We start from the raw sequence: 72089 nt of genomic DNA, 5'->3' as shown, positions 1-72089 counted from the left end.
TGGACCAGGCTGAAAGGGAAGGCATTTTAAACTTTCATGACTTCTCTGAAATCGCGGCTGTTTCGCCTTTCAGGCCTTAACTCTTTGTACTCAAAGTGCTCGGCCCGATCAATATCCGAGAAGGAGAGAGAGGAGAGGGGAGGGAGGGAGAGAGGGAGAGAGGAGGGGATAAAATCCAGACGTCTTTATTTTAGTGGCTAAAAGTGGTGCGTGCAACACACACAGCCCTGGGTTTGTTTGGTCACTGCTGCTGTGAACTTTATCTGCACTTGTGCACAGACACTTGAACTGTGTAGATGTGGCCACACACATGCATATGCGTGCAGCAGAAGTATTAAAACACTTTAAGGCAGACACACACACACTATCAATTTATAATGGAATTATTAAAGCATAGGTTTGGACTATTTCGAGTCTTAAAACAAAGCTCACATGCCCCTCTGATTTTTGTTCTGGTCATAAAGTGATACCTTTGTTGGACAGCAGCTACACTGTAAGAAAAAGAGGAACAATTCTCATTCTGAGAAAAAAATTAATTTTAACTATGAAACGTTTGAAAGTAGAAGTAAAACTTTTTTTCCCACAAATTAACACTTGAAGTCAGAAATTTACCTTTGCTCAATTAAGTACTCTCAGGGGTTTTGCTACTATAGCCTCACTTACTTTGTTATGACCAGTAGCTTTTAGTTTCTACACAAATATTGCTCTGTAACGTACATTATTAATCCAGTTCACATGACGAATAAAGTTCAGCCAAAGCCAACAGGAGGCCTCAGCAGAGTGAGTCAGTCATCTATCTAGTCACAGTTAGTGTGGTACTTTATGTCTCCACAGACAGTGTTTCCTTGCGGAGTCACTGCAGAAGGAAATGTTCAGGCAGCTGCATGTAGTTTTCCTTTTGTACCACAACACCAGCAATAAACCTACACGCAGCTGCCAAAACAAAGATACCCCTTACCCCTTCGGCAAATTCAGACTACTGAAGCCTCATATTAGCTTTGCTGGACCGTCCTGCATGGACGGACTGTGCAAATATATCTATACACAACCATGAGGAAACAACTTTGAGTCTTTACTTGAGTAAAAGTATCAGTACCGCAGTTTAAAACCAGGGAAGTGTGTCCAAGGTCAAGAAGGAACTTTGATGATGAGAAAATTAAATGAAATTAAAATTAAAATTCTCAGAGTCCATCTGCTGAGACTGTGTGATGCCATCAGCGCAGCTACTAAGTGGATGTGTGATTGTTGTGTCGAGTGACAATATTAAAAAGTAAAAGAAGTCGTCATTGGTATTCTATATATATATATATATATATATATATATATTATTTTTTTTTTTTTTTTTGTGAGGTATATCTAATACACATGCTGGCAGTGAAAGTGTACAAAATGTGAAAAGGACATACTGTCAGATTTATACAAATGCAGCAGGCAGACAAACAGCAGAAACAGAATGTGAACAAACCAGCAGAGCCCTTGTGATTGGCCTCGGGCTGTAATGGACATGAACAACCTCTGTGTTAACAGCAAAGAGGCTTGTTTTGATTTCTGACACATTTAGTACAGAAAAGGCTTGTCTATTTTCGACTGTTTTCCAGTGAGCTGACTCACACTGGTCCTGGAACACTTTCTTTAGCTTTACAAAATATCAAACTGAAGGAATTTGATGGAATTCAAGGCAAATACACACAATGCATGGAGCTGTGTGGGATATGTTGTGTATGTGTGATGCCTTCAGGTACAGAGAGGTTTCACTACAATGTGACTCCAGCTGCTACAGAGAGGGAAGTTAATACCCAGGGCAGGGGGACACAGGGGAGCGTGTGCACATGTGTGTATGTGTGTGTGTGTGTGTGTGTGTGTGTATGTGTGTGTGTGTGTGAAGGGCACTACAGCTGCGGCCCCTGCAGATCTACAGAGTGGAGGTGAATGGCTCTCATTCAGAGAGAGAGAGAGAGAGAGAGAGAGAGAGAGAGATCAAAAAGCTATACAACAGTACTCTAAAATCAAAACTCAACTACAAAACACATCTAAAAAGTACAGCTAACCCTAACCCTTCTTCTCTCGTGTATCTAATGGATATGTCATCTGGTTTTCTCAGCTATTTAAACTCTTTTTTTTTTGTCACTTCCTTTTTTCTTTATCAGCCGCTCCTCATATCATTAATGCAGCAAATGATTACAGTGATATTAATCTCCATCTTAGTCCTGCATTTGCCACCTGTTTTCAGTGGAAGGCAGCAGATTAAATAAATGAGGAAATAATTGCTCTCTCTATACTAGCCATGTCTGCTGTTGCTGCATTATAGGAGCAAATGTTTACTGATCTATCATATCAGCAGTACATTTAAAACAATAACTATGAAACTCAAAAGACTTTGCCCAGTTAAATAGTCTTATTGTAGCCTGTAGTATAAAAGTATTACTTAAATAATAAAGAATTTAATAATCTGTAGTTTCCTTTTACTGTGTGATAGATATTAAAGTGGGACGAAATAAGGCTAGAATAATTATTATACTGTGGTAAATATTTGATATTTATAGTGCTTCATAAGGGCTGTTACATTAAATCAGTAAGTATGTTGGTTCTTGAACGACTGCTGTAATACTGTTCAAATATCAGTGCTGTCTGTGGGCTCACTTCATGTCTTGTAATCAAGGCCTAACCCAGGACCTGAATTCAGTCTAGTCGGGTAGGGTCCTGTTGAAACACCTTTTGAGTGGATCCGTGCCAGCTCGGTGTCAACTTCAGATTGGGCGTCCTTGTCTTTATTCTTAAAAAGTTAGTTAAGGCATGTTGGTCCAGCTGGGATTTTCACTGGTGTGTTTTGGATCAGAACCAACATTTTGGACCCTTTAATCTTTGCCTCTATGTGTGACAAGTTGCTGGTCAGCAGAACTTTTAAACTTGTGAACTTGTGAAAGAAAGTGACTTGAATAAAAGCAAAACACTGTTACTGTTACCTCTAGTGTATTTCATATTGATTTAATACAACATTTTGGTGTAAACAACCTTTATTATGTGTATGAACAAGCATCACATAAGTTCCATGTACTTAGATTGATACTAGATCGATGATCCAATCAGAAGACTACACTAATTTGTTTTATAAAACACATTGAGGAAACAAAAATAGTTAAAGATCATTAGAACAAAGAGGAATCTTTTCTTTTAAAAAATCTTACGCTGTCTAAAGCTCAGACAGACCTCTGTTTCTAAACTCAAAAAGACTTAATGTTCTGAGGACAATTTACACACTGCTGGAAATTTACAGTTGAAGTTCCTGAAATTGTGAAATACTGAAAGAAATTGTAGTGGCAGCTGAAACACAAGTTCAAAACATAAGTTAAAACGAAACTGCTGAAAGCAATAGAAGATGTGGTTAAACTGTGTTAGCAATGAATTAAGTTGAGGTGTCAAACTAAGTGTAACTGCCTAGTGAAGCTAAGTTAACATCTGAAGTGAAAATGCTGAAAATAAACATGTAAACGTGCCACTGAATGATGCCAGCAGTCCAGTTGCCAAGTCTAAAGTTGCCTAGTTTTCTTTAATTATACTGTTGCTTCACTGATGTTTGGGATTGTTTTACAGCTTAGTGTACAACAGCATCTACATCATTTTTTCATTATTCAGTCACATAAATTCCAAGTAAAAGCACAATAAGAGGAGAACACGTGGCAAAGTAAACAAAACTAATAAAGGAAAAGATAAACAGAAGAGAAAATAGTATTTTTGTGTGTCGAGCTGGGTGGGCCGCCAGGCTGTGAAGACACGGTGTCATGTTGTGTGACGGTGGTGGCTGGCTTCACCATGTGTGTTTGGCATTAGTCTGCCAGGGCACCACTGTAAATTAGACTCTGCTTGTCTTGGATTCAGTCCATCCAGATAAACCACTATTCCCCACTGCCAGCTCCACCACAGACAGTAGAGCATTTGTCAGAGGTTAGTCAAGGAGAAGAAAAACGCCCAGATGTTGAAAAATACTCTGCATCTTGGTTATGGTAAAATAATCAAGTGCATCGCAGGGGTGGTTTTTAATAAGTTAGATTCTAGTTCTGTCTGAGAGGAGGGTTTGAGAGTGTGAGTAAAAGACAAGAAAACTGAAACAAATTGGTGAAGTGAAGAAGTTTTTTTTTTTTTTTTAATTAGAGGAAATAAATTGAATTCACAGATTTGGGCCAAAGTTTTTGCATCTTTCTTTCTGACAGATTTGTCTAGATTTCCTGACAAATGCCAGTGTGATACCAGTGTCAACATGTATGAATAATCCCCCCCATTAGAACTGCAACAATCATATCTAGTATGGAAACTGCATTAACACAACTTCAGGGCACTGCAATGAAGAACCTGGACCATCCAAAATGCTGGGTAGTTAATTCTCAAAATTGCTTCAAGGCATGGTGTCCTCTTTAGTGTGGTACCAGTGTGAGAATCAGACTGCTGTATACTGTAGAATGTCTGGATTGTTATCATTCTTATACATAAAGTATAGTTATGGTCTTTTTATGTCGTGTGAACAAATGGCACCTTAAGTTGAGCTGATTTGACAACATACCCGTAAATAAAGACAGTGCGCAAGGTTACAGGCTCTGGGTCTCTGTAAAGCGCTGTGAGACAGTTTGGATTGTGGTAGGCGCTATATAAATAAAATTGCATTGAAATTGGCCTTGCCATCAATTTTATTGACTATTTTAGAATTAATAAACCAGGGAAGGGTTTAAACTTTATTTGTTTTAATCGCTAAGCTCTGTGTTATAGGAAAGGGTCACCAGCAGCCATCATGAAGCGACACATCATGGCCTTGTAATGTGACACTGATGCAACACAGCAGTGGGGCAGCTTTCAATGGCATCAATAAAAACGTTCCCCTCACTAATAAACGATTTTATAAATTTGGGTGTGAACCCTGGTTTCATACCAATCACTGTGCAGCTTGAGGCCATTATTTTCAATGAAGAGTGTTACAGCACTTTCTTTGGCCGCTGCGCAAGCCAAGCAGCAAACACTGCCCTGCTTTTCCACCCTGGTTTGATATTAAAGTTTAGTTTAACTGAGCCTAAAACTCTGGCCTCCTGAACACACATCCAACGGCATTCCAACATTTACAGCACCAGTTTCATTGCATGGAAGGACAGAGTAGAAGTTAAAGGGTAATTTAAACCCAGTCTGAAAAAGAGTCATTCATTGCCCTCTTTGGTCCTCTCTGTCCTCCATGTCTGCTGCACCACATCCATTACTAAAAGGTGTGGTCGGAAGGGTGCTCTGTTACACCTGTAACTTCACCCAGTATTAATGTCATGGACCACTGATACACTCCAGTAAACACTTCCACGTCACTGTTGTTGCTCTTGAGTTGTGCACCTCTGAATTCCCATAGTGATGTAACTCTCGTAAAAAAAAAGTGTGACTGAAATTGTGTATCATAGTACCTGAAATTGGGCATACTGTGGCCAGATCACAGTCTGGGTGGTCTATGGTATGCATATAAATATATATATATATGTATACATATATATAAAATTTGGTTAATGTTGATACCCCTTTATTAGATCTGTTATTACCATCTAGGAGGTCAGTTTCAGATTTCACATATCTTTGTTTTCTGTTCTTCTTTTCTCCGCTCGCTCCATGCCCCTAACCACTAACCCCCTCCAGACACGCTCTCTTTCGCTCTCGCTCTCCGCCTCAAACACACATATACACAGCGTGGGCGCTGACAGTACCTTGAACTGTTGACAATAAGTTGATGGGCTAAAGCCTCCAGTAAACATTTCTGGTGCCACCTCTACCCAGATGGAGCTACTTAGAGAACACAGAGACACTCGCTCACACACGCTCATACACACTCACACACACACACTTTCCAGGCCTGAGTTTCATTAGTCAGTGTGTTTATGTCTGCGTTCATGCGGCCTGGCGGAGAAACTTCCCCGTTTCACTGCCCTCTTTGGTTGCCTCTGTGGAGTTTTACCCTGAGCAGAAAGCAGAGAGAGAGAGAGAGTGACCACAGTCACCGTTCCCTGTTTCATGTATGGACAGCTTGTGTGTGTGTGTGTGTGTGTGTGTGTGTGTGTGTGTGTGTGTGTGTGTGTGTATGTGTGTGTGTGTGTGTGTGTGTGTGTGTGAGTGCGAGTGCACCCAGTCACCTTTGATGTTAAAACACATAGTACATGCTGTTCTCATTTGTGATCCCACCCTTCTTACCATGCTGACATCGCTGGCCAGCCGCCCCGGGGCAGATGGCACCAGGATCTGTTTGTGTGTGTGTGTGTATGCACGCGCATGTGCGCACATTTCAGCAAAGCGAGGAAACAGTTGACCCACAGGTCGCCGGCCCTAGAAGGGCTTAATTTTTTAACAATTAATCTCCTTCAGTCGGAATGAGTCTAAAAACTCTTCCACCCACGATCCCACACACACACACACACATGCACACACATAAACACACACAGCAGATGACAGTGACAGGCATCAAACCGCTGTGTGTGTGTGTGTTAATCTGAGATGTGAATATGAGGAGATTTGATGGACCTAGGGATTAAAATCTGGCCTTTACCTCAGAGGATCCGTTCCAGCGGGGACAGCCTGATGGACACACAACCATACACATTTACACTCACATTCTCTCACACACACACACACACAGACACACACTACTCTGAAGGTCCAAAAAAATAAGAAGAAATGTTTGGATCAAAGCGCACAAACAAGAAACCAGAGAAAGGACATTATAACTATTTCTAACAGACAAGGGGAGAATGGGAGACAGATGGAAGTGTAGGAATGATGGAGAGAGAGAGAGAAAGACACACACACAGAGTAGTGAAACAGTGGCGTAGCAGTGTCGGGCGCGCAGAGTGGAGAGGGTTTTCCTTCCTATTTAAAAACTTCACTGGGTCGGAAAATTAGCCCTGGCCCTCTGTTTATCGATAGAGAGACACACACACATGTCAACCTTCACTTACACACCAACCGTATATTCTGTCACTCCATTACACATAACTACACATAAATAAATGTATAAATATTTAAGTCCAACTGCAGATCTGAAAAGTCATCCCTTTGTGCTGTCAAATGTAATTTTAACTTGTTTAATTTTTTTTTAATTACTATAAAAAATATTTTAAAATGTACAATTAAAATGAAAATAAAATTATTCATAAATGCTAAGTTTGCTACATCTGACTAGCTAATCTGTTATCTTGTCTACAAGCTGACATGAGCAATGCATTTTATCCAATGGACGTTTCTTTGGTAGTTCGTTACCACTTTTGTAGATAAAATGGGCCTGGCCGGGAAGCAGACAAATGACATGACACTACTTCTACCACTTGTCACTCAATGTCGGCCAGTTTGGTCACCAGCAGGTTTTGTATAGATATACAATTCAGGACTTTCTCCAACAACAAACATGAAATTGGGCCAACTAGTTCATTGGACCAAGTAGATCAAATTTTCTTAACGAGTCATTGTCCTTGGGTTGTGATGCTCAAAAAAATGCATTCACCCTGCATTGTGTATCGGAAAAATGTTTTTGGGCCGGTGTGTCACATGAACAACTCAGAAGTTTTAATAACAGGGTCTGAGTGATATGAAAACTCGCTTTACTGCCCAGCAGAGCTGTGCTTTGGAGGACAAGCGGATTTGACATACACTCGTCTTGGACCAGACAAGAGGATGTCAAATTCCTAAAAATGTCTGACAAGGAAGGCCACTATTCACCCTGTAATTTTATGTGCCAGCTTGACAATATTGCTTTGTTGATTCCTGGTTCACACATTTAAATTCCCATTCTAACAAATCATTGAGAAGGTCAGGACAGATTCATTATGGATTCTCTTCTTGTCCACATTAAAAACTTATGGGGTTATGCAAAATCAGGTCCAGTTGTGCGTTCTCCAGCTAAAAAAGACATTACTCCTGAATGAATGAGTTCCCCATTGGCTAACATTTGCCCCATCAGTCAGGCAGTAACATGCCCCGAGTGTAGGTGGGATTAGTAACTGGAATGTAATAACTGAATCTGAAATTGTAATCCTTTACTCTGAAAGAAGTAATAACATTACTGGGAAGCATTACTTAGTAATGCATTACTGCTCAGGACTGATCACAAGCCAAACACTGGTGAAACAAACTGGCCAAACATGTTAAAAACACCATAATATACTGAAATATGACTAAATAGAAAAATATATTCTATTCTATAATATAAAATAAATACAAAAAACAAAACCTCTAAAGTGAAACGCTGTGAGGTGTGACTTGCATTTCATAACACACAAAACTCTGGTAATAAACAAATATGTGCACTTTTTTGTAGTGTTTTGCGTGTGTGTGTGTGAGTGTGTGTGTGTGTCCACTCAGTGTTGTGCCAAGCTACATGAGGAGACAGGGAGCATGTTGGAGCTGACAAGGCCTGTAGGGTCAACATCAAGCCAAATCAACTGCACTGGGGATCAACCACTGCTCCAGCTCTGTCAAATTAGGGCACCGCGCCAACACACACACAGACACATGGACATGCACACAAACAGCTGTCAGGCACACACACACACTCGTGACTGCCCACTGCCCCGGAAACATCTGAGCACATCTCTGCCCTGAGGTGAGAATTGCAGTTTGTGTGTGTGTGTGTGTGTGTGTGTGTGTGTACGAGTTTCTCTGTGTGTATGTGTGTGTGTATGGTGTGGGTGTGTGTGGGCAGTCACAGGGTCTGTGTGGTGATTGCTGGAACATACTGGCTGAGCAGCATGAGATTTGTGTTCGTTTGTGCATGTGTGTGTGAGTGGATACATATTTGTGTGGAAATTATGTGTTTAGTGATGTTTGGACATGAGTGAGTCATTCCTTTACTATGTGAGTGTGTTTGTGTGTGTGCTTTCAGTAGTTGGTGTGTGTGTGTATTTGCATCTGCAAGAATATAAAACGAAAGAGCCACAGCTGTATATGTATGTGTGTGTTTGTGTGTGTGTGCATCTCCATGTGCTGTAATCAAAATATGGTTCAGGTGTGTATCTGTCTGCGTGTTTTGCACGTGTGGTCATATCTATGTCTCTGTGTGTAATATGTGTGTTTCTATATCTTTATAAATCTGTGTGTGTGTGTGTGTGTGTGTGTGTTATGCCCCAGGGGTGTCATCAGTGGGGCAGTAAATGGGCATCTGTGCGTGGTCCAGTGGAAGCCAGCCGGCTAGCTGGACTAACTGGGCCACCTTTGCCAGCCACTGCCAGCTGTGCCACTGGATGCCTGCTCTGCACTTTATCAGCATCATCATTATTTCAGCTTCACAGACTCTGCCCAGACCGGCCACCACCATCACTCCACCTCCACCCATCCATCTCTATCCTGTCTCCCTCTGAAATATATAAAGTGTGAAAGCTTCTCCACACTTTGAGAATCTAATGTTGTCATAAAGACAGATAGATGGTCATGCAAGTGAGCTCTTGGTTTAGTTTCACTAATTTGCAGCAGAGGTGAACTAATGATAAGGCCAAGAAAAGATTTTTTTTTTATTCAAATAAGTCTTTACTGTTATTGAGCCCTCATATTCTTGCCTCTCTAGGGGATGGACATAAGGACAGTATGTTGGACACTTGGTCTAATATTTCCTTCTCTCTATCCATCACTTACATTAGATAGTCACCATCACAGTATGCATGTTCATGGTGTTTCTGTATGATTTTGGTGAATTGCTGCTGCCAGTTAAATCTCTGCATATTTCATGGCAGACTTCTGTGAACTGTACCGAGCACATTCAAGTTACCCAGACGAAGCTGTTTCCCTTTTGGACAGTCCATCAGCTTTTCCTCTCGCAAATCAGGCCAACGTATCAACATTGGACAAAAAGATATATCTCATTAAAGACTCAGCACTTGACATCTTAGGATCTACACCAGCAGAAATTGTAAGATCTGAGAGAAACGTAAGATCTGAGATTAAGATCAGGACTGATCTGAGAAGAAGCACTGAACTGGTGCATAACATCAATTGCAAAACATGCAGGGAACGCTACTTAGGTGAAAAAGCAAGAAACAAGTGAGCGTGAACACCAGCCTGAAACTGATCACAGCACTGACTGGGAATCAGTGGACAGCCAGAGCAAGATCAGGGAGGACATTCAAATTCAGTGCTGCAGACCATCACAACCAGATACCATCTTCCTCTCATTATACTACAAGTTTCATATTCATATGATGACAACTAAGGCTCCATTTGCATAGCAACTCCAATCTCATTCTGCTGGTGTAGACCATGAGATGGTGATTGAAACCTCTCAAAGAAGCTAGTAATTCAACCTTGATTTTTAAAAAGTATGCGTGCTAAGCTCCTAGAGTTGTCCTGAACACTAAAACAAAGTAAAGTTTTGGACTTTTAGGATTACAGACGTTGTATGACTGTAATCCACAGTCATACAACTGTGGATTACAGTTGTATGACTGTAATCCACAAGGCCAGTTAAAAAACAGAGGAAAGTAAACCTTTTAACATAACTGCATAAGTGGCAAAATGAATACTGAACCGGAACCCTGAGTTTAAGGAAAGTATATAGCCAGTGAAAGCAAAGACGTTTGTATTGATGTGTGCATATATGTGAGTCAAATAAGCACTGCACTGATTTATCACTGCATTCCTATAACACTGCCGAACTCACAATGGACTGTCAAAGAAAAGGATCAAATCAATGCAGCAGAACCAGAGATATTGTCTTTTTTATTCCACGTGCTATTTTTCTTTGTAAAAATCTGGTGCCTACAAAACTACAGAGGTCTGGCAAGCTCACTTCCCCCTAACTGTACACCCCCAGTTTTTTTTTTTTTTTTTTTTGGTCAGCTCAAACTTGCATCTTCAGCCCCAACAGACACAGACTTAGTTGACATCACTAGAGGTAATTTGTCCGATTTTGCGCTGCTCCCACTGGAGCCACAGAAGACTTTATACGACTTTTTTTTTTTCCACATTTGCAGTAGTACTCCCCCAAGACTCCCCAAAACACTCTCTGATGTGTCAAATCAGCAGAGTTCCCCTTTGACTCAGCCACAAATGGGCAGATTCGCAAGGTGAGGAGAGCTTGGAACCACACACACCAAGCAGTACCTGCGTCCTACCTTTCCCTCTCTCTCTTTCTCTCAGAGGCTGGTGACAGCCAGGTCACTGTGAATGCTTGAGTTGCTCAGGGTGAATCTTCAGGTCAGTTAGTCTCCAGAGGTGCTCCTCCTGTCCACTGAGGTGTTCATAATTCATCCGTTAGTATCACAATGCTAATTTTTCCTCTCTTTGACTCCTGCTCAGCCACTGTTATAACTGACTGTAGACTGGGGATCCATCTACTTTATCTAAAATACTGAATCACTGATTTACACTGTAGTCAGTTCAACCTGAATCTGGCTTTCATGGAAAGCATTTCCATTAATATCTTAACTGTTTAGACAAAGAAAAGATTGAAACATTTTAAAATTAAACAGCAGCTCAAAAGAATATCAGCACACGATGCACAGTGCAGTGCAGACTGGGTATGCAGTGGATAACTTTCAACTCTTTGTATATCTCGCAACTGATTGCGCAAGAGGTTGGTGATAGTATGTTTTCTGTTGCCTTATTTTGGAATGAAGGCATATCCATCTGGGTGTTCAAATATTGAACCACATGCCAGAAAAAACTGTGTAAGTCCCATCGCATAAATGCCAAATGAATGTTTTGCTATTCAAATGCCTAATTCTCAAACATATATAACTGACAGGGGAAGTAATTAGGTGCAGTCCATCTTTGTAATTATCATTTGTCCTTATTCTATATTTCACATTTTGATTTTGCTTCCATCATTATTGACTTTGGCATTAACTTCTAATAACTATACTATGACTCTATGGAGAATATGTGTTTTGGGGGTGGGTGTTATATGCTGTTCTGTGTGTTAGGGCCACTCAAACTTTTTTTTTATACACTGTTGCCCATAAAGTTGGAATAATTTTGTTTTCATACACATTCCTCTTTTTATTCCCGTTTATGCAAATCAGTGATCACATCACACACCTACAACATGAGCCAACAGGCCACCCTGCTGCATACAGTACGTGCGTGTGTGTGAGTGTGTGTATCTGTGCGTGTGTGTCACTGTGTATAGAGTGGTGTGGTAGCCCGGGCCTCATGACAGATCAGGGCATTCAGGCCAGTGACATTCCTCCAGAGCCCCAGATGCATCATGGGCCAGCAGTGTGAAAAATGCCGGTCGGCCTGATCCACTCAGCCGCAGATGAATGGAGCGCTCGGTGCACTCACCCGTAGATGAATGGAGTGATCTGTCTTGTCAGCGGAGGTCGACCAAGAGGTTACAGTATCTAGCATATACCTGCGTGTGTGTGTGTGTGTGTGTGTGTGTGTGTGTGTGTGTGTGTGTGTGTGTGTGTGTGTGTGTGTGTGTGTGTGTGTGTGTGTGTGTGAGCACTAAATTTCCTCACAATGATAGCAACCTGAGAAAAGAACAAGACATGACTTTAGGATTCAGATATTGGGTTAAGTAAGTTATTTCAGATCTGAGTTTGTGGTTAGTTTGCTGTTAGAAATAAATTTTAAAGGAAAATGTCACCACTTATTACCCAGATGCCCCGTCCGTCCTAATGGGTTAGTCCGTACACTGTAGTCACTTGGGCTCTGTGCAGCCATGCAGTTCAGATATGTGTTTAGTGGTCACCCACCAAGAACACCCCAGCTTAGGTGTGTTCACCTAGCTCTTTGTTTTCACCTGCTGAAGGTGAGTTTTTCTGCTTTACAGTCAGAAACATATACAAAAAACATATATCCATAAAACATGTACAGTACATCAGTTGTGTTTGCAAAGAATAATGTTATTTTTAAATGGAGGTAGAAATGCACATACTGTGTCTAGTCCACCTGAAAGTAAAAGAAGAAGAAATGAAAACAGCACAGCCTGGGTCTGTTCCTTGGTGAGTCCCAGGCGAACTACATCGCCCAAGTTGGTTGACACACATTACAAGAAAAAGCAGCGTGATTGCTGTGCTTTCCCAAGAGTAGACTTACTGTTTCAAATCTCATAGCTTGCTGCTTAACAAGCTACAAAATACTCTTCACTGGGATCTGAATGTGTCAGTCACTGATGAAATGCCTGGGATTAATACATGAAGCTAAAATTTAGCAAAGTGTTCCTTCAAAATTTAAAAGACAGAAGTAAGAATAAAGAGAGGGCAAAGATTAATGATGATGGGTGCATGTATGGATAGTGCTGCTTTAGTTTCAGAAATTAGATTGTATCTAAACTGGCTGAAAGAGAAGCATGTTCGCGTGTTTGTACAATATATGTGTATACTTAATATGCAATCATCTGTGTTTGTCTTTATTTCTTACTTTGTACGTGAGTGTGGTGTAGTGTAGCTTGTTTCTGGAGTCACACACACACACACAAAAAAACACACACACACACTCTGGGCCCTCATCAAACACTGCTCTGGCATCCCTGAGTTTGTCTCTCACACACACTCACACACTCTCACTCACACACAAACGCATCTCCTCAGCCATCAGCCCAGAGCTCCGGCGCCCCGAGCAGTGGCTCTGACACGTCTATATGTTTTTCCACCTGACCTTTTGCCGTCCTTTCTGCCACAGCACGTAAACCATAAGCTGATATATGAAGGCAATTTTTAGCGGTGCCACTTGTATCTGAGTGATTGCGTACGCTTTACATTTGGGGCGCCTGCCACCTTGTCACCCCACCTCCTCCAGATCTCTCTATTTGGATAGTGGGTGGTGTGGGGTGGCGGGGGCAGAGAAAAGCAGGGGGACAGAGAGGATGAAAGGATGGGTGGATGCGATGCCAAATACACACATCTATCTACTCCGAGGGCAAGGAGTCTGCTGTGTGATAGCCCTTCACTCGGCCAGGCAGAACTTAAGAAGCTGTATGAGAGGACAGGTCTGACTGCAGCTATACTGCAAGAATATTTTCCAAATATTTGTGCTCTATAAAACTGATTTTTTTTTTTTTGATGTATATGGACAGTTTTTTTGAGCATTGTTCGTCGGGGTGGCCATGTTTGCAGGCGAAGTGGAAATGCAGGCCTTATGTTTTCAGTATATTTTATTAATTTATCTCTTTTAATAGGAATACGCAAGATTTACTTTAGGACTGTCTATCTGAGAGCAGAGGAATGTTTTTCAATTGGTATGTTTAGATTAGTTACAGCAGCTTATGTTGGCATTTACTTGGAAAAATAAAATGGCTCGTAAATACACATGTATGTTCTGTTATGTTTAAATGCCTTTCTTCATGTGGGGGCAGTATTAGATAGTACTGGTACCAGATAGTACCATATTTATTGGGATTTACATCAGCCTTAAATTTTATGATTTCATATAAAAGTTTTCTTTAAAACTATGAAATGGGAAAACTTCAGCTTTCATCAGAGAGCCAAACAGTATTTCCTGGCCCATGGGCCACTATAGTCCTAGACAACAGGCCAAACTCACACCAGTATTCTTCAAGGACTTCAGAGTGCACATAGTGACGCATCATGTGGTGTTGGTGCTGTGTTTGCCCATGAAATTCCAGGTGGCCAATGAAAACCTGTAGCGTTTACGTCCATAACTTTAAGAAAAGCAGAGCAGAATTATGCTCAGCCTGAGCAGGAACTTCATTTGTATTTGTGTGATAGACATTGACACTGAGACAACAGGTGCTACAGGAGTTGCATTCTGGGTAACCTAGGGTGCTCAAGATGAAGACCAATCGTTATGTCTGGTTGCTAGGAATTGATGCCTAGATTGAGCAGCAGCTACCTAATGGATTTGCAGAACTTCCACCAGGACTATCCAAGCCTGCCAAAGTTTATTCAGTAGTTATGGACAACGATCAGTTCACATCAGATGAATTTGCACTTCTCAAAGTAAATGGAGTGAAACACAGACTGTCTGCACTGTGTTACTCAGTTATGAATGGTCTTCTTTTGTGCAGACATTTTAACGCTCCTTGAGAGCATCCAAGAGATCCGCTGCAATGGAGCAGAGACTGGATTCCTTTTCACTCAGCTACAGGAACGCCCCACATGCCACAACAAAAGAATCCTCTGCCATGCTTTTTCTCCACTGTAGACTTCACTCCCAGTTTGACTTTCTTAAACCAAGACCATGCTCAGGCTGCACAGCAATGCCACAGAGCTACATCATCAAAGGACAGACTGTTTGCTGCTGGTGACTCAGTACTGGCCCATGATTATTGATCAGGGGAGGAGAAGTGGATGTCTTCTGTGGTGGTTTCATAAACTGGCCTGACGGCCTGCAGTGTTAATGTGGGATCATTATGTCGCTGCAAATTCAAAAAATTGAATTTACATTTCCATATTTTTTTATTTAGTGTAATTAATAAAATGAAAATTATCAGGCTTACAAAATATCAGGCCTGTGGCCCTGAAAAGCCACTATCAGTTCACCTTGTCCTCTAGTTTTTAAGGCCGATGATAAGAGCTGTTTGATTAGCATTAGTTCATGTTTCAGTAATGGACTGAGGCACTAGCTCGTTAGCAATTTAACTCATGTTTGAATAGGCGGCAATGTACCCCTTTAGGCCCTTGTCACAGTAGCAGATTGAGCTTGTTAAGTTGTTAGCATGAACTTATGCTATGGTAACTGTATGGCATTAGGCCATGTTACATTACCGCAATGCAATGACGCTTGTTAGCTTATTAGCATAACCCCCTATTAGATGGACAAGGGGGGAACACGGTGCATTACCCTGTGTTACAGTAATGGAAGGGCTCTGTTAGCTTGTTAGCATGCTAAACATGTAGAGGTCTGTGAGTGGCATCATAGTCTGTTTAAGAGCGCTGGAACAAGCAGCGTTAGCTAGTTACCATAATCTCAAGAAGGGTTTGTGTGTGTAAGCGTGTGTGTGAGCATGTACGTATGTGTGTGTGTGTGTGCGCACACACATGAGTCTCTCCCCCAACACTTTTCAATTACAGCTGCTCATTGTCAGGCTGTAAATGGCTGGGTCAGCTGGCTGGAGTTCTTCCTTTGAACACGGTGCTGACGTCCCTACAAAGGCATCATTAGAGAGGCTCGGCCCAGCAAGAGGCACCCTCACTTCTCTATCACCCCTGAGGAAACAACTCAATAATGTACCAAAGATGGAAAAATTAACAATGTATTGAAAAAAGAAAAACTTCCCCGGCAAGAGGAAAAAAAAAACTTCTAATCCTTTTTTATTTTCCCTGCTCTGTTTTGTGCCCTTGCATAATCCCTCATTTGATATTTTTTTTTTTGCTTTTATCATTAATTTTGAGACACATAAATATATTGAAGCAAGTTTGAAAAAGGCATTTCTCATTTTCTCTAGATCTAAATATTCAGTGACACCCCCACCCCCGCCTGTACCCCAAGAAAAAAGAAAGGCTTTGTTTTTTTTTTGTTTTTTTTTTAGGAGGTTAGAGGGAATACAAACACTACTGGTATTGCTAATTACAATAGGAGATTGAGAAATAGAAAAAAAATATAAAGAACACTCATGCATTTTCAATGTGATTTGCATTTTGATTCCAAGTTGTATTTTATGCAACATGACTCTTTTTTTTCTTGCCATACCTTTTTCTTTGGTTCTCGCTAATATCTTCCAGGATCAAAGGCTTCCGCTGGGTTTCTCTCATCTTGCTTTCCTCCAAGCATTGTTTGCCTCCCAGGACCACAGCAGCATGAGTTTTGCACCAGTGCCAAATTTGTAGGGAAGGGAGAATTAGCTATTCCAGGACTCATTTGACATCAAAAAGGGGACGATCCACAGAGGGCAGAGATAAAAAGAGTGGCCTGTTCTGACTGAAGGTTACCTACAATATACCGTCTGTTTCCATATTACAAAGCCTGGTTGGTACTACCCGGTTAATACAGAGTAGGTTTGGACCCATAAAAATAATAGTTGTGGCCTAATTTTACCTTTACAGGAAATAATGTATGCACAGGAAGTTTTCACTGACTTGCAGAGGTGTGGTGGGAGACCCTTCTTTCCAGGAGCCCTAAAATCCAGTTTTAGGAACATCACATTTGGTTTGGTTTTGCTCCTTCCAGGGTAAACATCCAATGGGGTCAATAAAAAAAAATGTTGGTGTTGGTATTTGTGCCAAAACCACATCCATGTGGGACAGAAAACCGAATCATCACCAGCAATGGCAGCTAATAACCTCGAAAACTCAGCTTCCTCCTAACCAGGGGTCATAGTGACACAGCATCATGAGAACAGGACAATCTGGCTGACCTGACTACTAAGGTTTTGGTCTGGTAGTAACTAGTAAATTCGTCAGTGCCAAAGCCAATCATGTCAAAGCTCAGACACAGCAGACTTTCCTTTGAAATGCTTTTTTAATCGTGTTTAAATAATAATTTGGATCTTGTTTTCGAGGTTTAACCAGCATTTCTACAAGTTACAGCACATTAGGTATCATAACATTGCACTCAGTCAAAGTAATGAGATCTCAGAATGTGCTAACATCGCTAAAAAGCACACAGGGCCAAGAAACACTCAGATGATCTACAGGTTATGAACATAAACAACAACCCCAAACGAATCAAATTTATTTGAAACAGAAAACAAAGATAAAATGGTAAAACTATGGCCCAACTGTCTGAGGAAATATTAGCAATATTTTTGAACTTAACCTCTAAAGTGATTTATAAATAAAGTGGTTTAGAGAAGTTGCTGTTTTCAGCCTGATCATATGACTGCTCACCTTTCTTGACCAGTCAGACTTCACTGTCGGGATGTCACCTTGTTGCCAGATCACAGCAAGTACAGCACTTTGTGCTGTAAACACACAGTGTTTTCATTACTGATAGAAATAGTGCTTGGAACTATGAAAGTAGGACCCAAGTTAAATAAATTGGACTGATCCTTTAAGGCACTTTCAGAGAGTTTGAGATGGCACTAGCTGTTTTCAAGACACACGCTTCTACATCTGTCAGCTCATTTTGCCACTTGAGAAGCTAAACAACAGTGATTTTACTATGTTATCATGACATTTTAAACATCGGGCTGTGAAAGTACTAGCTGCTAAATTTCACGATGAACCAGCCATCGATGCCTTTGGCTAAAACACTTCGTCTCCTGATGAACACAGATCTGAATGAGTTAAATCTGTTATCATAATGTCCCTTTTCCTGTTATGTCGACTAGCAAATGAACAGTGATCATTCAATAAAAACACTTAAAAATGAATCGCAGTGAAATGAAACTCCTCTTGGGTCTCAGAACCCCACTTTGTCAGCCTCTGATTAAAAGTACACTTTTTCACGAGTTCACAATGCTTTTCTATTATGAATGACTGGAGCATAGGCATTACCTGTCTACAGTGGGAATATTAAATCTCTGTGGAGACAGATAGCATAATGCAGATGTCTTAATGAAAACTTCATTAAGATGGAGGATAATTACTGTGTCCTTAACGATGCACTCACTGTGCTTTTAAATAATTGAGGTGCTCAACTTTTGATGTGTTTATACTGGAGTAATTTCATCATACAGACTTCATCTCAGATAGACTGGCATCAGTACGTGATGTGTGTGTGTGTGTGTGTGTGTGTGTGCGTGCGTGCGTGCGTGCGTGCGTGCGTGTGTGTGCGCGGTGTGTATATGTGCTTGGGTAACCGGGAGCTCACTATACTTGTGGAGTGTGACAGCTTCGTGGGGACTGAAGTACTGGACCCCACACGTTTAAATGGTTGTTTTAGGGTTAGGATTTGGTTTTAGGGTTCAGGTCAGAATTAGGTTTAGGTTATGGTTAGGGTAAGGAGGGTCTGTGTGTGCGTTCACATAAATGAATGCCTACTTAAGTTTTTATGTGCAAATCTGAGTGCAGTCTTCTTTAGCCATGCTAGCGGCCTCGCTTTAGAGATGGCGTTGTTGGTCAGTCGGTCTCACTAACACTTTGTTCCAGACTGAAATATCATAGTAACTATTCAGTGGATTCAGTTTCGAAACATTTACCACTATGCAAATTTCTGGTCTGCAACTTTGCAGACAACACGCTCTGGCCAGTACCACACCACAACTGGTTTTCTTTACAGTGAACACAACTGCCTCACTCAAAATACCCTCTTAAGCCAGATTCATGCTTGAAATGAGGGGTTAATGGGAGTCCCACCATTGATTTATAGTTCAGCTTCCAGTCAGATTCCACCCATCGACAGAACCACTGCAACACGAGACAGATGTATCGCACATGAAAACGCTGCATCATGCTTAATTATTTTCCCCACAATGACTGTGTTTAAATTCTTTTTCACTTTGTTATACAGGCCAACTGTGGGCTATAAGATGCTCATATGACCGGTGTTACATCCAGGTAGCTTCTGTTACTGAGTAGGGGACTGCAGACATACGGAGGGGTGATTACACGGAGCAGAAGTTTTTCAGTTTTCAGCATGTCTTCCTTCAACTTAATGTTGTCCATCTCCACTAGCATCAGTAACCTGTGGGAGAAATCACAAGCAGCCAATCACAGCTCTTGTGGTCCTCACATGGTATCTATGTAGTCGACATAGATCCAGTATGCAGTGATGTTATTGGTGTAGCTTTAAACGCTATAACTCAAGCTTTATTGTTGTTTTAATATATATCCTTTATATGGAGAACTTGCATTTTAGTGTGTGCGTGCAAATCGTGCTACCCTACAGTATTTTCTTTTTTTCCCATGAGGGTGTGTGTGTGTGTGTGTGTGTGTGTGTGTGTGTGTGTGTGTGTGTGTGTGTGTGTGTGTGTGTGTGGTGTTCGGGGGGGGGGGGGGGGTGGGGGCAGATAGGTCACAGCTGTTGGAGATGGGCCAGTGTGATGTGGTTCTTAACGAGCCTTTAGGTTACTCTGCATCTCACACTAATCAGGTCGAAGCTCAAACTCGCTCAAAGCCTTCACCTGGCTCCACACACACAAATACGCACAAACAAGCAAACAACCACACATGTTCATACAGAGTTAGTCGTCTTTCTTTACTTTCACTCTTTTCCCACTATTTCTCTCTCAGCTGCATTCTATCTTCTTCACTTATATGGACACCAAAATACATCCACTGAAAGCCAAGATTGTAAACTTTCCCTCTTCTTTCTCCCTCTCCTCCACACACACACACATACACATGGCAAAACATATTGTATGTTGCCACTGTCAAAATGCAAATCCGCCCACTTTTCGACTCCTCACGGTGCATTATTTCGTTTTTCCCAGTGACTTCATTAGAGAGAAAGCAGAACCTGGGCGACAACATTAATTACAGGTGTGTGCATACACAGTGGGCGCTATTTTCTCCTGACTCGACCTAATCATCATCATCATCATCATCAATATCTTCGTCACCGTCGCCAACATTCCACCCCCACAGGGCCACCATGCTGGGAGCAGACGAAGGGGCTTTGAACAGCATGCATGTATGATTCAACGCGCAGACAGATAGTACACTGAGAGACGCTCCAAGATGTGACTCTTCACGATGTGAAATGGTTAAATTGAGGAGGGGCGAGGGGGCAAGGGAGTGGGTGATGCTGATGTGTGAGGGTGTGAGGATGTACGTTGCTTGTGTGTGTATGTGTGTGTGTGTTTTGGGGGTGGTGGGGGATGTGGGTTTGGGGGGGGGGGGGTGGGGGGGGGGATAATTGCCTGGAGACGGTGCAGAAATAAGCCCTAATGGTCAGTAATCCAAGCCTGGAGAGGGCCTCTCCACAGTGCTCCACTGAATGCCGGTAATGGGCTTCCAGCTCTGTCACTTACATATGCATAGATCTTTCTCCATTAAAGCTGGTTTGAATGACAAATATGGGTGGGTGTAAAAAAATAAAAAAAAAAAGAAGTGGAGGGCAAAAGAGAAAGAGAGAGCGGGGGGAAGATTTTCTCTTGGCTGGCAGTAATTTGGCAGGCGCTCAGGCCCCTATCCTTAAATCTCATTAGCCCATTGTTCGTGTGATGCCACCTGGGTGAAGCTCAGAGGCAGGAGATGCTTAAAGTGGGTTAGATGGTGATGTGGACGCAGTGTTTCTTTTTTATCTGTGTGTGTGTTTGTAACTAAGGGATACTTTGATGGTAATGCAGACTGATACTTTCTTCTATATTGTTGTGTATCCTCATATTCTCACTTCACTGTCTGATACATCATCATTATTATTATTATTTATAGTCAGTTATCACAAGTGCTTACCCAAGAGTTTTCGCTTTTGACTTGATTTTTGTGTCCATCTCTGCTGGTGTGCTGTCAGTACTGTTTCTGTGGCATTTAGTCTTGTACTTGTCTCGTAAATTATTCTTTGGAAGTTCTCTTCCAAAAAGACTGAGTTTCTGTAGGTAGTAGTTTTTCCAACATGGCATGAAACACAGGCATCAGAGGTCTTTTACCTAGACCTTCACCAGAAAGTGGACTTTTGACTGGATCACTTGTCCCGTATCAGTGAAAAGGTTTTTAATAGATGAAAATGCTTCAGATACCAAATGAATTCCTGTTGTATTTTAATGATTTCTATAGAAAGCAAAATCAGATCATTTTTGTCCATTTTCACCTCTAACCATGTCCTATGAAGTTCTGTTTTTTTATTTACAATAAACCTTAATTTATTTCTATTTAGTATTTAAGTGTGAAAATTAAAAAAAAAAATCAGGAACATAAAAATCCCTGCAAAGAACCCTGCTGACTGTAACCAGTATTAAACTGTGTTCTTGCAGCTGGAAACATTTTAAATGCACTGGGAAATAAAATACAAGGGAAAAATAATTAAACAAATCAGCAGATTTTGCTGTATTTGTGTTAAATAAATCACTCCTCTGTCTTCTGATATCAGCTGAGCTGTAAAGCCTTTTTTTGTGTAGCAGAGGTTGTTGAGAGCCAAAGTCAAAGTTTTGACTGAGTCCAATAAAGATTTCATTCAGCGCTGTGAAATTCACACTCTTGAACCCAACAACAAAAGGAGAGGTGGTCATGCAGAGGCTGGAGGTGAACAAACGCAGGCCATATGTGTCTGTGTGTATTGTGGTGTATGTCTGTGTACGTTTTTGTCTGGTTGGCAGTGTTGAAGGAGGGATATAGGGGTCTACTGGGGCCACAGAGGGAAGGGCACAGGGGGTGGAGGAGCCTTCATAATAGGAAGCACCAATCCCCCACCACACCGCCCAGCACCCCCCGCCTAGCCGCCTCATCCTCCTGAGCAACCAGATGGCATACATTCAAACCCCCAGTGGAGGAAGCAGCAGACACACATACACACACACACACACACACAGATGCACAGATGCACATCTGAACACAAACACTGTCACATACACGTACCAACATACGTGCACAAGCGTCCCAGCGCAGTTTCAGAAAGCTAATCAGCTACAAATCACCTGCTTTGTGTGGCTAAATCCGATGCTCCTCCATTACAGGAGTCAGCGTCGTTCTCCTTCAAAGTGCTCCACTGAATGTACGGCTGGTTATTTCATCCCAGACAACACCAGGCCTCATGCTGTCATTGAAACGTGTCACCATATGGGTGCATCACTTTGTGAGATTTTTGTCACTTGATGTCTTAGCGCTATTTCTAGACCAAATGTGTCATTCTCTGAGACCATAAAAAGGGAATCGGCACCAAGCTCGGGTTGTGTGTGTGTGTGTGCCAAGTGCAGAAGTTCAAGGACGTACACGCCCTGACATGCAGTAAACGTACCTGGATCACAAGATAAAACGCTTCATATTTCACTATTGCTTTTCTAAGTGCTGCAACTCTAATAGGAAAGATGGGTTTATATGATATGAATATGAGAATATGAGTGACACGATTTTGTTTTCCTTGTGTGTGTGTGTGTATATATCTGTTTGGGTGTGTATCTGTATGTGTGTGACTGTAGATGTGTGGCCTGATGCTTGCGACAGATTTGTTCATAAAGATACTGTATTGGTGTGCTACCTTTGCTTGGACAGCAACACACACACACAGACACACACTGTCAGAGAGAGAGGGGGAGAGCACCAACAGTAATAGATATCCAATAGCTGGGAGCTGTGGAAGGGTCCTACTACATCTGTCAGCGCTGCCTGGCAAAGGCACGGCAAGTTCAGATGTTATCGCCACAAACGGCTGCATCAAAAGATTTAGTGTCCCCGCCATCCCTCCCTCCCACTCCAAGGTGGGCTGTGTGGCGCAGTCCGCCGGGCAAACACAACAACAAGGAGGGGATGCAGAAGAAAGACAGCAGGCGGGGGACAGATAAGAGGGAAGCAACAGCAATATCAGCCAGGGGGGGTTGAGGTAGAGGACGAGGGGGGAGCTGGAATAAGAAGAGGTGGTGGAAAGAAGAAATAAGAGCCACAGTGGCTCCACTTTTTCACCTCTTCACGAGCTGCACTTGAGAAACGAGGCTCGGGATAACGGGTTGAAAAGTCTGTGTCAGGCACCAAAAAAAATAAAAAAATGAAATCCAGATGTAAATACATCCAAGATATAGTATAAATGTCCATTCATCCAAACTGCTTGGAGTTGGCACAAGACGTATTTGACCATATTTCAAAACAAAAACTGAAAAAAAGCTGTATTATCTATAAAAGCTGCACAGACAGAATTTACATATTTTAAGATATTCACCGTCTGTCTGGAGATGCATTCTATTTTCAGTTGTAATTGCAATGTAACTAAATGATATCTAACCACAATTCAGATTAGAGGCATATGTTAATGGCATGTGTAAATGCAGCCTTTGAGCTGCCTACCCAAATTAGTGAGCACTGACCTCTGTGTTGCCACTTATGCCTATTCATGAGTGTGCAAGAAGAAGAGACTGAGAGACGGCTCTCTCAGAGAAAGACAACAGGAAAAGACATCTGAAAAAAAAAAAAAATCTTAAGATACATATTGCTTTCTTCCAGAGCTTTCAACTGCACATCGCCATTCCTATCAACAGACAGGGTTTGAATGGAGAGTCCTGGTCTGTGACTTCACCCACAGCTGATGTTGTCTTTTTCCAGTGTTCATTCAGTCTCTTGACCGAGAGAAGGCATGTCTTTGTCCTAAAGGGAAGACTATAGAAAATTATGTAAGGAATTCATACCCCTTCCTGTCTGACGCACTTCTTTTGATCTTAAAGCCTCTCTGGACTTGAACTTGTCATCTCTTTTGGGCTCAGCGTAGATCTGGTGACCAGCCTTGACTTGAGCCCCTAAAGGGTCATTGTTGGAGCTGTGAAGAGTCTGGACGTTCTTTTGGATGTAGTTCAACTGAGCTGCCTCTTGTCTGGCACTGAGATGGAAGCAGAGAAGCTGTGTGGCCAAGGTCTTCAGCTCAACAATCCTTTCGTATCACTCTGCTGAACGCCTCCCCTGGTAAAAGTGTCTCTCCAGAGCTCATGTTTATAAAAGAGATCATCATTTGACTTTTGTGCAAAACAAGTGGACCGTTGAGGCGGTGCCCAAGCTGCCCTTTCCAGTCACTGCTCTTGTAGACCCCCCCTTGAAGTGGTGTAATGCCAGTTGAAACAGGTTAAATCTTATTTGTTGTACAGTGCATTGTATTTTCTGTCCACTGTTTTATTTTCGTCAAGTGACACTACACTCAGTCAGTGATCCTGTCTGAAATATAATTTCACAGTAAACAGTAAACTATTTAGTATTTTGATTTTTCAGCACCGTTAAATCACAGCTGAAGGTGATCTGTTTCCCAGGGTGTACTCTGGGCTGCTGAATAGCATCGTTAATACTGATTGGAGGAAATTAAAATAGTTTTCCAGGAAGTAACTATGAGTGATTGGCTAAATGTGACCTGAGAACAAGTTGGGCTTAAAAGTCAAATCTAAAGTACTTCAGATAAAGATGGTATTAAATACTCTCCTTTGTTAAAGTTTGACTCTAATAAGACTGATGGACTTCAACACAGAAGACTGAGAACGTGCAGCTTTAAGTGATAAAAAGTCAGATTTTTCTAATGTGATTCATGGAGTCTATACTGTTGCCTGGCATGAAGATGGAGGGACGGGGGGGCAGAGGAAGGGGAGGTGTGAGGAAGGGGTTTTATTTCTCTCCCTGTGGGTCAGCTGCTAATCACAACTCTCCGGAGACCCCACTTCCCCACATCCCCACCCAAAACTCCCCCTAAACCCACACACACACACACACACATCTGAGACACTGATTCCTCTGCTCTTGAATAACCTCACCGGGGGCGAGTGACAAGTTAGGGAGGGGGGGGCTTGAACTGGGGCAAAATCACCCTCCATATTTAGAGGGGGGGAGGGGGGGGGGGGGGGGGGGGGGGAGTGTGTGTGTGTCTTTTGAAGCCTTCCTCGCTTAACCGCCACACAGCTACGGGGCTGTCGGCTTGCCGAGGATTTCTCCTGGATGTGTGTGTTAAAAGACCCTCCTGTGGAGAGGGAGAGAGCGAGCGAGCGAGAGAGAGAGAGAGAGAGAGAGAGCGGTAGCCCTGATTAAATGCTGGAGCTGTCATGCCTGCAAGCCAGCCAGGAGATTAATATCGGCGTAACCTGTTACTTAATTCATTATGGGGATACAGGCTAATTTGATTTGATATTATTTTAATAAAGTTCTGTGATATCCAAGATTGTTTCAGGCTATCAAAATAATTTTCCAGTTATTACAGTTCGTCAGGCAGGTCCCTTTGATAGCAGTGGTTGGCCAGGCCTGTCCTGAATACATTACAACCCCCCGCTCCCGCTCCACACACACACACACACACACACACATACACACGCAGACACACTTTTTCCTGAATCTCACTCTAACACACACACACACACACACATTCTTGTCAAATTTCTCTCCTCTCCCAAATCTCTTAATTTCTCATTTTCTCTTCTCAGCTTTCTACTTCACCCGACTCATCCTTTTCACCTCTTGTTTCTCCGCAGTAATGCTTTACACATTCAATTAAAAAAATTCAAATGAACCAAAATAATATTCCTGAAATAAACAGGAATTGATAGCTGGAGTGAAGGATAACAAGAAAGGAAAAAAGAGGCAAGCAAGTGCTGTGGAAGAAGCGGTGGCGTTAGGTTTAGGGAGATGAGCTTGTGGGTCTTTGGTTCAATCCCACGAGAAAGTGGGGAGAGTGGAAGAGCAGCACAACACAACTCATTACTTCTTAAGCCCTTGAGCCAGGCACTCACCCCCAACTGTTACACATATCGACACATTTATGTCTATGGGCAATTTAGTGCTGAGTATCTAATTCGTCTAAGCTGAATGTGTTTTGGACTGTGGGAGGATGCTGGAGTACTGAGTAGTATTTTTTTTAAAAATGCAAAGGGCTGCACTGGTTGGGGCATGTGACTTCAGGTACCAGTGAGACAATGAATAAGATCCACGAAGGCCAGTTTGTGTAACAGCTCCATGAGTTTGAAGGGTTATGAGACGTCTATGAAACTCTGAAACACAATTTTTAATGTTAGGCAGGATTTTACAACTTTGGGACCACTTTTCTTAAAATGGTTCACTAATCAAACTGTTCACAGGACAAAGTCATCTAACAGGAATCTGCGTTTTCTCATATTTAATTGGGTTGCGCAGAGTCTTGCTTAAAGACATTTCATTGTGTTGTGGCAAAAGTTGAGCCAGGTTCAACTTTTTTTTGCAGAGGGACTGGATATTGTGTTTTGATGGAGCTGTTTGCGTTGGCCTCTCACTGTGCCTCACTGAAACAAATAAAGGACTGTGTTTGACACACAGTGCTGTTGACTGTCTGAACATGGCCTCACTGGCTCCAGAAAGTGGATGCTGACTGCTATTTGTGAGTGATTCCTCCAGAATGCCAACAGTGGTAGGATGCATGGGGTTCCCACTAGGCTTTGCAGACATATAATTGCTTACCTCATAGTAGGCATGCTGCGTTGTGTCAGTATGGCAGGGCTGTGTCCATATAGGAAGGATGTTGTCATGGAATCGACATAATAATTCCTCCTAATGACACAGCACATACAGGTAGCACCCGAGCAGTGATTTTTGTTATGTCTAGGGAAATTAATTAACACCCAGCCTGAGGCTATGCCAGCGATTTACAGGCCGCAACATGTATTATCTGTTGCTGACACCATAGAAATGAAGTGGGTCTTACCTGAGCGTTGGTGAATCTTAAGTCCAGCAGCTCTTACCTCCCCTGCCCTTACCTGGGCAGGGGAGGTAAGAGCAGGGCCCGTGTCTGTTGCCATTACCCGACACCGTGAAACTTCAGCCGTGTTTGCACCGGAAAAGAGCATCCATTTCCATGTTTGTGCCATAAAGCAGTCTCCCTCTGTGCTGTATAAAAATACAGCATATTTCCCCACTAAAACTGACCCAGTGGCACACAACATGAAATACAGCACAGCGTGTAGCAGAGGCTGCCAACCTTACTGATGACGGTCTGTTCACAATAACACTGCTAATGTCTCCACATAAATTTTGTACTGTTTTATTGATGTTAAAATACTCCACAAAGCTCCTTTAATCAAAGCTCTCTCTTTCTCTCCAGCCCTGTGTTACTTTCTGCCTCTCTTTCTCCCATCACCAATGTCATCCATTCATTATTAAAGCTCCCCTCGCCCCATCTCTCCTGTGTTCTGCTCTATTAGAAACCCTTGTATCAGCTGCTCCAGGCCATAGAAGGACAGAGGAAAAGGGGGAAAAAAATAAAATGAAGACATGTTCGGCTCTTTGCAGGGGGGCGTGTAAGTCGCCTGTCAGGCTGTAATCACTGTGTCCGCGACTCTGTATGCTAATGCGTCTCTCCATTCTGCTGACTAGGACATGCAATATAAATGAAGTTTGTTGGACTGCACAAGGGCTGACTTGAATAAAAGATCAGGGTCCTGAGGAGATTTGGGGCTGTTATTAGCCATGTGGAACCTCACAACCACACTGCCAGAGACCTAATGTTGTAATGAAGGCCTTTTTACATGGAAATTGACATCTTTATCCTTGTCAGAGAAGGATTAGTATGACTGTGGCAACATTGTACATTAGTGATTTGAATGAATGCAAGCTTGAAAATAGGAGGCACTGCACTGAAAGATGTGTTAAAGGTACACAAAAACATTTCAGCCAAAACGTACATTCATGCTACTACCTGAAGCCTGACGATGGCAGGTTATTGGTTACAAATGCAAGGCAAACTGTAATTTTCATCAAGTAGAGGCCGTTGATTCATACATACAGTTGTAGTAGAACTGTCAGAGAAAGTGGGTGTTTTCCAGAATAGTTATTTGTCCTGCAGTTATTAGTCCTTGACACTGTCCTCAGCTGGTAAATTTGATTATGCCCACACGTGGCAGTCTAAAAAGCTGTAAACTGTCATAATGCCCATGTTTGTACATAACAGAGACACTAGCAGTGCCACTCCTACCCATTTAATGCTATGTTGTGCTTATTTACATAGTAAGTTTCTTGTTGATGCTGAGCTTTCTTTGTATCTTCAGTAGACACTGCTTTACCTGTGGCACCTGTTAGAGTTTTGACATTTTTCCACATCAATCAATGGTGTAAAATTCAAAGAGGTTTATTCAAGGAACATTTTAAAGCTGCATCGATTGATAGTTTTGCCAGCCGTGATAGCATGACTGGTATCGTTATCGCGTGCGTGTGTGTGTGTGTGGGGACTTAAACCTGACTGCACACCAAGCCATGGGGAGTGCTAGACTTGGTTTTAGGGTCAGGGTTAGGGTTATGGGGATAGTGGAACAAGTTTGTGTGTGTCATCATGGCAAAATATGATCCTTGAGACAGCTACTGTAGCACAGAGGCAGCTTTGAATTTGGCAGGTGTGCATTGGTCTGTCTGTCTGTCTGTGTGTGTGTCTGTGGACAGATTTTGTCACAACTCTGCAAAGATACAGTCACTAAACTTTAGTTGAGATTGAATTGAAGGCCGAGTTTGAAGATGGGTGTGGTCTGGGCGAGGGCGTCAGACATTGGGGTGTCAGACAGTAGGGAAGGGGCCCTCACATTTCACCCTGACCCACACTAGTTTTAATCTCCGTGTCCCAGTTCCAATCATTCCCGTCCACTCTAAAACATTAGGTGAAACTACAGACCGTCTTGTGATGGGATCACACCAGCTACGACGTCCATTAATATGTTGAAGTTCAGCACCAGCCATGATAGTGGGGCTGGTATTGTTTTAAACTTAAGAATAATAAAATGAACAATGATGAGGATGAGTTTCGTGTAACCAAACTTTACTAAAGAGGAAAGTTTTGAACCTGATCTTAAACATAGAGAGGGCGCCTGTTTCCACTGGACAGGAGCCTGATAGCTGAAGGCTCTGCCTCTTGTTCAACCCTTGGAAACTCTAGGAACCACATGTAAGGCTGCCTTCTGAGTTCAGTTCTGGACTGCACTGTCCTGTTTTTCGTTTATCACCACTTTACTTCTGACTTTTATTTTCACTTTGTAAGGATTGAAAAGTGGTGAAGTACAATACTTGAGATTAAAAATACAAGCAAAAATACACGTAGGCCTACACAAAATATGACTTTGTTACTGTAACAAGGGTAAATCACTTCAACCCATGATCATTACACACACAGATACTGCACTGCAGTATAAATGTAGGATGCCAGGAGGTGTGTTAAAGATTAAGTCTAATAAAAACAGACTCTGGGGGTCAGTGGACCTTTCGTCCTGTTAGGCTCACTGTTAAAACATACGTGCTCCTTTGTGGATATTTGGAAAATGTGGAAGCATTTTGCTCTGCACTGAGTTAGAGTTTCGAGGTTAAGGCCTTCAGTCCCAGAGGGGGTCTGAGAAGGTGCAGGTGTGTGTGTGTGTGTGTGTGTGTGTGTGTCTGCACTCAGTTAGTTGGTATTTTTCTTTGCATCAGTGTCTAAATATGTTGCATGTGTTTTGGTTTGTGTACTGTAATATATACAGTGTTTGTTCCTCTGTGCTCATTTTAACATGCAAATATTGTGTGAATATGTGTCTGTGCATTCACATGTGCATGTGTGCATATCAGCACGTTAGTTTGTGCATCTGTGCACAGCAATATATTTACAGATATTATGACTGTTTCCTTTTCATACCACCTTATACCTCTACTAGGTTACTTTACTACTTATTTTTTAGATTAAAATTTTCCATCAAAAACAAATAAGTTTAAAAAAATATGATGCTTTGTTAAAGATGAAGCCAGCGGTTCCCAAACTTATGGGCCTGTCACTGTGAACACTGCAAGGTTTTGCTTTTGAGTTCCTCAATTGCAATAGCTGGATTTCCAGAACTTGCATGAGATACAGATATTTAAATCATGACTGTAACTTTTAATGGATTATTTTTGCACTGTGGTATTAGCACTTGTACTTGAGTCCTTCTTTCATCACTGTATCTTGTAGCCTACTTCCTGTGCACAAGGGGTTAAGGTTAGAAAAAAGTTAAAGTGGACCCTAAGGGGGGGTCACTGTGAGGATCCTTCTACATCTTTATACCTGTAAATGAATTTATGGGCCTGAGGTTCATAAAATATAAAGTTTATCCACTACATGTTTCAATCTTGTGTGTGTTTTGTGGTTCTGGATGTGCTAAAAAATATCCAACCATTTTTTTTTTTTAGCTGTAATCAGTTCATTTTCCTGCCATGCTCCAAAGTTGTAACCAGATATTAGATTTTAATTTTGCTAAAAGTAACATGTCCCTGTGCACACCTGTGAGGTTGTGTAGCTCTGTTGCTCGAGTGTTTTCTAATTTCTTCACTCAAGGAAAAGCAAATAAAAATAATGGAAATGACCACTGCACACCTTTAGTGTGTTTAGTGGTCAGTACACATGTACTGAGGTGTCCCCTCAGTACATGTTTTATGACAGTACCACCAAGTGTTCAGTAGTTAACATGTAGTGTTTCTCTGCTTTTCCCTGTCTCCATCACCATCTGTGTCTGTCCCCCATCTTTTCTCCTTCTGTCTTTGCTTCTCACTTTCTCTTTGTTTTTTCGTGAGGCTCCAGTCAGGACCTCAGGAAAAGACCTGAAGGTCACCACAAGGTCAACAAATACAACAATTACTGAGGGCCAGAGGTCACAGGTCACTCTTATCCGATTTCTTAAATTCCAGCACTAAAGAGGGGGCCCGCTGCTAGACCCCTGTAGATAGTATATATTAACTCCACTGTTTTTACAGCCTGCCACATAATGATTATTACAGTTCATTTCTGTATGATGGTTGGATTATGGCTATTTTATGTGACTAAGTTTATAGAAAATGTTATGGTGAGTAAAAAAGTAAACAACGCTTAATTTTAATTTCAGAAAAGTAAATATGAATACCTAACACAGAGTCCTGTGACAGAGACGTGAGAAGTGTTAGTGTGTTTTCACTCACCAGATAAAAACTCTGAGCTTGTTCTATGAAGTGCTGATCTGTTGGGAGCGCGGAGAGATGAAAAGAAAAATCCTCATTTGCATACCTTGATGAAGGAATAAGAAAAGGACTAACAGTTTTGTTTTTTAGTGGTTCTCATTATTTATACTATTTTAACAAAGACTGTCCTTTTAGGTAAAGTTTTGAATTGCAGATAAATCACAGAACAAAAAAAAACAAACCCTCTGATAATCTTTAAATATGTATATTTATGATGACACTGACACTCTGAAACATGGCAGATTTAGAGCAATTTTCAGAAAACAAACAGATGTCCAAACCCACTGAAGTGGGTTGTGCTCAACTGGAACTCCATTGGAGACATCATAACTGACCTGCATCTCTCTGAAAGTAATTAAAAAAAAAAAAAATTGATCTCTGAGTAGAAAATGCCTCCCCCCCTCCCCCCATCTGTGCTAGAAATGACAGACTCTAAACCTGCTTTACATGAGGCTGTAAAGAAGCCCTTACCCTTTTTCAGGGTCTGGGAAAGTGCCAGCAGTTTTTATGCATAATTGTTTCTTTGTGGGTTTTTTTTTTTTTTTTTTTTGGCATTTGTATTTATTGTTGTTTCTTTTTTGTTCTTCAGCATGTGTGACAGGGCTGGGGAGAATAAGAATGGCACAGCAACAAGCATTGAGATTGAGTTGTAAAATACATTGACAGCGCGGCTCTGGGGAGCTACTTCCTTCTCTGTGTATGATGACTGTCTCAGAGGCAGGAAAAAGAATACAAAGATTTGACCGGTAGGCTCAGTCTCCCTCTGCTCTTAAATAACTTCCTCTTTTTTTTTCTTAAATAACTTCCTCTTCTGTTAGATATTCAGAGATTATTTTCAAGCTGCACATCAGTATTTAAAAATGTCAGTGTGCATTTTAAAGACCAGTATTACTAAAGTCAAATGCTATGGGAACTAAGCAAAACTATTTATACCGTAGCCTTGATTAGTTTTACAAGTAGGTCAGTCAGTCACTCACATTTGTGTCTTGCATATGTTTTGACAAGGCAGAGAAGATATTTGTGGACGCAGAACGAGTGTGCACAGATGATTTCTGCTATACCGATGGCCAGAGACATCTGTGATCTCCCCCCCTCGCCCCCAGGGCCTCGGGTGGAGGGGGGAAGGATGATGTAGAAGACGGCTAAAATTACACGTTCTCAACTCTTATAGTACCTTTATAATAGCTACAACTTTAAAGCTGCACTAATCAATGTTTTGGTATGAACTATGGGTCACATGTCAATGTGTAATGTGTCAGGTCTTGCTAATGATGAACCCACAGAGAATCGTCACCCAACTCTGCCCTTCTTTTTTAGCTACATGAGACATTTTAGCTCCCTTCAGGTCATTGTTTTGGTTTTACCATCTGCAAATGTAGTGTTGTGGTTAATTTTCGCTGCTCTCATCAACTCTGTTGATCCAATATTCACAGCCCTGTAGCCCTGTTTTTGGTCTCTCTTCTGTTTGGTGCTGGGCAGGTAGTGTACACTGGGTTTTAGAGTTTGTTTCACTCAAAACAGCTCCCTGCCCCAGCTGAAAATGACACTATGAACTACAGAATGGGGAAGTTTTGAGCCGGACAGCTGATCAAGGTGCTGAAACTCGCTGTAAAACTGTGTAAAGCTGAGGGGAGTTACAGCTTCAGCTGATAAAGTGACAAATGGAAACGTACCAGTAATAATACTAAAAAAGGAGACCTGTTTTGCTTAAATGTAAAGACATAACGGATTATATCTTAAAATGAGAAAACATAAAAAGAATGTACAACAAAAACAAAAACCTTGAATCTTCTAAGCCCTTTTCTTCTTTTGTTAGTGCAGATGCTAATTTGACTGTGGCTCCATCTGTAAAATTTCCTCTGCCTGTGAACATCTTTTTACCAAACCACAGGGGCTTATGAGCAAAGTTCTCTCCAAAGCTGCCACTTTCACATTACGAGTTCATGCTTCTATTAAAGAATCATCAGACATTGGCAAGTCATGCCCTCGATCGATAATTATGCAAACGCAGGCCTAATCAATATGTGAAATATAAAATAAGGACAAATGATAATATGGAGATGGAGCACATCTAATTTCTTCCCCACTCAGATGAATATGTTTGAATAGCAAACATTAGAATAGCAAAGCATCCATTTGGCTTTTATGTGATGGGACCTTGCATTTTACTTGGCACACGGTTCAATATTTGAACAGTATTTACAGCCAGAGAAATAGAGAGAAAAAAGTGTTTTAACTCCAAAATTATATTGCTCGGAGTGATAGTGGTAGTAATAAAGAAGTTATTGACTAAATGATATTGATCGACAGCTCCTCGGGCAAAACGAGCCGACCTTGGTCTCCCTTGTGCCTTGCCCTCCCTCCTCCTGCCTCCCCTCTACTCTCCTCCCCCGGAATTCAATAATATATTATTTTACACAGTTTAAAGCCGGACAACAAATAGCTGCACAGCAGAAGGTGAAGAATTGCTGGTAAATTTTTCATGGCTATTTGCCTGTAGGAATTTGGCAAGGGAGTATGTGAGAGTGATTAAAATCAAGACTCAAGTCAAGGCTTGATTAGGGGTTGCCATTTAACAGAAGGCATGGCGGAGGAAGAATGAGAGGGAGAGAAAGGGAAAGAAAAAGGTTAGGCGGAAGAAAGGAAAAACCAGAGGCTATGTGCTCCTTCCTCTGCTCGGCATAAATCAGATAATGACCTTGAAGTCTTTGCAGGAGAGAGGCAGCGGTAACTACATCCAAGCTCTGTCCCCTGGTTTATTCACAAGGTCAGAGGAGGGAAACAATGGCCATTGATTTGGCCCTGAAGAGGCAGGGAGAAAAGGCCTAGATGATTGTCACATTACACTCTTAAAAAATACACTTTAGCACATGAAGGTTTGCACAAAGTGCTTTAAAAATGATCGTGGTTTGGTCCTGTGGAGACTGGTAGCTCTTTCCTTGGATAAATCCTCAATAAAAGTGATGTGTTTTATATATTATCCTTGGTTTGGAACAAAGACAAGAAAAAATGGCATTAGCATGAAACGTTAGAGCTGTCACTACGAACCAGCATGCACGGATTGCAGCTTTCACAATACTCTGCCGTTCTGTGTATCCACTTTGTGTCAGTTTTCAGCACATCTGTCGCGTTCGGCTTGGATCGATACACCTCGTGTTATTCCAACATATATTTTAAGAGTGTGAAGAACAATGGCCAACAGCTTTGTTCAGAGGATATGGCTGACCTAAACATAAGATGATTACGGAGGTGGGGGGGCCTAGCAGATTGACCGTCTCTTGTGACAGCTGAATGTCAGAAAACGAGGAGAAAAGGTCACCCTTGACTGCTCACCTTAACTGTAACGGGTTAGCTGCTTCCTCCCAGCAGTGTATTCTCATCAACTGTAGCTACAATGAATCTTAGTCATTGTCAAGAGTTAGTTTCATAAAGGAATATTTTGGGAATAGATTCATTTTTGTTTTACCTCAGGGACACAGGTCCACTTACTGTCAGCTTTCAATCATATCCCAATTAACTTTACCTATACTTTACTCATGTGACCATACATATGGTTAAATAGGTGAAGTGGATTATAACACGTTTGGGTTAAAAGATGATCTCTGGTGTAGATGTCAGTGTCCTGGATATTTATTTGGATGATTTGGCTCCTTCCCAGTTGATGCTGGAATAGCTAAGTAAGTGGACCTTGCAGTTAGCATTTGCCATAAATTTTATGAATTGTCTGAAAGCTGAAGTCTGGAGTTGAACAGGTCACACAACACTTTTTTTTTTCTTGTTGCTACTTGTCAGTTTTGCCAGCTCTTTATCAAGAAAAGTAGCTGTTGCTATGTGCTCAAAAAGTTGCTCATCAGCTAATCTCATGCTGTTTGGGTATGTTTGTAACACTGATTGTGCCTTCTTCGCACACTTTAACACATGATGGGAAAAGCTGTGATCATCAGCCATACTAAGTTGTTGCCAAGTGCTGAGACTCAACACAATATTTTCCTAAATGCCCAGAAAAAAAAAATTACCAGTCTTATTTCTCCTTTGAAAACGAAGTCAGAAGGGTGGTCTGAGAGGTCACAGAACAGCGTCAGGACCGCCAAGTTGGACAGAGTCACACTCGTTTAGCTGGCGCTGGTTGTTGAGCACATTCTGTGTAGGAGTGAGGTATTTCCCTGTGACTGCAGGATGTTCAGACATATCTTGTGTGTCTCAAAGTCATCTGTAGCTGACTGGAATCTCTTCTCACTTAGGTACATCAGCATAATCTGTGAAAAGGCACAAGGAGACAACAGACATCCAACATTCCTCCTTCCATTCCCTTCATACCTCCCTGCTGCAAGGAAAATCTACATCTGAAGCTGACTGCTTGACTGAATAAGGTAATACAGCACTGCTCACAGCTTATGAAGTTGTCTCTATGAATAGCTTGCTATTCATTACCTCACACAAAATTCTGACATTTTTTAATAGTAGTTCTACTGGTCAAAGTCTTTGTAGTAATCATGTTAATGGTACCAGCCATATTGTTAGTATAAAAAGGGAATATAGGTAATTTCAAACACCACAGCCATGATCATATCTATTATCAATCAATTATCAATGCTTTAGCTTGGCACCAAGGTGGTTAGCATGTGTCTGCTTGGTGGTTCCATATGGAAGAAGGTCGCAACTCTTGTCTCTGTTGTGAGCTGTTCACCTGTACACTGATGAAGACCATAAGGTGAGATTGAAAGATCTACAAAATGTAGTCAGTGGCTCTTAATTGACAAGAAGGGTGTGAATTTGGTTTCAGCAGCGTGGGGAACACAATGACGTGACAAAAAATACCATTAAGCTTTCTATAATAATGGCAGCATTTCATGTTCCATTATTACAATACTAACTGTAAAGAAAACATAGATGTCAGTGTTTTGTAGCCCTAAGTTTTGTCTGCAGGTATTCATTTCAGGCTGCATACAGCCCCAGCTAATTTGACCAATAATTAAAAAAATATTAATGATAATAAAAAGTCCAGTAACAACTCGTGGCTCCGCTCACTGCTGTTCAGAGAGACATTAAGAGGAAAATCAACTTGAAACTATCAAAGTGACCTGGACAAAAATAGGATTTTGACAAATGGAGGGGACATGTCTCCCTGATCCCCAGTAGAAATGAATCCCTTGTTCAAATGTAACTAATGACTTGTGCCTCTCTTGAATAATTGCTGAAATAATGTAATTATTTATTCAGTGAGTAATGAGTAATTGTTTTCAAGTAACTGTTCAACTCGCTCACTAATTAGAGCACATACAGTACAGAGTACAGAAACAACCAGGAGGTCCGCCTCCATCAGCTCCCCACAGAACAGGTGAAGTAAAGCTTGATTACCGGTGGCAGAGTGAATGAGCGAGGGATCCAAAAAGGGAGGGAGCATCAGCTCATCAGTAAAGTGTGCTATCACCCTCACCTCACTTACCCCGTGTGAACACGATCGTCTTGTTCGTTTGCATGTCAGAGATGCTCATGGAGAAAGAGATGGCGGTTATGCTCAGTAAAATATTCATTGTGCTTGCAGGCCAGTCAAGTGAAGCATCCACAACAGCTACTTGGCAGACATGGCAATTTGAAAAAAAAAAAAAAAAAGTGGGGGGGGGGCATCCATTATTGAAGTGCCAGGATGTTATCAATTCATGCAAGGTCAATATGGAGGATTTCAATTTGTGTCTGTGTCAAGACAAAAATTTAACCGTGTTCGGCTCACACTCCTTTTCTCTCGTCCTTCCTCCCTTTCTCACACTGTGACAGTTTTTATTGTGCTTACAACTCTGTGCTACACCGTGTGTTACATTGTCTTGGTTTTGTTGTTAACTGCATTGCAACTCTTCTGAAGCTTGGGCGCACGATGATACAAGATATGACCTTACCTCTGGCAACTTAAAATTCAGGCCACAAGTCTATTTCCCCTGCAACACACACACACACACACACACACACACACACACACACACACAGAGGGACGAATTCGCACACTGTTTGCCGTGGGAGAGCTCCTCATTTACATCAATTATGGATAGTCAACTTCCATCCTTGTGGCCTGGCGCTGCATATTTCATGGAGAGGGGGGTATTTTATGAGTTAATGTGTCCAGTTGACATGCCTCTGAAAGCACTGGCCTGTCCCTTACACCGTGTGCTGGGCTGGGGAGAGCACGCAAACACAAATCTTGTGAGCCTGTGCGTGTGTGTGTGTGTACCCACTCAACCTCTTCCCCAGCCACATCATGCATCCAGCACAAATGTGTCTTGCAGTCAGTTTTTGCTACAGGGAGGAAGCAATGCTACACAAGTGCCTACACTGTTTTGGAAGACAATCTCAAGAATAGCCTTTTCTCTCTCGCTCTTTCTTTTTTGTGTGTGTGTGTGTGTGTTGGTGAATTGATGAAAAGAAATGTAGGTATACAGCCATGTCTCAGTGTGTGGGATACTTCAACATGAAATAAGAAACGTGGTGGCACCAGCACCTGACATCCAACGCAACTTTTCAACCCTGTTTCAGAAAGGCCTGTAAACAAAGCTGATAACAGCACTCATTATGCCTGCTCTCCCCTCCGCTCTCACTCTTTCTCACTTTTTCATCACTCCCCACCCTCCAACCTACCCATCCACCCATCCATGATCCCCCCCAGCCCCCACCCCCACCCGCTCCACCACTTTTTCTCTCCTCGCCCTCTTGCCAGCCTGTTGGGGAGGTGTTACCAGCAGCTGGTGCCTTTGCATAATGTGCGAGGTGTTTATTTGCGTTTTTCATCTTTTTTTCATCGCAGAGACACGGAGAGAGAATGTGGGAAAGAACGGAGGCTGTTCTCGGATGGTACAAATTGCTTTTTTGACCCCATAATTAGTGGCAGAAGACACTCTGAAGGAGCTGGTGATGAAGCTCCTGTGGCCGGATTTCAACACGGACGCATAAATTATCATTTATGGAGCACTAATGGCCTGTTGAGTTGTCCTCTCAGACCTCGCTCTGCCACGCCAGCTCTGTGATCGTCCACGGCTGAGCCTGGTCATCTTTTATGCGTTATCGCCATGGCATGAACACTAAATATGACATGAAAGAACGCCAGCTCTCCTCCCATCCCCTCTGCTCTCTCCTTTCCTTTCCTCTTCTGTCATCTGCTTCCCTTTTTCTTTTTCTTCCTCTTCCCTGATGTCTTCTCTCCTCTTTTCTTCTGTCCCCTCCTATCTGCTCCTCTCCTCTGCCCACCTGCTCCTCTTTTCCCCTTCCTTCCTTCCATCCTTCCTATGTCCTCATTTCTTGCGTTTACTCCTTTCATCACTCCTTTTTTCATTTCCTCACTGCTATCCCCTTATACACTTCTCTTTTTTTAACTCCTTTTTTATTTTTATGTTTTCTATCCTTTTGTACATCTTTCCTCTCAGTTTTTTACCCATCTGCTCTTTCCTTCCTCCCACCAAATTGATTTCTCTCTTTCTGTGCTCACTCATTACCTTATTAGCTCCTACACTTTTTCTAATTTTCTTTCCTCTCCCCTTTTTCATTTCTCTTGTCCTGTCCTTATCCCTTCTTTCTTCTCATTTTATTTGCTCCTACAGACGCAACGTTAAATTCTCTCATGCGACTACAAGGTTCGGTGCATAAACATATTAACCCTTTATTTTATAGCCTTTTACAAAACAGATGGGAGGGATGGGTGTTATTTAAAATATGTGTGTGTATGTTTCTTTTATGTTGTACAGTGTTTGACACTCACAGTGGGTGAAGTGTGCCCTTAAAACAGCTGTCATTACAGAACAGAGTAGAAGGGAATGCAATTAGACATGTCAGCTCTGTTATCCATCACTGGCTATTATGGCTTCCACAAGGTGAGGAAAGGAGAGAATGGCCCATAGATACTGCTAGGAACACACACACACACATAGGTGGGCTGCTGTGTGTCGGACACAGCAGCACACACATAGGTGGGCTGCTGTGTCCGACAGCTTTGTGACCAAAAATGAAAACACACAGATGTGCTCATAAGCAGGGAAATAGGCAAGCAAATATACTCGCCAAAAATGTCCAACATTCCTGCATTGAAGAACTGTCTGTCCTCTGGAGTCTGGACTGGCTAATATGGCACTAAAGGAGGAGACAGGTGTTATGTATTCTTCTGAAGGACACTTGCAGAGATTTGGTTGCGTGCAAAATCGAATTAAACCCAAACCATCCTGTGGGGAAACAACATCAGTAAGTCAAAGTTGAACCAAGAAGTAGCTCCATCAGAGCAAATGGAAGTTTAAGTCAGACAGTTTGAGAGTTCATCTAATTAAATAAAGTCACAAGTAAAATCTTAATAGAATCTCACAAGGAAAAATCACCCTGTGGTTGAACTATCATCTGTAAACAGACAGTATACATGTGACAGGGTTTTCACAAGTGGACAAATAATGTTGTGATAGTCCCTCTTGTACACAGCTCCTCTAGAAGCTAAGTAAATTAGGCTAATTAGGTAAATTTGGCGTAATAATGACTATTACGAACATTAAATGCACTGGAGTGGACAATGCAGAAAGTGGATTAAACTGCAGGAGTAGTTTAAGGGATTCTTATTTTGAGTGAATATGAGTGGTGTGATAAACTTGACACCACTGGAATCCATTATAGATAATGTGCATTCAGGATGACCACTGATGGCCCCCTTTCTCCATGAAAAAGGAAACTCCAAACTTACTGGCAGGCTGGAAGCTTTCAAGGCCAAGCGTTTGACACCGAGTGCATATCACTTTATTAGAGGAAGCCACAGATGAAGACATACTTTCTGAATGTCTGGAACTTGGTCTAAATTGACCAAATAACTTTAATACTCGGCCATGGCACCAACTAGTAAGTAAAGGATGAGGAAAAGAAGAAAGAAAGGAAAAATAAGGAACACAGGGGGCTCAGAGAGGCGTAATAGAGGGCTGCTGTACCTCCTGGACCGTTATAAACTGTCAGTTAGCGGAGCCCACCACATCTTCAAACACACTGCCTTAGTGAGTTCCCTGAAGAGGTCTGCGGCTACTCTGCCTTGAAAGCACCCAGATTTTTGCCGGTGTGTGCACTTTTAATTGCACTCCCATCACTTGCCCCCCAGCCCCTCAAATCTCTCTCTCTCACACATACTGCCCCTCACTCACCCTTTCTCCACAAGGCCCCCGACTGCTCACTCCTCCCCCTTGTCTCTTTCTCATTCTGTCATTTTAGCCCTTTCTCTCTATCTGTCCATTCTTCAAAGGGTAACTTCATTCACTTTATTTTAATTTCATAGACTAACCCTAAGGGGAGGAATGAGAGATGGCAGTGTGAGAGGGAGGGAGAAATAAGAAACTCTGCTTTATTTTAGTGATGGCTCTGTGGTATTGGGGCAAAGCCTTTGATGGTTGGGTAGTAGCCAGCCATGGGCACTGCCTAATAAACAAATGAATAACCCCTAACAGAAGGGTTTTACTAGCTACTGTGCCGACATGCAGAGAAAGGATAACCCTGATTTCTTGCATCTTGGGTCTTATTTTCATGCTTCTGGCCTTGTTTCTATTGGCTCTGGTAACATTATATTTACCAAAGCAATTCTTAAGGTCTGGTAACATGGTGACTTTTTAATAGAAAATCAGATAGAGCAGGAAAATATCAGACAGTCAGAAAGCCTATTAAAAGGCCAACAGTTTAGCATGATTTGCCGTTTGCACATGTACAAATGCATTGGAATTTTTTGCATGGTTTTCACAATCCAAAAAAAAAACAGGGTCCGTTGCACATGGACTGAACATGAGCCACACTGACTGTGCTAGTATGCTAATAATGCTTTAGGTAATTCGAGGTCAGTCTTTCCAATGTGTAGTGACTATGGCTGTTGGTATCAAGGCTGATCGAGCAGACGTATGTTAATGGATCAGTATCAGCTACAATAAAACCACACTTTGTCGTACTGTGCTGTGCTTTATCCAGCCCAGCTTGCTAGTGTGGCAGTGCTGCTCTCCTTTATGACAGCCAGGCTCTGCAGTGTAGCATTCCACTCCGTATTTGAGGGAAAAGTAGATTGTATGAATGGATTCACTAAGCTCCGTTATCGGTCTTCTCTAATCAGCAAAGAGCAGTGTACAAAACATTCAGCTAGCAGCTCTCATTTATAGCCAGCGCTGACCATCGCTTTCACCAGTTAAAATGACAAATGGTGCCAGTGGTGGATCATATCAGCTGTTTCTTATTAACGATAATTTGTTGATGACTGTTGGAGTTTGTGTTTCCTCTGCTGCCCGTTCTCTTATGTGAGGGAAGAAGCTCCACTGTGTAACACCACTGTATAACTGTGAGTGGACTGAGTGACTCTGTAGTTCCAACAACTCCAACAGAGTGAAACATCTTCTCTCCAGTGGCTTGCATCACATTAATCTCAGGAGTGGAAGCCTCACAGTCAAACTTTTACTTTAGATGTGGCAAAGGCTACACCTGTTAATTCAATATGTCAGATACTCATTTAATGAAAATTTAGGTCATTGTGTGTAGGCAGATACTCAGTGTTAAAAGACTAAGATCAGGGAGTCATCCCCTGTAGTGAGTAATAGGCTGTTAAACTTATTACAAATGGGAGGAAGCTTATCCTGAGCCTGGTGTGATGTGTTGCAATGTCTATCCCATGTATTTGAAAAACAAGAACATTTGACTTATTAGACACTTAAAAGGAACAGTTAGGGTAATCATTTTTTTTGGCCTTCATTTTTGCTTCCAAATAAGTGTGGTTCTCCTGGAGACTAATTGTCTGACTGTTAATGCCCCCCCATCTAATTTTTTTCAGTGATGTTGCTATGTAAGCTTGATGATAGTCACACCAATGAAAACTACAGCCAAATGGAAAAAAAATAAAATTACCCTTTAAACAACAATGCTGCATGCTAGCTTGTCTATTGCCGTTGGTCTGTCTGCTAAGGCAGACACACTGCAAGCAGGTATCTGTGAGCAGAGCTTACTGAAGAAAACCTCCAAAAGGTCAGCTTTTCAGGAAGTACAGAACAGTTTTGTTTTTAGCTCGACCTCCATGTATTTTTGAGCTTATCCAGTGTAATTGGAAAGGTTTTCATAAGCCTCAAGGGTCACAGATTTCTCTCAACTCATACTCTTTCATTTAAGTTCAAAAGAGCTCATGAGGTTTTTACACGACAGCAGCTACTGTGATATATACGTCTGTACTGTAAATGTATGTCGCTGTGAATGCTTGCGCGTATTTGTGTGTGTGTGTGTGTGTCGGCATGCAGGTGTACAGACTGTGTGAAAGATGAGACCTGACGATGGGCCGTCCACCTTGCCCTTTGGCTATTTCTGTACCGTGCCTTCCCCGGCATTGGTTGCGTAATGATCTGGGAGACAGAGATCACTCTTTGTTTGTTCTCTCTATCAGCCATAACTGGGCCTTGGTGCCAGAAGGTCAAGTGTACAGAATAAGAACAGGCTTACACAACACAGAAAACACAGACACACCTTTGATGTGAAACAAGGGATATGTGTGTGTGTCTCTCAGATTGAGGGCGGTGATTGATTTCAGACAAGAGAAATCTAGCTGTGCAGAAGTAGACCTGCAGTATACCATTTCAATAGCAAATGCTTTGTGTAGGGATGCTGAACTCAGAGCCAGTGTTTTATCAAGCTCCAAGTTTTTTATCTATTAATTCTGTTCTGAACAAGTGCTGTATGGAGGATCATTGTATTAATGGCATAGGTTTTGTCATTGCCAATTACATTTATTGCTTGGCACAAAGACACCAAACCAACACAATCGAAGATGCCTCAGGAAAATACCAGTTCACAGGTGTGACAGTGCATTTCATACCATGCATCATCATGAAAACAGAACTCAAAACGACAACAGTATTTTTTTATATTAATGATGGCTCAGATGACAAAATGACAAACCCCCAGAGAATCATAGCCCAACTCCGCAGTGACCATTATCTTAATGGAGTATTTTTAATCAAATCAATCAATTAATCATCAACCCTATGTTCAAGTGTCAGTTTTCCTTAAAAAAAGCTCTAATAACACAACTGTACGCTACCTATCCAGCACTAACCAGCAGACAGACAAAGTTAGAAACTAGATGGAGTGCATTAAGCACCTTAGCAAGTAGATATTTCCCTCAGGACTTGGTAGGGACCAAAACAAATATAAAAGGAGATTCAATGTTGGTCACATTTGTGAAGTAGTTTCCTGCTGGATGTGTAAATGGACAACTGTCTGCTAACATGTTTGCATCTCAATATATCAGTATATGTAGTATATTTAAGTATTGTGTTTATAGATTTTTACACTGCCTTCATATGGCCAAAATATATCTTAATGTAAATTTAAAAGCAGTTTTCAGAGTAAGTGTTTCGTCTCGGCCTATTTGTATTCACACCTGTTAGGAAGTTTGACAGAGGTACATTTTTGCGCTTACAGCAAAAGAGAGAACAAACCTGTGTGAGGTCTTGGGTAGAATACTGCAGGGATGAGGAAAAGATATAAATAAACATCAAATGAAAATGAGATTTACCTGCTTCATCATTAGCTTTCTCCAAGTCCTTACCTTCGAACAAGGACCAGCGCTGCAGAGGAAGAAGGGGGAGAGACAGAGAGGGGAACGAGAGCGCCAGGAACGAGAGCTGAAGGCAGAGTGTCCGCTAGGAATACAAGCAGTGCCTTGCCAAATACAAAAAAAGGCCTCTCTCTCTCGTCTTTCTTTATGCTCCTATTTTATTCCCTTTGTTAGAGGAACTTGGCGTACAGGACTTCAGAGGAGGCTGCAATGAACACATCAAAGCCCACCGACAGATTGTGGCCCAACGGACACACTCGAAACGGGCATTAATTTCTTTGTTGAAAATGTAGAAAAGGCAAACACAAAGTGGGGAAATGAAAGCAGCTCCTTTTCTGTTGTTATTTTTGCCTCCTTCCTCTTGTTTGGCTGTTGTTTCAGGGTCTATTTTCTCTCAGAGTTTCCACATGTCAGAGGTGGTGAGTCTGGTCAGGCTGGCACCTTGTTTTTGTCAGATGCTCGTTTGGCGAGGTTTCCGTCCTCCTTTCTGTCTTTCTTTCTTACTTTCTTTCGCTCTCTCACTCTCCCCTCTCACTGACTCTTCTGACAAGCTCTCTTTGAGTTCAGCCCACATGGCTCTGGGCGAAAATCAATGCCCATATGTGTCTTCAGCTGCTCTACGCTGGACTGATGAAGGTTAGAAGAGAGAAAGACAGATGAGCAAAATCCAGAGACTCCAAGAGAGCTAGCTGATTACAGACAAAATATTTATCAAACTCCGCATCTGTTTACCGAAATAATGCAGAAATAATTAAATGAGAAATGCTCTCTAGATTCTGTTTTGTTTTTCATTCCTGTCTGCCCCAGGTGCTGTTTTTTGGCCAGTGATGGATGAGGCAAGGGCAAACTAATTGTTGAAAGTGTTGGTGCAGGAATTAAAGATTATTACCAGAGGATTCAGCCAGGGATTCATTCAGACCAGCATTCAGTGACCATTAGCCTACACAGTGTGCTGCTAAGTTCACTGACCTCGAGTGGTGAATCGCAGACTCGCTATTGATTGCCATCACAGTGATTCATTGTTTCGGTGTCATGGCTAAGGCTACTCACTTGTTTAATTGTTTCTCGTTGAATTGTAAGGTAGCGAGTGGGAGGCAATTGAAAGAGGCTTTTAAACGGTTTGTGCTTTAACAGAATACTTTAAGGAGAGGCCAAGGCAAATGAGAGGGACAGAATCTTACTTCGTCGTTACACCTTGCACAGCAACCATGAAAGGCATTAATAAATACTGAGGCCATATTACAGTATGAACCCTCACCATGACTTAAACATGGCTTCTAAACAGAAACGAACCCATTCAAATGTGATTTCTCAGCGTTGTTCGTGATGACCCAAAGTTCAAGATTCAAGAATTCAACAGGCATCTGAAAACATTTCAAGCATAATATCTTTCAGAGCATCCCCACCATCACAGCAATCGGGTGCCATTGGGCCTGGCATAGGCCCTCAGGGCGACGTTTCAGTCCGCTCTTCTTCTTGAGTAGCCGGCATTTCACAGCAGCGTACTCTTCCTGGTTTTGATGCCTTTTTTGCTCACTGTGCTGACCCTTTTAGAAATTCTGCAGAAACCACAGATACTTCCTTGGACTATAGATGCTCCCCAGATCTTTCGCTTCACGTCGACCTCTTGGCCTCCTCTCTCCGGTTTTGATCTCCCCTCCCTAGCTCCCCGGCCCCTGGAGGGTGTCAGCGCTGGCTGAAGGGGCTTCCAGGGGGCTTCAAGGGGCCTTTCAATCCTTCATCCAGGTCTTAGTGTTCAAAGACCTTGGCCAGTCATCCAGCTGCACACACACACACACACACACACTCTTACACACTTGCACTCACAGCTTGCACTCACACACATCGCTGCAGAAGTGCACAAACGCTGCACTGATAATATAAAGAAAGAAGGGAAAACAGAAAAAGAGCGCTAAGAGGGAGAAGGAGGTGGTAAAGAGAAAGAGTAAGAGCTGCTCTGAATGTCAGGATAAGATCAAAAAGAACTCCTATGAGATATTGCCTTAGCACCATCAAAATGAGATTAAAAATGTCAATGTACACTATGCGAGTGGAATATAGTTGATATTCTCCCTCCTATAAACAGCAATAAAGAGAGAGACACACATTCATTCGCATTCTGTGCCCACCCCTTTCTCTCTTTCTCTACGGGGTCTCGGGGTCACGTCACAGCCAGATTGTAGCTAGTTCGTAACATCGTATAAAGCCGCAGTGTTCCCTAATTTAACACTGCCTTCTGGGACGCTAATGGCTGGAGTCTGGATGGAGAAAGCAGATGTGCCTTCCACAAGAGGAAATAGTCGCTGGCCAATCAAGCGTAAAATGCCACAGCTTACCAATGAATTTCATGGCAAAGCGATAGGCAGGGCAGGAGGAGTTGCAGCAGTTCCTGCTCTGAGATCTATCAGAAATGTGTATCTAGACCTGTGGACTGCTGGGAGGGTGATTTAGGAGGCAAGAGATTGCGGGATAGAGAAAAAAGGGACGAGTGTAAATGTACGAAAGTGTGTGTAAATGTACATATAAAGCGGGCTTACGATGTGTGTTTTAATACATGTGGCTGTAAAGTATTCTTTGCTGTCTGAAGCTGTGTGTGTGTGCGTGCCTGTGTGTGTTTGTGTGCGTGTGCTTCAGCAGTTCAGTGGGATAACTGTGCGCACACGGCTTGCAAAGCCTTATCTAGATGTCCTAGTTATCGATTGGGCAACATGGCAGATAAGAAAGGATGAGTACCCCCTCCCACCCATCCACAGCACCCCTCAACCCCCCACCCACCAGCCCTCCTCCCCCTGCTCTGTGTGATACAGATGAGGTGATTTAAAGCACTTTACTGTAGCCTGTTTACATCAGTCCAACCTGATTCTCAGAACTGCAGCAGTTTTCATATTTGGAACAAATTTGGCACTAATATAGCAGATGATGCTCGACATGAGGCTTCTTTTCTCCTTTAAATTTTTTAAACTTTGCTTTTCTATACATGTAGTCCTTTTTATGAACAACACACAGTTTGATACTGAATAATCAGCAATATAAAAGGCTGTACAATTACACTCGAGACAGCATCTGTAGTTATACGTTGCCCCAAACTGTGTTCCTTTGTGAAATTTGAACACTCTTCCACTTCTTTTTTCAAAGCTTTTAATATGAATCTTTACTGCTCCACAATATCATACTGACATAATGTGACACACAGATCACTTTGTTTGCCAGCATCTACGACAATATTTCATATGATGCTATAATAAAGAGTTAGTAAATACTAATGAAAGATGAGCAGGTAGTAGTCCTTCCTGTGTTATGATAATGTTATTTTGTTATATTTGGGCAAATTGACAACTATGTAATATTTTAGCCATGCGTGGTTCTGGGGATGGTGCTATCAGCTGGTGAGTCAGTTCATGTCTGTTGTTGATACTGATGGATAGATTGCAGTGAAATTTAGATTAGATGATCACGGTGCCCTGAGGATGAATCCTGATGACTTTGATGATCCTCTGTGCCAGCAGCAGGCCAGAATTTTATCTAGTGAAATATCTCAACATTACCACAGATTTTGATAAAGGTGTACAATTTGATCTCTGCCATTGCAGTGCATTTTTCATGTCCTCAAGAAAGTGAATGAATTGAACCATAAAATTATTGTGGCTACTTGATTAAAAACGCAACCAGCACCTACAGACTGTAAACCAGTCAGGGTCAGCCTGGTAAGGACTAGTGAACAGTCAGTTTGTGTTAATCTTGTTTTTAATTACAGTATCTAACTTCACCTACAGTTTAAATCAGCTGCTGTTTTTTACTGACTGTATTTTTCACATGACCGTTTTCACTCTGTCAGTTTATGTTTTGATGTTGCGTGAGAAACAAAACCTTCGTCTTGTTGGTGACACAGAGTATCACAAATAAACCCAGATCGGTGCGAGTGTGACTCATTACTCCAGTGCCCACGAACGAACCTCCTTCATGCCCAGCAGCAGTGGAGCTCTGTGTAAAACCCCAATCACCAGTTCTTTGATTAGTCAGGTCGGAAACTGACACATTATCAGAGTGGAGATAGACTTTACTGGCAGAATATGAAAGATGATGACGTTAGCAACACCTTGTGTCTCCTTTCAGATAGTATCCAGGCAAAGTAATAGGTGTCACTTCCGACTACTTCCATCTTCTTTGAAAATGCTGTCACACTGGGAGTCAGGCGTACAGCTGAACAGTGAGTTAGACTGTCTCAGACCTCTGATTTCTGATTTTTTGTTAACAGTTTAATGTTGGTAAGTCATGGATATCATGAAGTCCAGATGTGTCTTTCGGCTCATGTATGGTGGAACGTTATATTTTATATATCTACACATATTTTATGAGACTAAAAATGTTATTCTGGAGTTAAGAGTTTATGAAGCCATAGGTTATTGGAGAGCACAGAGTGAACAGAGAGAAAATGCAGAGCACAGGTTGGATCATTGCCAAAGCGACTTTGAGATTGACAGACTTCCCAGTCGCAGAGAAAATGTAAATGTTATAGTTAATTTCAAGTCCTGAATGGGAGGTTTAAAGAGCAAATCACTGGAAAAAGGAGCTATGGATTGGCAGCAGTGCGCTGTGGGAAATAACGTGAGATAAAAATGCGAAACAAATGAGGATGGACAGTTTATGGGAGAGTTTGGGGAGTGCTCGGTTCAGATTATCTGTCGATGTTAAAGCCATATAGTGTTTTTGTTAGACCATATGACTCTAACAATGAGGACATATCTGTATTTTAGCAGAAGAGTGTTTGAGCGCTACATTTGTATGAATGCTGGTGTGACCACCAGTCACCTTATATGGCACCAAGTAGGACTTGATTATTATTTAAAGCTGCGCAAATCATTTTTTCAATCAACAAAGGATCAAATGATTATGTGTAATGTGACAGGGGTTGCTCAAAGTGATGAATCCACAAAAATGTCATCCAACTCTGCTCAAGCCCTGCATTCATTAACCTTTCAGTTGTTTTCAGCCAAAAAGTGCCAATAAACCCATTACATTACCCAATCAACACCAAAAAGCAAACAAAGTTAGTGTGTTGGACTCACATTTGCCAGAAACACAACTCCAAATGTATAAATAGGTGACTCTTTCCTAAAATGATCACTATATCGACTTTGAAAGGTGTTAATTTGTCAGATGTTATATTAACAGTTTATAAGGTTGTCACGAAGTGGCAAAAATGCCACATGCAGATTTAAATATGTAAATATATAACCAAAGATAATGCTTATGAAATGTGGAACTACACCATCTTCTCCGCCTGTGAAGATAGTCTTAGATACAGGCCAGGACCCAAATGCAGACGGGAGAGCAGTGATAAACAGTTTATTTCAAAAAAGGTGAAGACAAAAAAAGGAATGAATGAGAGCAGGTGATTTCCTGGGCAGTGAAACAGCGTCAGCTGGGCGGTGGCGGATGGGCACGAAGGGGATGAAACCAGAGGATTCACGGAGAATAACGGAACGATCTGGCGAGGATAGATGGGAAAGCGGAGCCTCTCATAGTCAGGAGGTAGGACTGATTGCATCCTGATTGCAGCCTGAAGGTGAGGAGGAGCCGCCCTGGAATCCTCGCCTGTGGAACACGCCCACACCAACGACACATACCCACACCTACACATCAGAGAAAAGAAAAGAGAAAACCCCAGAGACAGCCGAGCTGCCTCATGACAGTACCCCCCCTCAACGACCGCCTCCAGGCGGTCCAACCAGTTTGTCAGGGTGCGCAGCATGGAAGTCCCTGATTAGCTGTGGGTCCAGGATGAGGGACTTAGATATCCAGGAACACTCCTCCGGACCATAACCTTCCCAGTCCACCAGATATTGCAGGCCCCGGCCCCTGCGGCGGACATCCAGCAACCGGTGAACAGTGAAGGCCGGCGAGTTATCCACCATGCGGGGGGGTGGCGGGGGAGCGGTTGGAGGGCTCAGAGGACTGGAAGAGACAGGCCTCAACAGGGAGACATGGAACGTGGGATGGATGCGCAGAGATTTGGGGAGTTTAAGACGAACAGAAACAGGGTTAATGATTTTTTCGATCTCAAAGGGACCATTGAATCTGGGAGACAGTCTTTTTGAGTCTACTTTGAGTGGAATGTCCTTTGTGGAAAACCAAACCTTTTGACGGGGGATGTATTCTGGAGCTGGGGTCCTGTGACGGTCAGCTTGGCATTTGTAGATGGATGTGGATTTGAGTAGCGCTCTGCGAGCATCCTTCCAGATGCGCCGGCATCGGTCATACTCAGCCTGGACTGATGGAACTGCCAGGTCTTTTTCATCGTCGGGGAAGAGGGGAGGCTGATAACCTAAGGAGCATTGGAAGGGTGACATACCTGTTGCCCAGGAAACCAGGGTGTTATGTGCGTACTCAATCCAGGGGAGATGTGTAGACCAGGTGGAGGGGTTATGGGAGCAGAGACAACAAAGAGCGGTTTCCAGATCTTGATTGGCACGTTCAGTTTGGCCATTTGACTGGGGGTGAAACCCGGAGGTGAGACTGGATGTGGCGCCAAGGGAGCTGCAGAAGGCTTTCCAAACTTGTGATGTGAACTGGGGCCCCCTGTCTGAAACAATGTCCGAAGGGATGCCGTGGAACTGGAAAACATGGGAGATCAATGTGTCAGCAGTTTCTCTGGCGGAGGGGAGTTTGGGTAGAGGGATGAAGTGGGCAGATTTGGAGAACCGATCTACAACTGTGAGGATGGTGGTATGGCCGTTGGAGGGAGGTAACCCAGTGACAAAGTCTATAGCTATTTGGGACCATGGGCGTTGAGGGATGGACAAGGGGAGCAGTTCGCCAGCAGGAGACTGGTGGGATGACTTGTTCTGGGAGCAGGCAGAGCAGGCGGCTATGTATTCACGAGTGTCTGTTTCCATGGAGGGCCACCAGAAGTGACTACGGAGGACAGAGAGGGTTCTTTTGAGACCAGGATGACAGAAAAGTTTGGAATCATGGGACCACTGGAGGACGGAGGATCGGACAGTCTGTGGGACGAAGTGTTTGCCGGGAGGACCAGTTCCAGGGTCAGGCTCCTCCAGCAGAGCGGCACCCAACTCAGTCATGAAAGGCCAGGTCAATGCTCCTACGACGCAGGAAGTTGGCAAAATGGTGTCAGGAGTGGAAGGTTTGGCTTCGGAGTCAAACTGGCGGGACAGAGCATTGGGTTTGATATTTTTAGAGCCAGGTCGATAAGTGATAGTAAACCCGAATTGACCAAAGAATAGCGCCCATCTAGCCTGGCGAGAGTTTAGTCTTTTAGCAGACCGCAGGTACGCTAAGTTTTTATTGTCAGTCCATACCACAAATGGCTGCTCTGCGCCTTCCAACCAATGTCTTCACCCCTCCAATGCCCACTTCACTGCCAGGAGTTCTCTGTTACCAACATCATAGTTGCGTTCAGCTGGGGAGAGACGCCTGGAGAAAAAGGCACAGGGGTGAAGTTTCTGGTCTGTGGGGGAGCGTTGAGAAAGAACAACCCCGACCCCCACATCAGAGGCATCCACCTCTACCACGAACTGGCGGATGGGATCGGGTTGGATCAGGATAGGAGGAGAGGTGAACCTTCTCTTGAGCTCCGTGAATGCTTCCTCCGCCCCGGACATCCACTGGAAGGGGATGGAGGAAGATGTTAGTTTGGTTAATGGTGCTGCTATGGTGCTGTAGTTCCGTATAAAGCGACGGTAAAAGTTAGCAAACCCCAAAAACCTCTGTAATTGCTTCCGGCTAGACGGGACAGGCCACTCCAACACAGCCTGCACCTTGGTGGGATCTGCTTGTACCTGGCCCCTCTTGATTATGAATCCCAGGAAGGAGATGGTATCTGTGTGAAACTCACACGTCTCAGCCTTGACGTAGAGACGATTCTCCAAGAGTCTCTGGAGGACCAGGCGAACATGCTGACGATGCTGGAAAGGATCCTTGGAGAAGATGAGAATGTCATCCAAATATACAAAAACAAAACGGTTAAGAAAATCTCTCAGCACATCATTAACAAGGGCCTGGAAAACGGCAGGTGCATTCATTAAACCAAATGGCATGACTAGGTACTCATAATGGCAGAGAGGGGTGTTGAAAGCTGTCTTCCACTCGTCCCCCTCTCGGATCCTTACCAGGTGGTAGGCGTTTCGGAGATCCAGTTTGAAGAAGATGGTGGAGCCACTGAGTGAGTCAAAAGCTGAGGAGATGAGAGGCAATGGATATTTGTTTTTGATGGTGATGTTATTGAGATCTTTGTAATCTATGCATGGTCGGAGTGTCTTATCTTTCTTTTGAACAAAAAAGAAACCAGCTCCTAGGGGGGAAGAGGATGGACGGATGATTCCTGCTTTTAATGAGTAATGAATGTAGGTTTCCATTGCCTCCCGCTCTGGCTTAGACATATTATACAGTCGGCCAGAGGGGAGAGAGGAACCGGGCAATAGGTCTATGGAGCAATCGTAGGGCTTTGCTGAAAACTTCGCTGAGATCATGATACTCGGCGGGGACGGACGAAAGATCTGGAGGTGGAATGGTGGCAGGAACAGGGAGACTTCCTGACGGGGGTAAGGCAGAGTTAAGACAATGTTGATGACAGTGAACCCACCAGTATTTTACCCGCTGCTCAATCAATGGAGCTTGAGCCAGGGAAAACCAAGGACCAGTGGTGTAAGGGGAGCAGAAAAAAACAGAAAACTCACATGTTCGTGATGGTTACCAGAGAGTATCAGGTGAAGTGGCTCGGTCTGATGAGTTATTTTGGCCAGTTGTTTGCCATTTAAGGCACAGACAGGGATGGAACCGGGGATAGGATGAACCTTAATACCAGCATGGCGAACCAGCTCAGAGTCCAAGAAGTTTTGTTCTGCCCTGGAATCGATCAAGGCACAGAGGGGGATTGAGTGATCTAGTTGAAGAGAAGCCAGAATTTGAAGTCTAGGGAGATTCAGCTTGGAGGTGTTGTTGCCCACCAGACTCCCTATTTGTACTGGTGGGCTACGGCGTTTGGGCGAGTGGGACAAGAGGAGATCACATGACCAGACTTTCCACAGTATAGGCACTCACCTGCCTTTAACTGCCACTGTCGCTCTTCAGGAGTGAGACGAGAGCGGCCCAGCTGCATGGGTTCCTCAGAGGAGATGGTAGGAAGCAGAGAAGAGGGAGAGGTGTAAACAGGTTGATCCATATTAGTTGACTGACTAGGAACGGGTATGCGCTTGGCTCGGGAAGGAGGATTAGAGGCTCGCTCGCGTCTTCTCTCTCAGCGCCGGGAATCTAGGCAAATAACTAGAGAAACCAGTTCGTTAAGAGAGTCAGGTTCATCCCTCGCTGCTAATTCATCCTTCAATTCCTCATTCAAACCAAAAATGAATCCGGCATGGAGCGCCGCTTCGTTCCACCCCGCCTCCGCTGCCAGAGTGCGGAACTCAATGGCGTAGTCAGCAGCCGGCCAAGAATCCTGACGGAGAGTAAGAAGCCTCTTGGAGGCGTTAGTGGGAGCATTAGGATGGCAAAAAACCAATTTGAATTCTGTTAAGAACTGTGAGAAGGTATACCTGGCCGCTCCCGTTTCCCCCAGGAAGGCTTCAGCCCATACTAGCGCTCTCTCCCTCAGCAGACCGACGAAGAAAGCAATCTTACTCAGGTCCGTGTGATATGCCACAGGCTGCATCAAAAAGAACTGCTGGCATTGTAAAAGAAAACCCTTACTTTTATCGGGATCACCGGTGAATGGTTCAGGCATGGGAACCGGTACATCTACCGGAGCCGGACTGTCGGGGAGCGAGGAAGCGCCAGCGGGAGTTGAAGACGGAGACTGTGGATGAATCTATAGAGCTAGGGACTCGACCTGGTGTGCTGTCTGGGAGACTTGATGTCCAAGGGTTTGTTGTTTTTCCATGAGACCTTGTAGAATCTGGCTGTGGTGTCCGATGAGGGCGCCCTGGCTGAAAATCGCCTGCGGAAGCTTCTCCATGGCCGCTGGGTCCATTTCTCTGGCCAGATCGTTCTGTGAAGATAGTCTTAGATACAGGCCAGGACCCAAATGCAGACGGGAGAGCAGTGATAAACAGTTTATTTCAAAAAAGGTGAAGACAAAAAAAGGAATGAATGAGAGCAGGTGATTTCCCGGGCGGTGAAACAGCGTCAGCTGGACGGTGGCGGATGGGCACGAGGGGGATGAAACCAGAGGATTCACGGAGAATGACGGAACGATCTGGCGAGGATAGATGGGAAAGCAGAGCCTCTTATAGTCAGGAGGTAGGACTGATTGCATCCTGATTGCAGCCTGAAGGTGAGGAGGAGCCGCCCTGGAATCCTCGCCTGTGGAACACGCCCACACCAACAACACATACCCACACCTACACATCAGAGAAAAGAAAAGAGAAAACCCCAGAGACAGCCGAGCTGCCTCATGACAGTACCCCCCCTCAACGACCGCCTCCAGGCGGTCCAACCAGTTTGTCAGGGTGCGCAGCATGGAAGTCCCTGATTAGCTGTGGGTCCAGGATGAGGGACTTAGATATCCAGGAACACTCCTCCGGACCATAACCTTCCCAGTCCACCAGATATTGCAGGCCCCGGCCCCTGCGGCGGACATCCAGCAACCGGTGAACAGTGAAGGCCGGCGAGTTATCCACCATGCGGGGGGGTGGCGGGGGAGCGGTTGGAGGGCTCAGAGGACTGGAAGAGACAGGCTTTAACAGGGAGACATGGAACGTGGGATGGATGCGCAGAGATTTGGGGAGTTTAAGACGAACAGAAACAGGGTTAATGATTTTTTTGATCTCAAAGGGACCATTGAATCTGGGAGACAGTCTTTTTGAGTCTACTTTGAGTGGAATGTCCTTTGTGGAAAACCAAAACTTTTGACGGGGGATGTATTCTGGAGCTGGGGTCCTGTGACGGTCAGCTTGGCATTTGTAGATGGATGTGGATTTGAGTAGCGCTCTGCGAGCATCCTTCCAGATGCGCCGGCATCGGTCATACTCAGCCTGGACTGATGGAACTGCCAGGTCTTTTTCATCGTCGGGGAAGAGGGGAGGCTGATAACCTAAGGAGCATTGGAAGGATGACATACCTGTTGCCCAGGAAACCAGGGTGTTATGTGCGTACTCAATCCAGGGGAGATGTGTAGACCAGGTGGAGGGGTTATGGGAGCAGAGACAACAAAGAGCGGTTTCCAGATCTTGATTGGCACGTTCAGTTTGGCCATTTGACTGGGGGTGAAACCCGGAGGTGAGACTGGATGTGGCGCCAAGGGTTTGTTGTTTTTCCATGAGACCTTGTAGAATCTGGCTGTGGTGTCCGATGAGGACGCCCTGGCTGAAAATCGCCTGCAGAAGCTTCTCCATGGCCGCTGGGTCCATTTCTCTGGCCAGATCGTTCAGTGAAGATAGTCTTAGATACAGGCCAGGACCCAAATGCAGACGGGAGAGCAGTGATAAACAGTTTATTTCAAAAAAGGTGAAGACAAAAAAAGGAATGAATGAGAGCAGGTGATTTCCCGGGCGGTGAAACAGCGTCAGCTGGGCGGTGACGGATGGGCACGAGGGGGATGAAACCAGAGGATTCACGGAGAATGACGGAACGATCTGGCGAGGATAGATGGGAAAGCAGAGCCTCTTATAGTCAGGAGGTAGGACTGATTGCATCCTGATTGCAGCCTGAAGGTGAGGAGGAGCCGCCCTGGAATCCTCGCCTGTGGAACACGCCCACACCAACGACACATACCCACACCTACACATCAGAGAAAAGAAAAGAGAAAACCCCAGAGACAGCCGAGCTGCCTCATGACACAGCCTAATCAGCACAGAAGGACTGAAACAGAGAACAGCATCGCCTCCTTACTAATTGCCCAGAGTGAGATGTTAGTAGTTTCTCCACACAGCAAGCGACAAAACTGTAATCAAATAGCCTCCAAACCAGCAAACTTTATCTTGAGAAAGCTGCATTTCTTTTTAGTTTTCAATCGTCCCTGGTAAACATTAGTGTGTGACATTATTGGTGCAGAGTTTACAAGTTTTTGAACCACAGATATTTAATTTTCCCATTTGTGGGCTATGCATTTTTTGCACGCACAGTGTCATTTATTCTTGCTTCGTGCATTTCACACTGTTCATCAACTTCCTACTATGATCAGTTCCTTGATCTCTTTCTTGTCCCTTAATACTTTATTGTTAATTCTGGACATTTATATCCTACCTGAGCTTCTCTCCAGGCAGTTCCACTGTGGCAGTTCAGAAGGTCAAAAGATGAGTTTGATTAATCTAGTCATCTTACTCACATTACTTTTTTTTTTTTTTATCTTTCCTTTTTCACGCCTGCTCAGGCTCATAAAGGAAAACCTGTTTGTGTTTTGTAGCCTCACGCTCGACTTCACCCTCCTCCTCCTCCTCCTCCTCCTCCTCCTCACTAACTGCTGTCTTGTTGCTTCTGCCCGAGTGGCTCTCTCTGAATACGCCTCTTGGTTGAACAATTAATTATTCTAATGATAGACCAGCACTGGTGCTTTAAACAGGGACACTGAGAAAGAAAGAGCGATGGAGAGCAGAGAGAGAGAGAGAGAGACGGAGAGAGTGGCATAGATACAGAACTGGTATAATCCTTTGGCATCCTAAAAGTAGGTGAGCTGCAGTGAGCGTGAATGTGTGCCACATTTTATTGGTGTTTGTAGATAGATGGATGGATGAGAATACATTCCCTTGTTACAGTGCAGTGATGATGGTTAGTCAGTCAATATCCCTGAGCAGAATCAACTCTGCAGAAGCCTTGACCACTTGACCAGACAGCTCTTCTACACTGCCCCCAGGCCTCACACTGCACACACACACACACACGCAGTCAAGCACACTTGCCTTGCACACAAAATACACCTTTCCTTATCTCTGGACTGTGTATTTTAACTCGAACTGGGTCAAATAAAGCACAGTCCTGTAGATACACACACACACACACATACTCCTTTCAAGCCCTTTCAGATGTCTTACTAGTGCGTTTTGTACTTCCAACCGCACCCTCCAACAACGACCATTCAACCCAGTTACTTATTCCGTGCAGCCCCCTACTTCCGAATTCCACCCCTTCACCTCCACTCTCTCCCCATCCCACACGCATCTCACCAGCTCAGCTTGCCCTCCAGCTCCATGTGAACAAGACCGGTGTAACACTTTCAACACGACTACCTCCACGCAGCTTTTTTGACAGCTACAGCTCATACTGGCCACGTGAGCCTCTCCGCTCCCCATTTTCTCTTTATCATTTCCCACACTGCTTTTGTTTTGGAGAACTTTGACAACTCATGTAAGTCGCTATAAAAAATTGATGCCCACTCTTCTCCTCTTTCTCCATCTCCTCCTTCATTTTCTTCTTCTACCCCTTCCTTGCTGACTGTTGCGCTACGAGTGCCAATACTTACCCGTGAATCTCTAGTGGGCGAGAGGGGAGGAGGTAAAAGGGAAGACAGGAGGAGGAGGGAGGGAAGGGAAGAGAAGAGATGATAGAGGAGAAACAGAAGGCTAGAAACAAAGGACAAAGGAAGAAAGGGGAAAAGACAGAGGCCGAAAATAGCAAGAAAAATGTGTGTTGCTTTAAACCGTGTTGACATTGTCAAGGCAGTGCCAGTGTGCCAGGTGGGCAGCAGTCAGTCAGTCAGTCAGTCCCCTCGGCTACAGTGAGATAGATGCCCAGGGTTTGATTTGCATATGCTATTCAGGGCATGGCTACATCATTTCTCTCTCTCTCTTTTTTTATTGTTTTTAATCAGAGGCGAATGTCAACAGAATAAATTAAGTTGCGTGGCAAAGTGAAATTTTTATCACATCAGTGGTGGTTGGGTAGGTGTGGAGGGAGGGAGGGAGGGCATGATGATGATGCCTCCACACATACCTCACACTCCACACCCCTTCACACCCCCCCCCCCCCTCCACCACCACCACATACCCTCCACCTCTATTCATCACAGGCCATATTGAGGGAGTGAAATTCAGTGGCGGTGCCGGTAATCAATGGAAGGGCTCCATATGGCGGGGATCAAAGGTGTCACATAGTGTGTGGTTCTGCTTTATTGCCAGCCAGCACTGTTAATTGGACAACAAGATCTGAGGCAATATTAAAATCCAATTAAATTGATATGAACAGATTGCCAAGTGATGTACACTAATGTATAATTGAGTATCAAGCAAATGCGAGTGGCCCGTCTCGAGCGCCGAGCTGCTGAATAAATGATGGGCGAGCCGTAGAGGACGGAAACAAGTTTGCACATTAGCCCCCCCCCCCCCCCCCCCCCCCCCCCCCCCGCTCCTCCTCCTTTCTCCTTCCCCTTCCCTCCCTCGCTCTCTGGGCCCTCAGATGTGGAGGGACACAGGATTTTTTTATTTTTTTCTGTGCCTTCTCTTTTTTTTTTTTTTTTTGGAACTGGCTGACATTCTTAGAGGGACATTTTTGTCCTGAATAATAAGGGCGGTGGAGTGTAGGGGTTGTGTGTGTGTGTCTGTGTGTGTGCTTGATGAGGGCAGAGGAGGAAGAGAAGGTGTTAGCTCATGTGGGTGTGTGCGTATCCAAAGGCAGGGGCGGGGCTGACGTGTAACATTTTAAATGGCGTAATTCCACCACATGCACACGGCTTTAATTTGAGTTTAATAAAATCTAAATGATTTATTGCCTTTTTTGCTGGAGCAAAAGCAAGTGCATGTTGTGGTGCTTTGGCTAATCAGGCATAAACATGGACAGCCCCCGTCTCAGCGGAGAGGCTCCACAATATGGAGTGCTCTTTATGAAAAAGAAATAAATAAGCAGATAAAGAAGGATGCTCTGACACTATTTAACAGACCAACGAGGCCTAGTCCAAGGTGACATTCCCTGATAAGGTACACTTGGACTGTAGCCCAAAATAATCAAAAGTTCATCACCACTCATTCATTTATTAATTGAATATTTTTAGCCTTGATTTAATGCATCGAGCTGTAGTGCTAATTCGTGACATTGGGAGGCTGATAAGGAGATTTACATTTCAAATTTTAATGATATTTTGGCTCTAGCGATCACTCCCTTTTTTGGGGCTAATTATTTATTTCTGTTGTTTTGGTTGCGGTCCAGCATATGCTGTTTTTTTTTTGTTTTTCTTTTTTTAATGTCCCTCCACCTCCCCTCTTTCTTGCATTAAGCTGGTTTCCTTAATTAAGCGGGCATGGGGCTCATTAGCTGCCAGGGCGATGGGGTGGCATGATGTGCCCATCTCAGTTCCCGCTGGCGATGCCCGGACAAAGTGCCTGGGGAGCAGGTGCTGACAAGGTCGCGGTGGCAGCGTGCCATCTGGACCGAGGCTCGGGCCCCATCGCCGCCTGGTTCTTTGTAGCTATAGCTGTGGCTAATGCCATCCACCAATAACCCTGACTCAAAGACATCAAAACAGCACTCCGGCTCTTAGGAGATCTGTGGACTTAACATCCACTAAAACAAAGGCGCAATAATTGGTTTTGGCGCAATCTGTCCTTCGTTTGCCACTCAAGGAGCTTTTGTGGTTATTAAGTGAGCTTGGAACAGAAGGCACATTGAAGGTTTTCTTCATTTAGGCGTGATGCATATCCATTTGCATAACATAGATGTCCACGGCAAACAGTGTGCGCATACATTTATGCATAGTTTCCAACAATACATAGCTTTCCTGAATAATCAACATCACTTAGGGACTGTATGAAAATTGTGTGGGAAGTTCCCTGAGATGCTTGGAACAACCTGTCTGCCAAGTGACTTAAAAAATTGCGCACTCGTTTCCTGAGGAGAACCAGTTACTGCACTGTGGATGGAGTTAACTGATAAATAAAAACTTTATTCATGGCATTATTTCTGAAAGCATCCTCACTTTGCCTTCCATGCCTAAAACCTTTGCACAGTATTGTCTGTGTGCATATGTCTTCACACTGAATATTCTCTGTCTGAAGAGGTCGCCGTTGTAGCATTAGCCAGTGGAGCTCAGCATCATTACAGACAACAGAATTAATACATTTAAATGTCTTTTAATGTCAGCCTATACGATAATCCAAGTTCAGCACCACATTCTGCCATCTTGTTTTGCTAATGGATGAGTGTGGATGTTGAGTTCGGAAGCTTCAGTTAAAGTTCAGTATCTCAGTTTAGTTTATTTACTGTATTTCTTCATTGCCCATTCTTCTAGAGTTAGCTGAACTGTCCATCCAGTCAGATGTGTGTAAAATCCACAGCTTGCTGGTATGTAACGTGAGAGCAAGAGTAACACACAGCTCTCTCACACACGAGCAGTTGGCTTTAACCATTGTCTGATGGTAATTAACTTATGCCTTAATGCTGTGCGATTTTTGGCTCAGCCTAATAACTTTTCATTAATGCAGAGAAGAGCCTTGTGTTTTTTTTTCTCCAGCGACCCCTTCACACCCAAATCATTTCTGTACGGTCCCCTTCTTTTAAAATGACAAAAGAATTTCCTTAAATTTTGTTGCAGAAATTGGAGCTTGAGTGTTGAGTGTGAAATACAGTTTAACACCAAAACAAAAAGCCAGAATTACAAGCACCACTGTGCCAGTCGGTACTGGTCTGTAAACTCACACAGTTAACCTCTTGTCCAAAGGCACTAGTAGCACTGTAGCTGTGTTGTTGTGTTATTATATGTATATTACTGAGTAGAGTAAATCAAAGTTAACATTAATCTGGATGCCCACAGAGTGTTTTTCTCTGTAATGGACATCTGGAGGAAGCTGGTTTGTAAATGTCATGGAATGCCACAAAAGATTGTCTAACCTCTGACCACAAACACTAATCACAAATTACCAAACCCTGGGACTTGAATGTCATTCAAAAATCTCTCCTAAAATTAAGTGAATGTCAGAGAGCAGATGTTTACCGCAGTGAGCTGAAGAGCTTTCAGTTTGTCATTTGCTTTAACCTGCTGTACAATTTGTCATGAGTTTGTGGGTTAGAGTGGTTTAGGACTACAGAAGAGGATTCCTGTTTCCTCCCTGACACCGGTGTGGTATCACCTCCCTTCCCACTGAGCAGCAGATTGTCACACGGTTCTCAGGCTTTGACTTATGATGTTTCTTGTCGCACTCTATTTGAGGCGACCGTTCCACTCTGGGGCTCGCTGATCACAGGGCCTGCACACACTTAAAGACATGTATAACCCAGAAGGAGACCCATATTTAAGCACTGGTCATTGCCCACTCCCTCTCTCCCCACATTATTTTACAACCTCTGTGGCCTCTTTGCCAGAGGCCCTGGCTGTCATTATGCGGTCCAGTGTTTGGGTTTGCAAGCCTTCACCCTCTGATTTGGTGAACGGATACTTTCTTTAAAAAAACGAAGGTATAAAACTTTAGTTTAATCCTCTTTGCCTAAACATAAGATGTTAAGGTCATTAAGGGTCTTGGACATTTCAGTAAAACACGGGCCTGGGCACTACATATGGATGTTGAGACATACTCAAAGAGAACGCTGATGTTTATTTTAGAGATTTCTTGGAGGCTGTTTTGTGGTCGGCTATGTGGTGCGAGGCCATACATGAAAGGAAATGTTGGATTTGAATGCAGGGGTACTAAGGGGGCCTGTCGCACACAGGCTCTCCGCGTAGATGGAAAAATGCATACATACTGTGAAAGCTTGACGCATTCAGCAAGTGAAGTGCAAAAATTATATGAATCAAGATGTTGTGACTGTGTGATAATGCTCCTTTTAGCAAAAGACACAGAAAACAGCCCAGGGAGCATTTAGCTTTTTCTCTTGTTTTTCATGCATTTTCTTCACAATATTACGGTGGATCGGACTCCGTTTGTAAGCATTACAAATTAACTGAATACACTACAAAGGAATTTGCATTTCATGGAGCCTTCTACATTTCCTCCACTACATTCTAGACATGCACTTGCTGGTTTAATACAAAATAAATCAATATTTCTTTCAGAATTCATTAATTTTCTGTCAGTCTGCCAACTTGAACAATTTAGCAGAATAATACATTGTAACTAGAGCACACAGAGAGAGTGTAACACGTTTTTTATAATATTTAGTTAAAAAGAAAATAGTATGTTAATAGTCCACGAATCAAGAAACTGAAACTCTTTCTCTGTCTCCTTTTTTTTTTGCAAAGGCATTTGATCAAAATACCCTTATTGGTAATTAAAAGAATGTAAGTACTTAATGTACTTTGACCACTGATACACACAACAGTATTTATGGCTAAGTTAAACTGGTGTTTGCCTGTACAGGGATAAACAGAGCAGCGTCTGAGGGATTTTCTTGAAGTTCCCTAATTTAATCCTCCAGTCCCTAATCTGGTGTGAACCCCTAAACCCTTCCGCACACAAAAGCTGACCGACATAATCCCTGGTGTAAAGAAATGGCCACTCATTCCCCCGCTCTGAGAGGACTGCAAGCTGAGAAAATCAGTACTGCTTTCCTTAACACACACATTTTACATATTTGTCATCCTCTTTTTTTTCATGCGCTTGTCAGTCATCCCTCCATCTGCTGTCCATCTTCCCATTGCTGCAAACAGGATTCAGTATGTGAGGAGAAGGACCTAAGAACTACACGACTTCAGCCATATAGAACAGAGGTTCAAACACATCAATGATAATGATAAAAAAAAAATAGAGATAGCACTGCCTTTGCTCTCTTACAGTACCATCAGAGACACGTATTTTCCTGTCGCATCATTTCCCTGCAGCACATACACTAAGAATTAATGGCAGAGATGGACAGCCTTGACAATCTTGACTCCTACCCAAACCATTACGAAAATAAACCACATTATCTGGAGAAAATCCATGATTAGGACCAAAGGAAAAGAAGGCCCCTCAGTTAGGGGGCGAATGGGTGGAAGAATGAGTGGTGGAGGGAGGGAAGGTTGGTGGGTGGAGATGGACAGGTGGGGTGTGGGGGGCACAGTAGGGGGCTAATTCTCCCCATGCCCTGCTGCAGCTGTGCCCCTGAAACTGACTGACAGATCCCAATGCGTAGGGGGGGTTTCTGCATATGTCAGAACAGTGAGGGGCCTGCCAACTTCCTGCTACAGTTTTCACACTTTATATAGCAGTCGATCTTAAACTTTCTCTCCAGGGAGCGGCATTGCCGCAGATATTTTTCCCCATGGCCAAAAGGTCATTTTAATGCAGGCTATTTGTGGGCATTTGGGTAGATTTTTTGGTCTTTTTTTTTTGCAGTTACTTATTAAAGCTCATTCCGGCAAGAGGAAAGGTTGAAAAATTAAGAATCTTAATGAAGAAGAAGTGTTAAAAACTGTAATTTGATTTGTCCTTACTTTTTATGTAACAAAATCTGAACTATAATACTATATACAATATGCATATTTTTTTCCCATTATGTGAAAAAGGAGACATTTTTGGAGACATTTGTGGAAACTGCATCCCAGTCTTGAGCATCTGAGTGGATGTTTCCCATGACTTCAGATAATGCCAACTGAGAATTACAGTCAGCTTCCACTGTGACTTCTGAAAAGAGCACAACACACATTTAGACAAGCCTTTTTTTTTCCCTTGTTCAACACAAGGTTATAATAACTTGGCCACCTTGGTGGCTTTGGTGTTAAGATGTCAACAATGGACTGCAACTCCTGCCATCTCTGTGTTACTAATGAGACATGTGTGAAAGAAAAAGAAAAAGGATAGTATTAACTATTAACTTTTTGGGTCCGTGTGCATCACGTGATGAACACAGAAGTTGCAATACCCTGTGTGGGCACAAGGCTAAAATCATTTCGTAGTCAGCTCCCTCCCTTGGGTCTTGATATAGAAAGAAAGGGTACAGTCAGCCCTAGATGAATTCAGATGTGGTCATGGCAAATGACCAGACTGTCAAAACTCACACCAGTTCCTGTGACATCAGCATACCATACAGGTTTTAATCAGGAGGTAAAAAAGTGAAACAAAGGAGTAGTGTACAGAATATTGTATGGAGTAATTAATGGAGACCCAGAGTAATGTGGAGAGTGCTGCTGTCACAGATGGTGCTCAGCAATAGATAACATCAACCCCCAGCTGATTAAATGAGTGTTTGGTAGTTGGAATTGAAGTAATATACATAAACTGTTTTTAGTTCCCTGTTGCCCCCATAAGATACTGCAATACTGCACCAATCAAATTACCAGTTTTTACATTTTTAGCCAGTAACAAAACTTCTGGAGCTGTCACTGCAGATAAATAAACATTTAAATTTCCTAATTTTTCGTAATTACGGTTTAGACCAAATAAGTATCCAAACTAAAACATTCGGAGATGCTCACTTTTTCATTACACTACTTACAAAACTTTTATTTCAATTTCAGTTCAACTTAAAATAAAAATCTCAAAATTTTGATTTAATAGGAAGTCAGTTTTTAGACTTAATGACTCCAAGTCAGATCGACTTAGTTTCTGGGGAAGGCAGTGACTATTTTATTCTCATTCCTAACTTTTCATTTTTCTATTTTTCTGCATTAATTTATCTTTGTTTATTTGTCTTCACAGGGGCATTGGGCTTGCATAGTTCTGAGATATTAATATTAGTAAAGATCTGACACAAACATCTTGCAAAGCTGCAATACTCATTCTTCCTCACTAAATATTTAACCCAAATGGTATGTTCCTGTAAAACATCACATAGGGTCTTATTATTCCAAACCAACATACTGACCAAAATGATCTTAAGGTAATCACTTAATAGCTTGATTTTCTACGTTATTACTGTGCTGCTGTAAAGGCTTTCATTCAGTATAACTGAGTTACAGACACACAAGTCTGCTGATATAACTACAGATAAATACAGCTGTCTAATTTGTGGCTCAGCATTTATCTGCCTGTGACCCACCTCGCAGTTTGGAATTTCACAAACTGTAAAAAGTAATTGTTTTGCATTAACTGTCTTCATGGCTGCAGATCTCTTACAATTCCACTGCTAATGATATGGTGGTTTTTTTTTATTTTTCTTCTTTTGTCTCTAACCTCCTCTCAAATAAACTCTCATGAAATCTCTCCCAACTGCACACCATTACCAGCGAGTCACAGAGAAAATAGCAAAACATTCTAATTATGTCTGGAGAAAAAAACATGAAAAAGAAAATGCTGACTCTCAGTAGAAAAAAAAATCGTACTGTGACCTTGATCGGGGCCTGTTCCTATAAGAACACCCAGGGCCAAACTGTTGAGGAGCCCGTATGGGCATTTAAAATAGGAAGACATGAAACACTGTGCTGTTAGAGCAGCCACCCCTCCCGTGGCAGGACCCTAAGCACAGTAACCTTATATCAAAGCTTGGCATGTAGCAGAGCAGCCAGGGAGAAGCACATTAATTATTGAGGAGCATTCGGTAACAAGCTGTGAGTGCCAGCGACGGCCTATTGTAAGGATGACTAGCACCCCATGTCCGATTATCTATTGTTAACCTCGTTTTTTCCTGTCTCTGTGAGCACCCTGGCTAAGAGAGGGAGAGAGATAGCCACTGTAATTCTCTCTCTCTTAACACACATACAAACACACACGTGAGGGTACAACGGGAGGGGGATATTTTCTTTGGCTTTCTATTATACTCTAACACAAACACAGTATCCAACACACTCTGGTACACAGACACACACACACTCACAGTTGGATGGCTCAAAGGGCAAGTTATTGGCTCAAACAGCGGAATAACATGTCAGCCTCAGGGGATTTTGACCAAGGTACCTGCTAGTGCAAAAAGGCTGTTTGCAACCATTCTCTGTATGCCTCTGTTCTTCACTTTACCTTCCTCTTTGAAAGCTGATATGCTGCTGGCTGCTGTTTGCTACCTTTACTGAGAATCTGAGGGGGAGAAGAGGGGGAGAGCGCAGCCTAAGACCCACACCTCAACCGGTTGAGGCAGATGGCCGCCCACCCAGAGCCCGGTTCTGCTCGAGGGTTCTTCCTGTTAAAAGGGAGTTTTTCCTTGCCACTGTCGCCAAGTACTTTCTCATGGGGGACTGTGGGCCTCTGTAAATAATATTATAAAGAGCACGGTCTAGACCAGCTCTATGTGGAAAGTGCCCTGAGATAACTTCTATTATGATTTGGTGCTAAACAAATAAAGTTGATTTGATCTGACTTGATGCCCTAAATGGATAATCTATGGGTTATCAAAACATTAATCTTCATTTTACCTTCTTTGTTGTTTCTGGCGTTCAGAATAATATTTAAAGCAGCTATAACTGACATTTTACTGTGTATCAAATGACAATGAAAAACTCTGACAGTGTGAAAGGACTCGCTCATGGTGATGAACCTACAGAGAATCACCCGAATGTGCAGCTCCCCCCGGGTTCACAGCTTATTGTTTAGCTGTCCAGTGTATAACTTCACTGTTCAGTTCACTCTCACTGTTTTCACAGCATTGTTTTCAGACAGCAGGCAGCTGTTTTCAGCAAAAAAGCTTGAAAAAAAAAAAACACTACCTGTGCACTACCTGTTCAGCAGCAAACAGCAGACAGTCACAGTTAGAGACCAGCTGGTGAACTTAGTGGAACATTTAGCAGCTAAAGAGCCAGATATTTTCCTCAGGCATTGGTGGAGACCAAACACAGAGCTAAAACAGAGAGGGAATATTGGGCTTTCATTCACGGGACAGAAACAGAACTCATGGTCAGTAAATTATGGATAGGAAGTAGCTGTTACCTTGTTGGTCTGCAGTATATTTTTTCCTGTCATGGCAAAGCGTGCTTATTTTTTCAGCGGTCAGTGGCACTCTCACAAGCTCTATCTAATTGCCTGACATTTACTGGAAAACACTTATATTTGTCTTACTTTACTCATCAATAAATTTACAAAAACTCTGTAACTGTTGTTGTGGAATTGTCCATTAAATGACAGGTTGTATTGTTAGGAAGTAAATAAACAATAAAATATTTAATATTTAATTAAGCCGTTTAGCCATTGTAAACAGAACTAAGCAAAACCCATCTGATGAACTTATCCTGTTTCAGTGTTACTGACACATACAATCTACAATCAGAAATATTTTAGTCAGGCCACCGTCGCTTACATTTATTTTTCCATCAACGTCTCACTCGGCCAAGCTCCTGAGCTCCCAAGGCTGGAGGAGTTTGTTGATGCCGTCGACCCCTCCTCGTCTGTGCCCACGCTGACCTGCGCCTCTATGAATAGACACAGAACTCTGTCCATTCAGCTCATAAACTGTATATTGATGCCATTACCATCAGAAAAGATCCAAGGCAAGACAGCGTTTGGTAGATATTTAAAATCCAAATGTTCGAGAAAAGAATGGCTGTAGTGGTCACATATCTACAGTACAATAAGAATGTGATTTCTGAAAGTCATTTGTGTCAAGGCTGAGAAGTGAGTCATTGCTGAAAATAGTACTTTGCTGGTGTTAATGAGAACTTCAAGCATTCACTCTCACTGCTCAGTGTTCATGGTCAAACAGAATGAACCCTTTGTTTTATCATTGCTCAGCAATGCCCTTCTTAAATTTTTTTTTTTCTTCATTACAGAATTGTGTCTTGGAGGCTCCACAGACACAGCACTGAGATACAGAGGGAACAACAATGTGTAGATCAAACCAAGAGAGAGGAAGGAACTTCAATACATGGTATTATTCTCTAACATTAATATTTAACTGTAATTTATTATCATTAGCCATAATTAATAACGATAAGTTAGTGCTTGATTTTGAGTTCATGCGAGGATAAGGAGCAAGTGTTTCAAAGATTTTAAACAAAGAGAAAAGTTAAGAAATTAAAAATTGGAGTGAGAGTTTAGTGGCCAGTTAAAGAGGATGGAAATAAATACACACACACACACACACACACACACACACACACACACAGCCTAGTTTAGCTTGTAAAAGTGAATGAACTGAGAAGGGCTGACCAGTGTTGGTGCCCTTTGATCACAGAGTGGTTTGTTTCCACAGGTCTGTGACTCTCTGACCCCTGCTGGAGAAAGGTCGAGTGCCTCTTCAGCTCAGTGCTAATGATCCATTTAACACCCTTCAGCTGTGTTAGTGTGTGGCATGCCTTGTATGTGTGTGTGTGTGTGTGTGTGTGTGTGTGTGTGTGTGTGTGTGTGTGTGTGTGTGTGTGTGTGTGTGTAACACAGACAGCGCTGTTGTTAAGTACTTCAACCAACACTTCAACAACATGTAACCTTAGACTTAACAGCACAAAATGACAGCTGACACAGGCCGAGCTCTCACTTTTATGAATTTTTCAGAGTCACATTTGACAGCCACTGAACGCGAACATGACAAGTATCGAGGGGAGTCACACACGTCTCTGATAATGTCATGTTAGTTCTGTCACACGACAGCCACTGCCTCACACACGGGAAAGAACATAAACCGCAACTTTTCCAAGGCTCCTTCCAACTTTGCACGAACCAATTTATGTATCCTCCGCCACACTGCCTCCTTTTTTTATTTTTAATACCACATTAAAGGGGATTTTATTAATTACACAGAAGAGTGCCACACATACAGCCTCTGCTTGCATTTGATGTGATTTCTGTTAAAAAGAAGCATTCCCACATGTAGCAAATCCCCACTGCCTCTCCACCAGAAAAACAACGGCAAACAACAAAACAACAAAAACAGCGACTGAGTCAAAGTGGATCCCTCTCAGTAGGGGCCGGGGCCAAAGTCCCCTTTCAAGTACAGTTGCAACAATTATCTTCAAAGTCGAGCCGAGCGGGAACCTTTGTTTTCCTCCCAATCCACATGGCTTGAACCTGACCCTGTTTCTTCAAGCCTGGTGGAGGATAACATGTTCCTACAGTTTGATAGCAAGAGTACATTTTCTTATGACTTATTCATCTTTTTTTTCCATTCTCCCTCTCCTTAATTTATAATTCATTTGATCTAAAATTTCATTAATTTTCTAAAATGTTCCAATTGGGGCCTTTCTGTGCCCAAGCGAAGGGGTTTTTTCTTTGTCCAACCCTCTTTTGTAGTCGGCTATTATTCTTTTATGTAGCAGCCTTGTAGAGGTTATCGTCTTCTGAGGGCAAACAGCGTTAGCTGGAAAAGTTTTAATCAGCTTTAATGAGTGGGGTCAGTGCTGGAACCAGAGAGGGAGAGAGACACAGAGAAAAGCTGGAAGTGAGAGGGAAAGCTAGCCGGCCTCTGAAACGTATGGACATTTTTATCTTTTATACATTTGCTATCTCTCTCATTTGCACTTTTCACTTTTTTTTTGTTGCATGTACTTCTTCTGATAGCCAGATTTAGCTCAAATTGCTCTGGCATCTTAGACATGGGAACAGATTATAGATAATGAAGGATTCATTTTGGACCCGTTATCTTCAAAGTATCATTCCAATCAGACAGTACAAGACTGCAATTAGAGGGTGAAAGTTAATTTTTAAAATCGTCCGTCAGCGGCCATCAAAATATTTCCAACGTGGCTGTGACGAGGGACATTCGTGTGTGAAATCCTCAACCTCATCTGCCTTAAATTCCTCCACAATGATAAAGCTAGTTTAGTCTTTCTACTCTGACAATCCCTGGCTTTTTATCATTCCCTGAAATCCTCAGTTATCTCTCTTTTACCTTCTCCTCTTTAAGTTACCTTGCCTTTCTCCACTCGGTCTTTATCAAATGTTACCGGCCTTTCTCCTGGCTTTAGCCTTGGACTCTAATCTTCTTCTAGGCGATAGTCTAAGCCATTCCATTATTAGCATTTTACAGCCAAGGCCAGCTCACTCATTGTGACATGGTCTCTTTTTAGGCCGCACAGCAAAGATATGCCATACTTTGTTTCGATGTAAGGTCACTGCAAATCATTTACTGTTTCAGAGACAATTTTTTTCTGCATGTGCAAAGAACCTCAGGAAAGTTGGGATTCTCAGGGTGAGAAGAGTAGAAATAAAGCTGTGCCCGGAATCAGTTCATTCAAGAAAATGATTTTGTATTCTCTCTATTTACATTTGTTTGTTTTACACTATAAAAAGACAGTGGGTGACTAATGAAATGATGGGTGTCATTTTGTCGGGTGCTCAGCCCAACACTTTGTTGACTGAAATGTCTCAACAACTACTATATAGATTGCCATGCAATTTTCTGCAGACATCCAAGGTCTCCTGAGGGTGAACCCTACTGACTTTTCATTTAGTGGCACCAGCAGATGAAATTGTTTGCTTTAGCTAATGTTAACGAGCTGAATCACGCAAACATGCATCCTAAATATCAGCGTGTTAGTACTGTCACTGTGAGCATGTTAGCAAGCTGATGTTAGCATTAAGATCAAATACAATCTCACATAGATTAGCTCTGTACATATCTATGGACTCTCAGTCTTGTTTTGCCTACAAGATGCAATGAAGAGACTGGCAGCAACCGTTCTGTACACAGGTTGATGAGTTATAAAGTTTAAATTGACGCTTGCAAAGTGAAACCTTGGCATGGAAGGTCACAAACATGTAACAGCAGCCAAAGAGAACTGAGCGGGATCATCACACTGAGCTAGCTTAATGTGCCATAAATTGAGATGACTGATGTGTTTGAGGGTTGCAGGTACTGTGCTCTATGACAGACTTTCCCAGTGTTTATTTTTGGCCGTCTTACACCTTAGAATTGTGTCATGAACGTGGTGATTTTCTCAGAAACGGTCAGAGCTGACATCATGACCACAGCCATATTGTTATGCAACTATAACTGATCAAAGAGCCTACTGAGCTAAAACTTTTCTTTGGTTGAAAGAGGAAGCAGCAGTTTGAGGTTCACAGCCGCAACAGGGAAATGTTTTCAGTGTCTGCTGAATCTGTGCAGCACTGGTCAATTCTCCACAATAGATGTTAGATCCCAATATGAATTTCCACCTTCCTCAGCTCACCTCTTTCGCACCATGAGGCCACAAAGCTCCATTGATCTTCCTCTTGCAAGCATTACTATGTTTTCCTCCCTTGTATGCCAAGGGAAAAGGTTAGTGTGTGTATGCGTGTGTCTGAGTGTGTGCATATGCTTCCGCCCATATCTCCATCACCCTATTATCTCTTTCCCCACATATCCAAATGTCACTACATCTTTCTTGCAAATGTCTTCTTGTGTGCATGATTCGTGGACGCGTGTGCGTCCTCTTTACATGCATATGTGTACGGGCGCGCCTGCTTTGCATTCTTATGTGTGTACTGAATTTACTACAAGTTGTGTGTGAACATTGGGCTGTGCATGAGTGTGTGTGTGACCGGATCATAATGCAGGCTAGCCTCACCGCACTCCCAGTGGTGCCGGAGCCCGAGCTCAGAGGCCCGGCGCTTAGCCCTGGTGTCGATAAGCGGCCGCTCTTCAAAGAGTGCTGAGGAAAAATGGCTCGGCCCTGTCAAAGTCGGACAAATTCCCTGCTAACACCCTGAGCCTCGCTGCTCGAACAGTTCAAAGAGCGGAAGAGAGGAAAGAAAAGAAATGGAAGGGAAAGGAAAGGGGCGGGTGGGTTTATATACATATGTGTGTCTGTCTGTATGTGTGTGTGTGTGTGTGTGTGTGTGTGTTTTTATACCTTTTGAGGTGGAATTCACATGATAGAGACGTGATGCACTGGGGCCATGAAGCACAGTAGTGACCAGGTAATTCTTATTGAGTTGTGTTTATGGCCCTTGAGCATTTAAAAGCTCTATTTAGGAGCACATCTGACAAAACAACATTTTATAGAGCATAGAGCAGGTAGAACTCACATTCAGTTTGTGTGCCGAAAACCTAAAAACAGTATATTATTATAAACTAAATCCAACCAGTTTGTAGTAGTTACTGTAAATAGCCTGCTAAGCTGAGCTTCACCTATGATACGGTCTGCACAGTGATAGACAGCATCGGATAAGATACTAATGTCAGTTAGTGTCCACCAAAAGTATCAGTCCAGTGGTGTGAGTTGAGCATGAGCATGTGTGGTCATAAGTTGGTATTGTACAGAAGAGATGGAAACTGATGCATGGTGTTAGGTGGACGAGCCACCATGGTAGCAGTATGCTGGTTAGACTGGTTGGACAACCTAAAGCATTATTTATCTCTAACCGTAGATTTTGGATTTATACCAGAGATTAGATTTATTCCATTCACTTGCTTATTTTTATTAATTGCAGTGATACTTTAGTTGCTTTTAACCATATTAACTGTGCTTACAAGGATAAACCACAGATTTTACAAACAAAGAACAGTTTACTGGTCAAAACTGTTGAAGACTGTCTTTTGTGACTCTGGAG

This window comes from Toxotes jaculatrix, chromosome 11, assembly GCF_017976425.1.
Source record: "Toxotes jaculatrix isolate fToxJac2 chromosome 11, fToxJac2.pri, whole genome shotgun sequence".
Taxonomy (NCBI): Eukaryota; Metazoa; Chordata; class Actinopteri; family Toxotidae; genus Toxotes; species Toxotes jaculatrix.
The sequence above is the reverse complement of the archived record's forward strand: the minus strand, read 5'-3'. Positions refer to the sequence as shown.